Genomic DNA, 72,089 nt, shown 5'->3' on the forward strand with positions numbered 1-72,089 from the left:
AGGGCAGCCATTGCCAGGCTGCGGGGGATGGGCCTGGCTGATTCGGTAGTATCTGAATCACATTTGGCCGAATTGATTCAGGACAGTGATTTGAATCACCAAATTGAATCACTGTCCCCTGAATTGGCTGAATCCGAATCCAAAGTGAATATTAGCTGCTTTGCACAGGCCTATTATCTAGTCCAGCCTCCTGCTTAAGGCAGGATTATCCCTGACTAAACTGTCCTAGCCCAGTCTCCTTCTCTTCTGCTCTTAAGTTTTCAAGCATGGAGATTCCATGACTTCCCTAGGTAACCTGTTCCAATGCCTGACCGCTATCATAACCGGAAAGTTCCTCTTAACCTATAGCCTAAATTTCCCCTTCTGAAGCTTAAGGCCATTTCTCCGAGTCCTGCCCCCTACAACCACAGAGGAAAGCCCATCTCTATAATCAAATCCCCCCCTCCCCTGCCCCATCTTCTCTCCAAGCTAAATAATCCTAGTTCTTTCAGCCTTTCTTCATGAGTCAGGCCCCTACTCATTTTTGTTGTCCTGTGCCAGACTCTTTCCGAACTGTCCATGTCCTTCTTGTGTCCAAGACTGGACACAATATTCTAGGAGAGACCTCACCAGTGCTGAATAGAGCAGAATAATCACTCCCCTTGATATAAAAATGACACTCCTCTTAATACAACCCAGGATGCTGTTGTTTTTTCTTGCAACAGCAACATGCTTTGACTTTTATTCAATTGATGGTCCACTGTACATCCCAGATCCTTCTCTGCAGTCCTGCAACCTAGCCAGTCATTCCCTAATCTATATTTGTGCATGTGATTATTCCCAAGTGCAGGACTTTGCACCTGTTCTTGTTGAATCTCAACTGATTGATTGCAGACCATTTTTCCCAATCTATCCAGGTCATTCTGGATCCTGGTCCCACCCTCTGGCGTATCCACAATTCCACCTACTTGATGTCATCCACAAATTTGCTACATGTGCACTTGATCCCATTATCCAAAGCATTAATGAAGATGTTGAATAATACTGGACTCCATATAGACCCCTGGGGAACTGCGCTTGATTCTTCCTTCCAACTAGACTTAGTAGTTTCATCTAGTCTGTGTTTCCTTAGATTATTAATGAGGATACAGTTGGAGACTGTCAAAAACCTCACTATAGTCAACGTATACCATGTGCTCTCCCCTTATCCACAGAGCTTGTCTCTTTATCATAGAAGGAAATCAGATTAGCCATCCATGACTTGCTCTTAGTGAATGCATGCTAACTGTTCCTGATCACCTTGTTCTCCTGAAGGTGCTGCACAATGGATTCCTTGAAGACCTGATCCATGATCTTTCTAGGTAAAGTCAGGCTGACTGGTCTGTAGTTCCCCAGATTGTCCTTCTTTCCTTTCTTAAAGATATATTTGTCCTTTTCCAGTTGTCTGGAATCTCATCTGACCTCTACAAGTTCTCAAAAAAAGGTAGCCACATGGTTCCAAAATGACCTCAGCCAATTCCTTCAGTACCCTCAGGTACATCGCATCTGACCCTGCTGAATAGAAAGCATCTAGTTTCTCTAAGAAATCCTTAACCTGCTCTGCCACTATTCTGGGCTGTTTGTCTCCTTCCCTATCTCTGCTGGCAACTGTACTCATCAGCTGATAATGTGAAAACCAAAGTGAAAAAGGAATTAAATACTTCAGCCTTCTTTGCATCTGTGACTAGATTGCATTCCTCATTCCAAAAGGGTCCTATGGAATCTCTGGTCTTCCTCTTACATTTGGCATAACTATAGAATCCATTTTTATTACCTTCTTTGTCTCTTGCTAGATTTATCTAAAATTGTGCTGTGGCCTTCCTAATTTTCTCCCTGCATGCCTGTATGTTACTCTTATACTCTTTCCTGGTAGTATGACCAAATTTCCACTTTTTATAGGATTTCAACTCCTTGAAGAGCTCACTGTCTAGTCAGGCTGGTCTCCTGTTGCATTTCCTGTTCTTCTACTTCATTGGGATAGCTTGCTTCTGCACCCTTAAGACAGCCTCAGAAAGTACAGCCAGCTCTTCTAGTCTCCTTCCTCCCCAAAACTTCCCTTCCAAAAGTTCCTTCCCAGCAGGTCCCTGAGTTTGTTAAAGTTGATTTTCTGAAGTCCAATGTCCTTATTCTGCTGCTCTCCTTTCTTTCTCCCCTTAAGGTCTTGGCCTCTGTTGTTTCATGATAACTGTCACCCACGTTACTTTCCACCTGTACATTCTCAACTGATTCCTCCCTGTTTGTGAGCAGTAAGTTGAGAAGAGCTTCCCTTCTCATTGACTACACTATCATCTGAATCAAAATATTGACCCCAACATACTCCAGGAATTTGCTGGACTGGTCATGCACTGTGTTTCTTTCCCAGCAGATGTCTTCATAATTAAAGTCCCCCATGAGAACCAAGTCCTGTGATTTGGAAGCTTCTGTCACTTATTTAAAGAAGGCCTCATCTACCTCCTCCTCTTGGTTTGGAGGCCTGTAGCAGACACCCACCATTACATTCCCCCTGCTGCTTTCCCATCTGACCTTTACCCAGAGCCTTTCAACAGGCACACCATCCACTTCGTACTGCACCTCCAAATACGTGTAAATTGCCTTATATAGCAATACCTCCTTCTTTTTTCCCTTGCTAATCTTTCTGGAACAAGCTATACTTATCTATGACTGTACTCCAGTCAGGTAACTATCCCACCACGTCTCTGTAATCCCAACTACATCATAATTCTGTAATTCTACTAGGACCGCCCAGTTCTTCCAGTTTGTTCCCCCTACTTCTTACATTAGTATGTAAACACTTAAAATACCTAATAACTATCCTGTCCTCTCCCTCAGAACATTGCTAAGTTTTCCATTATTGCTTCCCTTTACTAAGTTTTTATCCAAGTCTCTTGGCACTTACATCTGGATTTTTTGTCTCCATCCCCCAGTGATATCTACAAAGTGCCACAGTCAAATACAGCAGCTTTCCAAAAAATGCCAGTGTTATATTTAACTAGTACTTCAACAAAGCATTCGAAATGGGTATTAAATTATTAGCATTTAAATAGGGCAGTACCTGAGGTGCATTTTGCACCACATAATTGGTAGTATACATTAGACGGTAGAAATTACATCATTTAAAAGAAAGGGGGTAGAAAGCCAAATGTGGAAGACTTCCCTGCTGTACCCAGTGACACTACTGACTTCATTATAATGTTGGAGAAGATTTTTTTTTTCAATTGCTTTTCTCCCACTGAGCCAGGCCCACCTCTGTGTTGCAACACCCAGGCTGCTTCAAGTGATTGTTGCTCCAATGAGGTGTTTCATGTCTGGAATTATTTCTTTGATGGAAGAAATTGAGAGCAAGACCAGGAACAGATGGCTCATAATGACATCTTAATTCTGGAGAGAACCAAAGTGGTATTTCATTACAGAGGAGTATATTTAAATTGCCTTCAGGTGTTAGTTTAAGAGAGTAGAGAAAAAAGAAAAGTTAAAAAGATTTTTAAGATTTAGTAAAAGGGATAGAGTGGTACAAATCAGACCCAGTAATAATGCCCTACAAACCTGTCAGTTTGTAGTAAAGTGACAAGAGCTAGCTAAAGGGAATCATTGCCCCATGTCTGGTGATGGACTTGTTTCACTTTGATGAATCAACTAGTTTGAATTATTAGAAAAATGGAATGTTTGCCCTGGCTCAGAATTTCCAAATTCCCCTTCAGGATGAAAGGGCCTGCATTATGTCTTTTTAATAATTTGAGAATCAATGTTATGCTATGCAAAATGTTATCTCTTTAAAGCACTAACATACATTAAAAAAATCATGGCGTGGTTGAGTTCAGTGATTAATGGGTTCATTTGAATTATTTCTTTGCTCTTGCTAAACTTTTCCCACAAACACAGAGCTTCTCTTAATAAACATGTAATCCTAAAGGTTTATTATGTCACTTTCAATAGAAGAATTCTTGGCTACTGTGAATGTCAACATAAGTTAAGATTAATCATGCTAGTTCCTCTGTGAATTTATAGTATTTGTGTACTAGATTTTTCAGGAAACACTGCCATTTCAAAGACTTGTATTGTATACAAAATAACTTGCAGACTTATATCTGAAAGTTGTCATTGGGATGTTGTTTTCCATTATATCTGTAATCAGAATGGCATACAGGACAAATGAAGATCCACACACAAGCATTTTAAATCTGTTTGTACACATTTGAAGAAAAGCTTTCATATGTTTCTTAAAAACACACAAATTAATATTGCTTACTTTTCAGCAGGGGTAAATTAGGGTCTCAGAGACCTCCTTAGAATAGTCTGGAGTTAAATAATATTGCATGTTTTTCATTTTACTATGATGAATGCAAAGCTATTAAATAACCTTTTAAAGAGTTGGTGTAATTATCTGTAAACAGTAATGTTACAAAAAAAGGTCAAGTTGTCCTGCCATTAGATGTTTATGGATATAAACTGGATTTATGTTCCCATAAAATGGGCATCGACTAACTAGATTAATTCTACACAAACTAAACCAACTGTAGTAATATTTAGACACAATAAAATGATACCAATTAAAACAATTTTATTTTTTTGTGTCATATTGATTAATGGTGCACTAAAATTAACCAGAGACCTTAAAATCAGAATGGTTTCAGGAAGGCATCCACATCTCAGCATTATTACCAACAAGAAGAGCAGTTAAGGGAGATGGCCCTGCAATAGTATGAATATTTAATTAATAATTAGTCATGTAATTTCTCCTCAGGAATTATTATCCCTCAAACTGGTTTGTGAATTTAATTATTAGCAGCCTTTTTGTTTCCATGTCCCCTCATTACTGTCAGGATTGATGTAACATAAACTTCATTAAAAATTAAAGCAAGAGTCTTAATTACAAGGCTACCCTGACTGAAGTCAGAATTAGCCAAGTCAGTGATGTGCAAATGAGTGCATTATTTAAGAAACATGCTGGAAGTAGTTATGCTAATGTGGAAGGTTCACAGTAGCAGACCTTTTCACTTGCAGTTGCATATTCATTAAATGCACTATGCAAATTTAATGTAGCAGCCTTAGTAATGTGTTGTTAATTTATTCAGATTTATTGGGTACGACTTATAAAAAAAGTACAAATTTAATTACTCTATCTACTAGGATGATATTAGGAGAGATAGTGGAGGTTTCAAATGTGTTGATCTGGATTACTGCAGTTTGATGGAGGATGTGGTATCAAAGGACGCAATTTTGATAACTGGGCTTGAAAGAATATTTGATTTACTTATGGAATGATCTAAGAAATCACTAAAATTGCACATGCTACTTCCCAATAGGAGAGTAAAAAAAGTCTCAGTTGTATTAACTTAAGAGCTAAAGCAGTGCTGAGTCCACAGTCTAATGGATGTAATGATCCTACTGAGACCAGTAAAGGTTATGTATGGAGATCTATGGGAAGCAAACTGTCTTTGTGGAAAGTTCATTGGTTGTTACATGTTCCTCTGTGATGCCACTGATTATCAAGTTTAACAACAGGAATCCTACGTCTCTTCTCCAATTGTAATATCACCAGCAGCATAAGGTATTTGTTAGCACTGGTTGATGTTAAGTTTAAGGATTTATTTTTTTCCTTTACAGTTAGTGTATAAAACAACAAATACTGTAAATTAACTATTATGGAGGAATTTTTTAACTGACACATTTTTCCCATGTAGCCTGTGTATGTAGAAAAAATGGTATAATTGGACCATGATATCTGCTGGAAACTTTAAAACATATATTCAAAATCATTGGGACTGCTGTGGAGAAACTCATGCCACTGAATGCAACCTGCTGGCTGCAGTGAAATGTAGAAAAGCTGAGCTAGAACAATTTATTTTTTGACTTTTTGCTTTTACTTTTTATTGTTCCAGTCTCTGATATCTCTCTCTTGCCCAATGCTAAGAGAATTATTGCTGTAAGCATATGGTCAGAACTGTTTCAGCTAATCAGTCTGTCAGGCAAGTGAACCTGGCCAAGCTTCTGTGTTGAATAGGATATAACAGTTTAAGGGAACCTTTTACATGCACTGAGTGGTGACTGGCATGAGTTGTTCCAAGAGACTCAATGGGACTACCTCTGCAATTACTTACCAGTGTGAGATCAGGGTTCATCTTCATTTACAAGTAAGTATATAAGCTCAGTGTAATAGTGTTATGATCTGCTCATGTAGCTTCTACTCTGTTCCTTTGTATGTACATTATTTGTTTATATTAGGGGTGTCAAACTTGCACTGCCCCCTGGGCTAAGGTCAGATGCAATGACAGCAGTGGGGTGAGCAGCAGCGGCTGCAGGAATTGGCACAGCTGTTGCTCTGACCCCATCACCAACGTGCCTCACCAATGATGTTCCATGCTCTGGATGTTGGCTGTAGGCCCCACCCCTGCTTGCCCTGTCCCTGGATTCCCAGGCCCTCTACTAGCACCTAGAGCCACACAGAATGGCTTTGTAAATTTGACACCTAGTTTACATTTCTGTGCCACTAAAAACTGTGGGAATAGACTTGATAGTTCTTGGAGAAGAGTGGGGCCTTTTAATGAGTTAAAAACCCTGTGCTGCAAGGTCTTGGGAGTCCTCCACTTACATTCTATTCTTTGTAATTTCTTATGCCCTGCTTATCCCTGTAATACATGAATGCCTCCCAGTAGTGCATTAAGCATTTTGCTTTGTAGCATAAGACCTGTAATTAGTGTTTTTAAAAATAAAAAAATAGAAATATATATGGTTGTTAGTCGCCTTTAAGGCATGTATGCCCTCTTCCATTGTGTGCTGCTGTCTCGAGCTACTGTATACCCCCTGAAAATGTAGAAGCCTCTTGGATTCCATGGTATGTTTTAGATTAAAAATGCGAAGGCTCTGACTCTTAAACGCACTAAATTGAGCTGGATGCTATAGGTGCTTACTGCTTCTGACAAACAGGATATTTACTCTTCCCAGACCTCCACACCCTACAGGTTCTACAGTAAAATGACTTCCCTATGCTTGCTCACAGCCCCCTTTTCCCTCTGCAGCTCCTTCATTTATGCTACTTATTGTTTGTTAAGTGAAGGTAAGCAATCCTCAGATCTCAGAACGCTCTCCCTTCCTCCCTGTCTCTTACCCCCACTCTTCTGCAGCATTTGCCCAGGGCACCAACTGACTCTGAGGGTGGTCAAGTATTAGAACAAGCTTCTTAGAGAAGTTGTAGAATCTCCATCCTTGAAATTTTTCAAGAATAGTCTCAACAGACACTTGTCTGGGATGGTTTAATCTGGGTTGATCCTGCCTTGAGCAGGGGGTTGGACTAGACCACATTTCAACCCCACTTTTCTGTGATTTCCCCCACCTTTTCTAAAAAGGACTGAAGGGCTCAGCAGGGGATTGCTGGTGGCGCAGCAAGGTGGATGGCTTTGGCATTATCCCTCAAGCATAGTCAAATGGATAGCCACACAAAGCTATTATCTCCTCCTGTTTCTATGCAAACAACCTTTTATGACTTGTATTAGTACATTAGCTACTCTCTAATAATCAGACATATTTAACGTGTAACATTCATCGGTTATTACATGTAGCTCCATTATGCATACTGTAGTTTAAAGGTTAATTGTGGTTTTATTCATCTCATTCTTTCATAGGAAGTCTACAAATCAGGTCTTCTTAAATACTCCCATACACAGAGGCCTACAAAACATTGCGCATTTCAGGTACCGTACTTTAAGGGCTTTAGTGGTATAACAAGGCCTTGCTCAGCCTTTTGCACCAAGGTGTATTTATACCTCTTGTGCATTTACGTAACTACAGTATTTCTGAAAAGAAAGATGCCCAGATAGGCTGCCAGGCAGATCTGAAACCAGTTGCCTGTTGCAGGCTCAATTTCCCATTTCATACATGTCACAGGAAAGGGCTGCCTTGTTAAATGAACAGAAATGGATTTATGATCCATTTTATTTATGTATAATGATCACTAAAAAGTCCCCAGTTTAAAATGCAGCCAGGCTAACTTATAACAGTTTGACTGCAGTGAAGTCTCAGAATGTCTGGCTTCATAGTGTGGATGGTGAGATTAAATGATATACAGTGTATGATAGGACTGGTTGAATGATTGAATGCTTAAATCTGCATAATTAAAGAATAATCTTGAACTTCTGTTTAATTAAAGACTAGCTTATTTCAGTCAAGATCTCATGCTGGGAGTTGCAACATTTTTGTGATTCAAATCCAAGTAAGGATTAAAATAAAGTTTGGTCTCCCTTCAATCTTTAGTAAGTAATGATGCTAATTACGAAGCTAATAAATGACTGACAGATCTGCAAAGGTAAGGATTTTGGCATTATTGGGAAAAAGCTGTTTTTTAGGTCTGATATGTGTGCAGCGTGGAATATGTGAAATCATATGTGGAGGTGATGGTGAATGATTGCTTATAAAGAATATGAATCAACTGCCAATATGCATCGTATAACTCCATCTCTTGGAAGGATTTATTCCATTGATCTGTTTTAGGTCTTGCACTATTCTCATTGCCATATTGTCTGAATGCATAACGGTATGAAATGCCTCTGTCCTCGCTGATTAGAATTTTCCTGTCTTGTAGGATATTGTCCCATCTACAAAACAAGGAAATGAGCCATAGAGATGCAAAAGGTCAGATTTTTAAAAGTATCTACATACCTTAAAAAAAAATCTGGAGGCAACTTTGCATGTGTTTGTACACACCCCTCCTGTTGCAGGAGGAAACCAGAAACAGGTGAACTAAAAAAAATGACGTTAACAGAGAACAACGAAGCAGATAGAGGGAACATGTGGCAGAGAGAGAACCTTTTCTTCAGTTCTTTCCGAAGCTGAAAGCTAAATGAGAATGTGGTATGGGGAGATTAGAAAATGAAAGACTGAGATTCGCTAAGTTGACTATAAGGTGCACAGTTCCTATTATTTTCAATAGTTGTATGTTTAAATCCCCTAACTAGCTTTGAAAATATCAAGCAGAAGCTCAACTCAGAGCTCTTAGAAACAGGAAACATTCAGCCCTAATTTTAGGCAGAGTTGGGACTGGGTTTCCATGCAGAATTTCCCTTGAAATGGAGGAGAACACTTTGATGTTGTCATGCTGAGCACGTTCAGGCCAGTTTATACTGAAAATCAAAACAGGAGCTGGAAGAAAACTGAAGTAAGAGGAAAAGTTCATTACAAAAAAAATTAAGGACTGCAATTGTTGAATTACACTAATGTTAAAATCTTATTCCAAGGAAAACAGAAACATGTTTCCTGTTGAAAGTGCTAACTCATGATAGATTTGCTTTAGTCAGCAGTAACCGTAAAATGTGCTTTTCTTGTCCATTTGGAGCATACTGCAAAATACTAGATGGGCAAGAGCTGAAAACTCATATCAAAACATAAAGAAACTGAGTTAACTTCCAAACAGTAATCATTTTCTTGTTTCACAATTGATTTATGCTCTATGTCTTCAAATTTGTCTCCACACATGTATATATAAATGGAAGTGATTACTGTTAAAAAAACCAAACAAAACAAAAACAGAATCATCACATGTCCATTGCCTGAAACCCTATTGACTGTATTATATGGAAAAAGGTACATTAATATACCTAGAATAATTATATAAACTATCCAATATTCTGAATCTGAAAAATCTCAAATATTGTCTTGAGATAAGGGGGGAATCCCAGATCTAGTCTAGATAGTTCTGCTGCTCTCTGTAAGAGCACCCTTCATGCTTAAGTTTTCTAATGGCAGGGTAGGGATGCAGGTTGTAGGCTAACTAAATCAGAGATACCTAAGCAAGAACCCACTTCATTAGATGATAATGAAACCCCAAACTGTGCAAATTGGCCAGATTCAATTATAGACTTCTCAGCACATTTTAACCTTTCAACAAGTTTAGATGGTCTGGTACCATGGCATGTAGCACATGCATAAAGGGTGCTCTTATAGATAGCAGAAATATCCAGACTTGATCTGGAATCTCCCCCCAGTCTTAAGACAATATTTGAGATTTTTCAGACTTCCTCTATTTGGAATTGACAAGAACAACCCAATTTCAAAATTTTGTCATGAACTGACAACCTGAAGGAACTGGTTCCAAGTCAGTCAAAATGATTCCTTCAATTTAAGAACTTTTTTGTATAATTAGCTTTATTTTCAAAATGGTATACCATTTTGCACCAAAAATGGAAATTTTCACTTGGAAATGCCTACTTTTTCAAAATGAGAAACACACTGAGAGAGAACTCTTTACTGAAAACAGTTTTGGTTTTGCCTGATTAGCATTTTCTGTTGGGGAATTTTTTGACAAGGTATTTTTCCAACAAAATCAAATCTAGAGAAAATTATAAGGATTCAAAAAAAAAAAAAAAGACAGAAATTCTGATGCTTCCCCCAGATAATAATTTCTAATGAGAGTAAGTAGAAAATTTCCGTCTGAGCAAGTTATTCCATAACTAGTCCTGGTACCTTTCCCTGAAGCAGCTGATACTAGCTGCTCTTAGACAGGATACCAGATTAAATGGACCCTGTATAGCAATGTCTATGGTCCTAAATTCTCTAGTAGCTGATTGGAAAGTGTAAACAGAGCTAAAACAAGCAAATGGGAAGTTTTTGTAGTCTACAGAATGGAACATTTGTGTAGGTTTTGTCAGATTGTGCTAGGCTTGGAGCGCTGTCCTTGTGATATGCAAGTAGTCAATAGACTCTCAGAGCCAGACTTGCACCATTTCTGTGTCTTTCAAGAGGTGGTAGATATTTGGATCTCAAGAATTATACCTCTTAAGCCAGCACAAATGCAAGTTATGGTGAATTTAAGGAAACCTGAAAATGTATGGACATTAATGCATCCATTTAGTATTTTTTGTTTATCAAAGTTGTGATATTGCCCACACTCTCTGCACTAGCTAGGCCTGAGTGCTGACCAGGTACCACAACAGCAGCTATTCTGTGTGAATTCTTCTTTACCAGTGAATCCTGTGACTTCTACCATGTGTCTGATATTTTGCTGCTGCTGAAATTAGTTTAATCGAGTTAATGAGCCTAAGCAGGTTCTCTTGTCCCTGCACCCCCTCTTCAGTGCATGCCTATCACATGAACTGGAAGAAAAAATTATGATCACATTAGTTCTGAATATTGGTTCACTTAGGGCAGATTAAGAAGCTTAAAAATGTCATTTAACTTTGACTAGTTATGGAAGTTATTTAACCCTGCATCAGGGGTCAGGCTAGATGATCTGTTCAGGTCCCTCCTGACCCTAGCTATTATGAAACTAAACCCTTTGATGACCAAAGTGTTTCTAGAGTGCTGGACTAGTATGATTTAGTACGGTGGTCAGAGACGACCCAAGCAGGGTGCGGGCCTGGGGCAAATCAGCCTGTGCGGGGCCCTGCCCACAGACATGAGGAGGCCGGCAGCAGACTTGGCGGTGAGGAGGGTGGAAGTCCTGAGCAGATTCATTGGCGGGGGGGCATGCCAAGCAGCCAGTCATGAAGCCAGTGGCAGAGCGGAGTCACCGCGGCTGCTCCACCCGGCTCTGTGGGCCCCCGCAAAGCACGGGACCCAGGACAGTCGCCCTGATTTGTGCCCCCCAGGGATGGCCCTGATTGTGGTCAGCAACCTTTAAAAAGACATGTGCCACATGACTTTAGCAGTGTGTCAGCAGCAGGGGGGCTTTCCCTGCACCAACACCAGGGCCAGACATCTGGGGGCTGAACCTGCATTGCCACGGCTGCCACCCTGCTCCACAGCTGCAGCACGGGTGTAGCTTCCAGCTGGTGAGGAGCTGCACTGGGGCCGGGCAGCTGCAAAGTACATCCCTGCTCTTGCAACTTCTCCTTGCTTCCCTCCCACCCCGCTGCTGCAATGTAGGTGCAGCTCCCCACTAGCTAGAAGCTGCACCCATGCTGCAGCCAGAGGGAAAAAGCAGGAGGTGGGGAGAAATGGCCGTGGAGCTGGCTCAGCTTCTCATTGCTGGGCCCTGGCATGGACTCAGGCAAAGCCCTCCACCTGCACAAGCTGGATCCGGTGGCTCTACTGGCCAGATCCAACATGGGAGTTGTATGTTGCCAACTCCTGGTCTAGTAAAAGAGTGTCAAAGTTCTGACCTGTTGAGCCCCCATCATCCAATCCTCAGTGCTGCCCCTGGGTCTCAGAGTTGGCCAACATGGTATACATGGTATGTGCCAGACTGACCCCACATGGCTACTGTGTGCAGTGGATCCAGCATGCAAGAGTGGGGGAGATCCATGTGCCTGATCCAGCCCATGAATCAACCCCATGCCACTCATCTGGTTGCTGGTGCCAAATAAGTGGAGTTGCCTTAAGAATCAGAGGCTATCTTGTTCTCCTCCTAAATGGAGAGAAAGCAAACAGCAGGATCAATTCTCCAAATGAGAACCTAATAATTTCCCCCCATCTGGGGACCTATTCATTCCCTCCAACCAAAGACCCAGTTAACTCTTTAATAAATCAGTTTTATTGAGCTTTATAAAATATTAACTCCAAGCATGCATATAGATATAATCTTAGCATGTTCAGTAATCTTAGCAAGATACAATCTTAGCAAGTAAGTAATTGTATATTACCAGTCCTAATAATACACAACTTTGGAGCTGGCCAGGCTTCCAGAGCAGGCAAGGTTCCTTGAAGGGAGAAGAGATGTCTTTCTGGTGAAGCTAGATGTAAACTTGTCAAGTAAAATTCATATCCATGGAGATTCCTCTGACCAGAGCTCTACAGGGAGAGTTACACAGTCTTCTGGGACCCCAGAGATGTTGGCTGGAATGGGATGTCTTCATTCAGGTACATCTCCAGAATTGCCATCCTCTGCTGCCTGGAAAGCTAGTCACGTTCCTAAAATGAGCTTTCCTTTTTAAATCCTAACAAGTTAATCACATTGGTATCTCATAGTAGGGGTTAATTCTATATTGGGTTACCTCCTTATTGAACTCATTTTCCCTTTTTTGCTATATAGTGGTAGGAAAAGATAGTCTTGGTACTTGCAAGTGCTGACGCTGCTTAACCTCTCTGAAGCTTTTGATGAAGAGGATGACAACATATTAATGGCTGGCTTACACAACTCAGCTGGAGTGAGTGGCACATTGGTACAATGACTGCAGTCATTCCAGTGCAACAGAAAAAAAAATGTAACTCTGGGCAACTACCTCTCATCTGCAGCATTTCATAGGGATTAACCTAGTAACTGCTTCTCTGTAGGTCATCTACGTGATGCAACTTGACATGTGACGGGTTATTGCAGGTGCCATGCCATCATGATATCAGTGATCATCTTGATTGTAAAAACCATAAAAAGCAATAACACTTTGGTGTTCACCTTTTTTGGGGGAAAAAGATTCATGTGTTTTTTGTATGAAAAAATGGTGCATAGCTGCACGAATTCCTAAAGAATTTCAAAACCTCTTTTAGAATCTGTTTGGATTCTCTTTTTTTCCCGCATCAAATGGGAGTTGAAAGGAAAGTCGGAGTGTTTCATTAAGGAATTCTGCTCTACTTTCCCTTTATCAGCAATCCTTCCCCCCAACTTTGCACAGGAAACTCTAACTCAAGAGGAAGTCTTGTCTAGATGGAGTTTAATCTCACGATACAGTTCTTGACAGCCATAACAGGCTGCAGTGTTCTGGGATAATGCTGCAATTCAGATTTCCTGCTGCTTAAAGCAATTATTTTTCATGTAAGTTATGCTGGTCCTACATAGAGATTTTTCCAGGTGTCTTTGCATCCCATGACAAAGATGTGAAGCCTGGGGCTACATTTCTATGTCATTGCTGTAATTCTGGTATGGATAAGTTATTTTGGGGGCCCCTTGCCTGTCAAGACTCTGGGATTTACACGCTGTCTCCCTTGTCCTCTTTGTCAGACGTTGAGCCTTTCTTGTCTTAACTGAAGACGATTTGCCATATGGTAAAGTAGGTTTGCTCTCCATTAAATGTTTTTAATTGCAGTGTGTTTACAAAATGCTCTGTAAATACTTACATATCCTATGCTGCTGGAAATTATTTTTGTACTGGGTTTTCCTGGGACTAATCCAAATGATGCCACTACTAGAAGTTAAATTATACTTGTTTCCATAAAATCCCATTCAGAGCTTAATGACTGCCTGCCCAGCATGGGGTCTTGTGGTATCAGCTTCTCTCATGTCTACAAATAAGGCCTCAACAGGATTACTTCAAAATACAGAAGTGAGTTGGCTCAGGGTGAAGCCTAGCTTGAAGGCTTGTGCTACATGCATAGCTGCACTAGTAAACCAAGTGTGGTTTCAAACAAATTCGGTTAGATAACCCAATTCAAGCCTCTGTGTGGAGACAAGCCTGCTGGCACAAGCTAAACCGCTACAAACAGGTCTGGACTATTTTGTGTTCCTGTAGCTGCTTGCCCGGATTTTAGTTAAACCCATGCAGCCACTATGTGGAAACACAGGCCAAATTTAGGCATGGGCTTTTCAAAGGCCATTTTTCTGATCTCCTCCAAGAGTCTGACGTCAATAAAATAGAACTTCATATCACGCACTTAGACATGAATTACAAGCACATCAGTAACATGAGGAGGAAGCTGTATTGTGCAAAGGGTTCAGTCACACTTTATATTTGTAGCCTGAGTATACATGGGTTTGTACTTCCCTCTTCAGTTGAGGGAATTATTGGCAGGGCAGTGTGCTGGGGAGGGACACAACAGCCCAGCAGTCGCCTCCATCCCCTGTAGAGTCAGGCCCAGTCAGTCAATTACTTAACTATATACAGATTTATTATTACAACAAAACCATTAAAGGGTAAGGACTTCACTGTACAAACTTACAAAACTGTAAGGACTGTACAAACTTACAAAACAATAACCCCTATACCACACACACACACAGACACACACACATCATTTAAAATACAGATGAACAATAGAATAAACCAGAACAAAGGATACTGATTGGGCTACCTTATAACTCTATTCATATATAGACTATTACTTCAGATTATTCACATAAACTGTAAGGCACAGTCCACAAATATAATCAGTAGTCCTTAGACTACCTGGGTGCCTCCAGGGCAGGGGCCCCACTCCCAAGGTACCACTACAGGATAGGAGGTGGGGGGAAAGAAAAAGGAGAGGAAGACCCCAGAGACTTCTAAGCTCCCCCGCTATCACCCACATGGTGCCCCTTTGCAACCCTCGGGGGGGTCCCTTTCCCTGTGGGGACCCTCTCTCCAGGGTAACTTACTGCTCCACGGTCCTAGAGGGTTGCCTCTTGTTCTCCAGGTCAAGCTCTGTTCCCTGCCAGGTTTTCCTGACTCTGTTGCCGCTGTCCTGGCTTAGGGCTACATGCACTGCTGTGTGTAGTAGGCACTTCGCCTTGTGCTAAGGGTCAGAGGCCTGGACAGCTTTGTGCAGCACCGAGACTTGATCTGTTCCCGAACTCTCTGGGCAGCGTTGTCTGCACTGAGCTGCTGCCCCGTGTCAGCAGCTCTAGACCTGAGCCACCTCAAGCAGCTCCCAGGGTCTCTCACCCTCAGTGCAGCACCTCCTGCACCGAGCTGCCAGCCTCATTCTGGGGGTTGAGGACCTGAGCTGCCCCAGGGGCTCCAAAGGTCCTGCTCCATGCACCAGCCTGTGCACCGTGTCTCTGGCTGCACACCAGAGGTTGCAGACCCAAGCCACCTCATGCAGCTCCTAGGGTCTGGATGCTGTGCACCGTGCTGCGCACTGAGAGCCTAACTGCTGAAGCCATGCCATGCTCCCCACTGCTAGAAGTCTTCATGAGCTCTGCCTGGGCTCCTGCTTCGCCCTGCTGAGCAGCTCTCCTCAGCTCTTCTAAGCCCCACTCTCCTCTCTTCTCTGTCCCCCATGCGTCTGCCCCTCGTGCTGGGCACGCAGCTCCTTTTATACTCTCTAGGACTCTGCCCCTGAAGTCTTCCAGACCTGGCAGTTTACAGTCTTCAGTCAGGTCTGGGAGAGCTCTTCTCCCCCTCCCCTCAGGAAAGGGGCGTGGCTTTATTTCTCTTGCTGCTTCCTGATTGGTGGATGGGCTCCACCAATCAAAACAGCAGGATCTCAAGCCTGGGACTGAACCCTAGCTCTGAAAGGTAAACCTGCTACATATTTAAGATTTGATTTAAAAATGGCTTATAAAAGGTTAATAGCTGTTTCAAGCACATTACGGCATTTTGAGCATCTAAGTTCTTGGAGATTGCTATAAATCATGCTAGACTAATATATATGCTGGACTATATAGCATTATATTGCCCAGTTATTAAAATGTTGTTATTTATTATTTCTTTATTAATTTATAGCTAATGTATTTATAAAAAAATTATCAATGGAGTGTTAATATAGTGACTAGGTTTTTAAAATACAACCCCCAACCTAAATAGAGTAAATTCATCCCTGAGCTAAGCAGACAAAAGTTACTTGAATTCTTACTTGAAAGTGGACTTTCTCTAGCAAGTTTGATACTGTGTAGTTGAACACACAAAGAAGCATAGCGGCTCAGGTCCACAATGGCTATGTTTACACAATAACCTTTCTATTCTCAGTGCTACTGCCCTCAAGTATGCTATGCTACTTTTGTGGACTGTCTTCTAAACTAGTACCAGTGTAGCTGTTTCCACTGGGCTCTTGGGGTGGGTCAGAAATCACTGCTGAGTGACAATGCCAATTAGCCTGCCATGTCAGCTGTGGCAAAACTGCTTCTGATTTGGGAGACAACCTGCTGGATTAGTACAGTGTGCTGCTGGTGAGGACAGTAACTTAACTGTACAGTTATAGCGACCTTGTGTGTTGGGCATTTAAATACTCTTGTGGAACTGGGTCTTAATCTTCATCAGGTAAAGACATTAGACTTTTACCAGTATAAGTGATCAGAAACCGGTCTATACCTATAACAGAACAGAAATTTCACATGCGCAGACTGATTTAAAAATGGTGGAACTTGGTCTAAGATCCTTCCCATCCTGCCTCCCCTTCCACCAAAGGGCAGATGTGTGTTCTGTTCACTACCTATCTAAACCTACCACTTAAAGAAAACTTTGTAATTGAAACTGAGTCCGCCTCAGGCTTTTTGAATATCTGTACCTAGCCTGTATCTTCAGCAGATTAAGTCTCCTGTGACACCTGGAGAGAATGCAAAGGCAGCCTTCAAAGTGTCAGATTTTTGTCTGTTTCCTCTCTCCTGTGGTTCACAATACTCTTATTGAGCCATATGAAATTCAAGGAGGACCAGATTCATTGCACCTTGTGTATCAAGCTGAAAGTTATCCATTCCATCTGTAGGTTTGGATGGATGACTTTTTACTTGCCTTCCCTAGGGACAGCTTTTAAAGTCCACTGGGACCTCAGAGAAGTTGGCTGGAATGGGATGTCCTCATTTGGGTACATCTCCAGAACTGTCAGCCTCTATTGCCTGAAAATCTAGTCACATTCCAAAAAAAGTAACAAAAAAATAAACCCAGCAAATGAAGTAGTCAGTTTTGAATCCTTAGGATTCATATTTTGAAAACTTCCTCTGTACCCATTAGGGCTAGTGTCTTTACATCACTCTCAGCTCTCAAGATACAAATCTCATGACTTCAGGAGTTGAAGCTTAAGAAAAATGTCAAATATCATGAGACCTGAAAGAAAAATATGAAAACTGGCAAGAGTGGCTTGAATGCAGTGGGTTAGACCTTCAGCTGCACAGAACTTAAACCCCCAGTGCATGTTGGAACAGCCAGAGATCTCACTATCGCAAGCAGCAAGAGCAGCATCAAAGGAAACTTTGTGTGATTGAGGATTGGTCCCATGGCTTCACATACCATGCTTGAACTGACATGCTGGTTATATTGCAAGCATTTTTCAGAGTGTGCTAAAAGAGTTACATTCATATGAAATGTACTTTGTCTGACACAATATCATTGATTCAAAAAATCAAGGAAAATATATTTTCAGCAAATACTACTGCAAAGAATGAAAGCCTAATTATTGTCATTCTTGTGAAATATTATCTTTTTGGTAAGCCCTGTCAGAAGAGACAGTCAAGCCACCTGTAGTGGCTAGGGCACTATTGAAAGTTGTTGGTGAACTGGGAAAAGCGTAGCCCAGAGCTGCTAATCTCCTATCTCATGGGGCCACTGTATACCTCCTACCTACCAAGATTAACAGTTAGGTAAACAAAGAGAAATGACTAGACGAGTTAGACCTCATTTATAATAGTTTGGAGCATCTTGATTAAAGTCCAATATAAGTTATTTTGAATTTGAATAGGAAGCTCCTATATGGGGGCACAAAAAATGCCATCGCAGGTTGCTTTGGACTACTTTCACTTTCCAGCCATGTCTGTCATTGACAAATCTGGAGGAGCAAATGAAAGAACTGTTCAGATACATGGCTGCAATGCTTGTCTCAATGCTCCTTGATGGCTTTGCACCATAGAAAAAAGAGCAGCACTTTTTAAAATTCCTATTACTTTTGATTGAAGAAGCTCTATTTTGTAGAAACTACATTTTTTAATATAGGGAAATCTGAAAGCATTTTTACCAGCTGGGAATGGATTGTGACCTTAAAATTATACCTGATTTTGAGAAACTTGATAGACTGGGATGCACAAAAAAATGACTTTGCATTATATTGTAATAAGGTAGTCTGGCTCCTTTAGAGGGGCAATCAGCCCTGGGGTAGGAACCCATCTGTGGGGGATTTAGCTGTCAGTACCCCACTGAGCAGGTGAGAATAGATATTATAGGACTTTTGGCACCCAGTATCAGTAGGTGCCAGTTTATCCTAGTCCTTGTGGATAAAGCTACCCAGTACTTGGAGTAGTATCAGTCCATAATGTCTCAGCTCAAAAGTGGCTATGGAACTGCTAAAAATCTTCTGGAGAGTGGAGCTCCCATGAGAAATATTAATGGATCAAGCCATAATCTTCATGTCTTACCTTCTGCAAGAGGTGTGGGTACTTCTGAACGTCCACCTGGTCAGAACATCAGTTTACCAGCCACAGACAGAAAGTCTACTAGAGAGGTTCAGCTGGATCCTGAAGAAGATGTTAAAGAAATGTGTGACGGGGAGCCCTGGAAATGGAATGTGCTCCTTCCTTATGCACTGTGCGCAATCCAGGAGATGTCCCAAACATCTATAGCAGGCTTGTCCAACATACGGCCCACAGGCCACCATGCGGCCTGCCAAGCCATTTTCTGAGGCCCGCAGTGCTGTGATGAGAAACAAAAGTAAACACTGTTTACTTTCATTACCACTCCCTGTCCCTCCCCCAACCCTTCAGCAGGTTCCTAATGGCTGCTGAAGGGCTGGGGAAGGGACAAAGTTCCCACATGCACCGCGTCAGCTTGACGTTGCTGATGCAGTGCGGCTCCTTCCCTCCCACCTCATTTCACGGTGTCCCTTCCTCACCCCACCCCTCCCTTCCTCATTTGCATGCCAGCTCCTCCCCTCTCCCATATTGCAGGGTTTCCATTCCTAGCCCCACCCTCCCTTCCTCATTTGCATGCTGGCCCCGCCCTGTGCCGGTCCCTGCTGGCCGCATGGGCTGGAGCAGGTTGCGGTGCAGTGGGCGGGCGCAGGGGGTGTGGATGCTGGCTCTGAGGGATGCTGTGGCTGGGCCTGCGGGAGATGCTGCTGCTGCTGCTGCTGTGGCTGTCGGGGCGGGACGCCGACGCTGCTCCCGCCTCCCCGCATCCTCCTGTACCCGCAGACATTGTGCTGGGGGTGGCGAGTTGCAGGCCCCAGGGAGGGAGGGTGGGCTCGTGCTTGGGTTGTCCTGGGGGAGAAGGAGCAGGGGGGGTGTCCCTGAACATCCTGCACCCCCATGTAGAGTCCCCACATGTCCCCCTGGCTGCTGAGCCCAGGCGCACGGGTGTGGGAGCATCCTTGAGGCCGCCCAGGTGGCAGGGAGGACACGGCGGGGTCAGGTGGCTCCCCTTGACCTCTGCGCCCCCAGGCCACGGCCAGACGGGACAGGCCATGTGAGCACCTGCTCCTGCCGACCCACTGGGTGATAAAAGTTCATGATCTGGCCCCACATTCAAAAAAGGTCGGACACCCCGATCTATAGTGTTCTCTCCCTCTGAACTCCTATATGGGACACTGCCTCAAGGGGTGTTAGACCTGCTCCATGAGATCTGACAAGTGCAAGGAATAAAGGCCCAGAATGTCATTCAATATGTTGTCTAGCTACCAAAGCAACCGGATCTAGTAGGGGCCTTTGTTAGGGAAAAACTCAGAGTTGTACAGCAAATGCAGGAACAGCATTGTAACAAGAATGTGTGGCTCTGGATCTATCAGCCCAGAGATTGGGTCCTGTTGTAATTCCCCTCAACAGAAAACAAACTCTTTGCTAAATGGTAGGGGCCATATGAGGTCATAAATGAAATGGGGATGTGGATTATAAGGTGCAGCCCATAGGAAGGTGATATGGGTTGTAGATGTATCATGGAATCCTGTGGACCTGGGAAGCACTGAGCATTGTGACTGTTTTCCACGTGGTTATGGGTGATCACTGATGTGGGAACTCCTGGTCAGCTCCCATCTAACATGTGGTCATGTTAGGAGAGAACTTATCCTCATTCCAACCAGAGGAGGCTAGGGGAAGGGACCTACTAACAGAGTTTTTGTCTTTACAAAACTAATGCAAGGAAGAACCACCTTAATCATTGAATCATCCTAACATCTGGTGAGCTCATTCAAAAGAGGTTTTCTAGAATACTTGAGTGACTACAGGAAACAGTAAAAGTATAAAGCCTTGTGTATTTTTCAGAAAACTTAAATAATACTTGCTGTACAAAGGAAAATTTCAAATTATAGGGTTATTTAGGAGGATGAATCATTTGTAGACTAATCCTCATTTGCAAGACAGAACTTGTGTTTGCTTTCCCCATTCCAAGGTCTTCCTTGACATGCGACTCACTATACTAGCCTAGGTTTACTATACTATGCTATAGTTTTGAATTGAATGCATTCAATAGTTTATTATTGCTTCTGTGTAGCTTGAATGGGTCAGAGCAGTGATAAATGGTTTAACAAGAAAGTAGCTGTAGGGTAGGATTGTATAGATGAAGTGGCAGTACCTTGCTCAGGAAGCCCCAGGGAAAAGATTGCAGGGGAAGGACATTTGGGAGCAGATCCTCAGTGGGCACATGACAGTTTACACCAACAGACAATATGCCCCCTTGAATCGCAAGAGAATTTCTTCTCCTGAGTTTCCTGACTCTGAAACATTAAAAATCTAATGCACCTTTATTCTCCATCCTCCTTTGAGTCTTAAATATCTGTCTTTTGGGCATGGTCTGTAATAGACTAGGGCTTTAGGACCAGTTTTTCTGAGAAGCCGGCAGTGTTCAAGAAGGGCCCTTGACACCATTCTGACTTAATGCTAGACACATCTGCAGCTACTTGGACAAAATTGACATTGTCTAGAGAGCAAAGCAATCACCTAGTGTAGCATTACAGAGCATTTACACTTGAGCCGTGTTACCAGACAGTAAATCTTGACCTTTAGGAGTTCAGAGATTAGATTTCTTTCCTGCAAGCGTTCAAGGTATTGTTAGGAATTTGTTGCTATTCAAAGCAGATTTCAGGGGTTACCTATGGGTTTAATTCATCGTATCAATCATTTTTGGAAGGTTCTTTTAAAGCCAAGATAGCTTCAAATAAAAACTAGGATTACTTTTACATTTATTGTTAGTAGTTAGCAAGAAGCAAAAAAAAAAAAAAAAAAAAGTCTTAAGACACAGCTATAAGTTAAGGTGTTTGTTCCTGCACAGACAGCTGTTTCACAGCAGTCAGAAGGAAACTGCTACTTTTCTATACCATGAGTTAATGTGTTAATTAATGAGGAAGTAAATGAAAAATAGAATTTGAATCCTACTTCTAAAATCTGAGTTCTAACCACAACTCAGAAAATCACCATTAAAATATCAAAGCCATTAATATATATAATAGATACAGTATTACTAATCTGTTAATTCTTATAACAGCTAAAACTTTTTTCATGTAAACTTTCAGATGCCCTTCACTTCTGCATGAATCGAGCACAGGAAGAGGCAAGAGCTAAGAGGAGTTGTTAGCTTCAATGACCTTGGTACCCAACTTCCCATTAAAGAGGTACATATTTGCATTAAGTCTGTCTGTCTGTGCACACCCACACGCACCATTGAGGGACCTTGTTTGCTTTTTACAAAAGGGAGGAGGACCAGGAGTTGAAAAGAACGCTTGCTACTTCTTGTTGCTTCCCTAACACATACATCCCAAAGATCAGCTTGGCTTCTACATGGTAGTTAATGCTCATAATGTTTAAGGGGCTTTCACAAGGCTCACTGTCATGTAACATGTCCAGAACGTGGCCCATTATTGACAAAAATAAGTACAAAAATAATTATACTATGAAAAATAGAAATGAGAAATACAAATACCAAATGGAAAAGAAATGGCAGGACCATAATATTATGGACAGAATCCAGGCCCACTTGTTAGCAAGGGAGTATTAAGTAAGATGCTGAGCAATTTAAAATGGCAGTTGCAGTTTAGGAGCATATGTATAAGGCTGGTAGGTGAAACAGCAGGTGATTCTTTCTTTACACAGCACTACTAAGACTACAGCAATTGTGCTATGAAAATGACTCAGGAGCTGAAGTATAGCATAATAATACTTTGGACACCATATGAGAGAGAACACAGAGAGACTGGAGAGTGTAGAAAGTGAGACATTTATTGAGGGAAAGGGGGAAATATGAAAGTGGTTAACTACCATGAAAGAGGTGCATTGCATAAGCCTTTAAAAATGCAAGTCCTCCAACCCTTAGGGTTTGGCTTCTCCTTTGTTTAAATCCTGTAAAATAAAATAAAGGGAAAGCTTGTTGAGTGGGAGGAGCTCTTGGGGACTGGATTCTCTTCCTCTACATCTGCTAGAGCCCAAAATGGTAGATTTTAATAATTTTTTTGATTAAATCAGGGCCCCTTTGTATTCCTACTACTTGTTGACAAAGGGCTGGTATCTCCTGGGTTTCTGCTATTTTAATACTTATTGGCCTTTTGGTTAAGATCAAGTATTGTGATTTAGTAATAACTGCACATAGTTTAGGTTGTGTCCACCATTCAAGTTAAAAGCCACATCCAGTAAAAAAGAGTTAACGAAGGGCCAAAGGTAGCCTAATAACAGTTGTACTTACCGGTTAAATTTCTTCGTGCAGGAAATAAGCTTTCATCTCAAACATACGCTCAGGCTACCAATTCAGTTTGGGCCAGGTTTTGAAAATGTATTTTAAAAGAATTTTTAAAGTGCAGACAGGTGCCAGCAGGATTTCCAAAAAAAAAAAAGCCTTAACACTTAACTCCTATTGGTATCATGGTAGTTTAGATGTGTAAGTGTTTCTGAAATTCCTGTAAGTTCGTTAATAACCCTTGGCTCTTAGTGCAGAATCCCGATTCAGCTGAAGTACTTGTCAGTAAAAGTTTAGCCAATAGTTGCAGTTTCAGGTCCATTGAAGTCCATGGCAATGGATCTGTGCCCAAATGACTTGCCCAAGATTATCCAGGAAGTCTATGGCAGAGTAGGGATTTGAACCTTGGCACCCCTCAAACCTAGACAAGCCCTTAACCATTGAACCAGCCTTCCTTTAAGTGAGATCAGAAGCACTCTCTTTGGATTTTAAAGTACTTAAATATGTATACCTAAGCTGCATATGGGGGCAAAGACCAGTAATCTATTTGCCAGATCTAATACTTTACATTATTTTGTGCCTACGTTTTTCTGAAATGTATCTTTTTCAATATGCCTGGTATGTGAAACATGTACTTTTTGTGCAAGTAAAAGAAAACTCAGGAGAGCTTTTAAATGACTAAGCTGGAGTTTTCATTCATTTTGGTTTGTTTCTTCCCCCAAGAAAAAGCTTTGTGGTTCATACTACCACATGCGTGGTGTGGATTGGTTGCTATGGTAATTATTTCTTGTAATGGATAAGAGTTTTATAAATGGTCAGAACTTAATTAAGATCTCCCTCAGGACTCTCTCTTGATCAACTCAAATTGCCCTTCTTCAGCTATGCACCCCTCCATGATGCGATGGGGTGCTAGCTGTTCATACACTGAACTGGGGATGTGGAGAGCTGAGGCATTTCATCACATCTGATTTCTCTTACACTTTTTGCAAGTTAATTCTGCAGAAAACCCAAGTAAATGATGCAGAACTTACTAATGAATCAGACCTTAAATTTGCATGACTCTGTTTTCATGCTCTCAGACTGCCATTCACTAAATGCTTTAATGAAAAAATGGAATAAAAAATTACATTGTGGCAACAAAAGTTTAAAAGAATATTGACTTAATTTTAAAGTTGGATTATAATATATTTACTTTCTGAAAGTTTTATACAACTGTAAAAATTTCACACTTTGGTTGAAGTGAAAATAATGTAGAAAAAACATCCTGCCTATTAAATGTTGGATTAAAACATTATTTACTGTGCTATAGAAATTCAATAGGAATTTTGAAGTATTTTTAAATTAAGGGTTAAATATTTTTCTGCCACATTTGTAATACCCAATTAAGTTGCTTGTGCAATCAATAAAATACTTTTTCCAAATGTCTAGATTCTGGAGTGTTGTCAGACAGTGGAATGATAAAGGACTGAAACCTCAGTACATGGCACTTGACCTGTTGGATTAGCTTCAGTGAGATTGTGTGTATAAAGGCGAGCAGGATTGGGCACTTAGTTACTCTCAGTAGGAACTATATAAGTCTAAATGGAGACTTGTGATAGCAATGAGATGTGGGTTGTGTGCAGCATGGCTTTCAGGATCCAAAGTGTGGACAAGGTAAACAGCACAGATGGTAAACATCCAGTAGGATCGGAGGGGACATTGCAGAACCACATACCAGAGAGGCATGTCCTTTTGTCTGAGGGGAAATTGGCAACTATTAAAAACTTTATTTTCATATTTTGTTATTGGTGCCCTTTGGGATATCAAGTCTACATTTTCACTCGCTAGTTAAATATTTGCGCAGAGAAGAAAATCTGTTTTTAAACTTTCTTTCCAATGAAAATCTATTTATCTTGGGAGAAAAAAACAAACTAGAATATTTACATTTTTATGTGAAAATGGCAATTTTAAAGACCTTTGATGTTAATCTAATATCTGCTTTATGAAATCCTTAGAGCAAAATAACAAATTGTATGAAATGTCACATGTCCCCATTTCATAAGGAGCTTACACTCAGTGTGGTTTTCCTAAGGTTTATAACCCCTGTACTTTTAAAAACCTTAGTCCGTTCTTTAAAGACATCATATTGTGGCATATTTCTACCAATAAGAACAGGTATCCTTATAGCTGTTCATCTCCAGCTAATTCGTAGCCTCAGAGAGGGCAAGGAATTAAGAGAATGCTTGGAACACTTCAATCATGAAGTGTAGGGGACTATTGATTTAGGGTGGCCGTACAAGGCCCTGATTGGCCGAGACAGTCCCAGATTTCACAGGCCATCTCAGCATCCCGGCAGGTTGATGTAAATTGAAACAAAAGTCCAGAGGCAGAGGCAGCAGGCTGTAGTTCCTGGGCCGGCTCCTGCTGAGCAGTGGCCGGGGGCGGGGGGAAAAACTGTCCTGAGTACCACTCCTCAGCTGGGATGGCTGCCCTCCATCAGCATCCTCATGCTCTGCTGCTGTAGCTGCTGCGGAGGCCCAGGCTGTGCATGATGGCCTGGGCAGCTGTCAGTGGCAAGGGGAAGAGGCCACCCCCAGCTGGGTCCAGCCTCTGCATGCGGGGGATGAAGCCCAGTCATAGGCTTCTGCAGTGTCTCACCATGACCTGCCATCAGGGCTTCTGGGAGCTGTGGAGTTGGTGACGGGGTATGTTTGTGTGAGTGTGTGCATGGGGTAAAGGGGTGTGTGTATGTGTGTGCATGCACACATGCATGTGTACAGGCATCCCCCGGCCCAGATTCCCTTACCCTGTCCCGGATTCCCTTAACAATAATATGGTCACCCTGCTGTTGATCTAAACCATAGGTTTTGGGCTATCGTGAGTATATAGAATGCAAAGGAGAAGTGAATGAAAGGGTGTGGAGCCCTGCTGTATCCCACACTTATTTAGCAAAATTATATGGATGCACAAAAATTATGTGGATAAGCAGTATTTGGGAAATACAAAGAATTTGTTTCTTCTGTTGATTTTTCTGTAACTGAGTTTTTGTCTACCCATACGTATTAAAAGATGAACTGTTTTAGTATCTTTGTCCTAACCGAACTGTTCATAAGCAGAAAACTGAGATTTAAAGCAAGTAGATAATTTGTGTTCTCTTACAGTTTTGGTACTTAGCACTAGCCTCTTCATTTTAGTTTAAAGAATGATTTCTCCTACAGAACCAGAATATGGGAATTGCATATATATTCAAGTTTCCTATGTTTCCAAACTACTCCTGTAAGAGACAGATGTGACTGAACATATGCTTTCTTTGTGCCACTTGTAAATGTGTCGTACAAATGGAGATCGATCCAACTGGCATATTGGATCTTAGCAGATAAATCTTCCTGTTCCTTGTAAATGCATGATCAAACTCTGGGGACCTGATCAGAATGTCAGCTTTCATGGGGATGCCTTATTTGTGCATCAAAAGCTTGATCACTGCTGAGTTTTGCTTATGGTCCAATTTGGATTTAGGGATTATATGCAAGAGAAGACAGTTTGTTCTACAGTGATTGTGAATAATCTGAGTGGAGGTTTTAAAACCAGACGCAAGGGCTTATACATCACCACTACAATGGTGTATGAGATGCTCAATATGTAATAAATTAATTCATGTTAACTAAAAAGTGACAGACTTTTGGTTATTTTAGGTATATAATTGACACACTTTTGGTTATTTTAGGTATCAGTGTTAATTTACTGAGATAACTAATTAAAAAAGGCTTTTTAAGTCTTACCACCTTTTCAGAAGTGATTTATTTTATAGAAAGTTTTAAAATGACTTTTCTTTTGATGGATAGATTTGCATTTCAAGTATTTCAAAGGAACTGTGTCAGAATTGCTAAAATTCTTTGTCCATCTATCATTCAGTTAATCTCTTTGCTTTTCCTCTTTTACCAAATGTACTTAGTGTTCTTTTGTTGAGAGCATTGTTTTTCAGACTGTGCTAACGCATCTTTAATCATACCTCTGCCTCTTTCATATGCATTTGCCATATAGTTCTAGGTGGAATTGCCTCTTCAGATTTTTTTTCTCTCTTTTGCAGTGGCACATTCAGACTCAAATTGTTGTGCTCAGTAGTGCTATTGTCACATTATAACAAGGAAAATGCTTCATCATGTGTCGTAGAATGAGATGAAATCTTCAGTGAGGAGCTGAGGGATCACGTTTGAGAAAAACATTCATTTTTATGCACCAAGTCATTACAGTTGAAAAAAGAGACAAAGCTGTCAAATATTTTCAACATCTAATACTAATGCAGTATGTTAAAAGGTTGCAGTTTCCAAGGTTTTACTCTTTAACCTATATAGATGAAGGATTTTGAAAGATCTGTTTAAAAACAACTAACTTACTTCCGGTGTGATTTTTATGTTTTATATTTAAAATACTATCAACAAAAACATGGTCTTTAAAATGTTAATAAATGAGTTAATGTCCTTTTGTATACTTTAATTGATAGAAACCATCAAGACAGAGCAAAATCTTTAAATATTGCTACTAATTTAAGTAAAATATAAAGCTGCTTTAGTCTGTAGCTAATTCCACACAACATTTGGAAGTCAAGTATATACTATCTATTAATCGGCGAGTCAATATTTTTTTCTATTTCTTTTCTGGCTGAGAAAATAAATAATAATAATAATACAGTAACTGAATAATGAAAGACCATAAACTGGATTTGCAAAGAGGTAGAAATGTCACATCAAGATATCAAGAGGAAAAAAGGATGCAGCTTCAAATAAAAAGTGAATCAGGAAAGCTTTATATGGTGTTAGAGTAAAAACTTACTTTGATTTATTTTGCCAAAGCATCTTTTGACCTTTCTTACTGTATTTGTTTAAATTTTAAACTTACTTTTTAAGTCGTCATGTTCTGGCAGGATTTTGTAGTACAGACAAAAATAATTTGTGGTTAAGTACAGATGTTCAAAAAGCCCCTGGCGGAAGCGCTCTATTGCACTTTACTTAAGGCACTGTAAATTAGATTATGAGCAAACCGAACAGACGTTCAGTGGATGAGGCTTGGCGCCTGCCCACACTGGCCACTGGTGGTGCTCCCCAGCCCTGCCCTGTCCTGTCCCCTGCCAGCTGGCAACTGTCAGCAGCAGCTGGGAATTAGAGACTTCAGACCCCTTCCCCTGCAGCACCCACTCTCCACCCCCAACCCTTGCTGACTGCAGATCACAGCTAGTTGGAGGGAGGAGGCAGGGCTGAGATCAATGGCTATCACTGACTCGGGTCAGTGACAGCCAAGGGACCAGGGCCATCCCGGCACTCAGGCAGAGCAAATAAGCTCTGCCCAAGGGTAGAGGACAGCCCTGCTGCCTGGGATGGCTGTAATTGCACTTGAAGTTAATGCTCAATGGGAACTGGCACAGACGTTTGATAAAGCATTCTAACAGAAAGCACTTTAATGCCTCATCCATCAATGTTAATTTAGAGCATGAATCCACCATTTTTAAAGAGCTCCATGAGCCGTGAACATTTGTTCAGTTACAGCTTTAGAGTGCTTTTTGTGCGCTTGATGCATGATGGGTGTAATGTCTGTACCTAGCTTGTGATGTCATAAACTCTGTTTATGTGTGATCATTAGCCTGTAAGTCATGGAGCTGCAATTATGATTGAGTTTTATCACTACGATGGTGTTGATTTGCCTGAGGCAGAAAATGTTCATTAAGCATCTCATGCTCATTTAGAGTTGGGGTAGGAAGGGACTGGATTTGCCAACTGCAGTAAGTTGCATAGGATTCATCTCCCAAATAGAAGGCTACTAGAGGTAAAGAGCCATCTTCATAGGACCCTTCTGCTTTCGCACTGCCTCCTGGCCTGACATTCCAGCCCTTCCCCACACTGCAGCCTGTGAGCAAACTAAAGAACTCTTCTAACAGGAGTTCCCCAGAGAGATACTGCTAACAGGACCCTTCTCCACCAAGGCCAAATCAGAATGCCATACAAAATGCAAGTAACAAGGGTAACAGCCTATCTTGTTCTGATTTGTTCTAGACACACAAGGAAAAAAATAGAAAACAAAAAAAGAATGAAAATTTGTCATCCCTCTTCTATCCTTCACTCTCCCAGTAAGTGGCCCTGGGCCCTCACTTGGCTGTACTTTTTAAGCTTTTGTTATAATTGAGCCTGCCACAGAAGAGCCTTCCCCTAAGCTGCATTCTCATAAGCAACTACCCACTGTGTGGCTCCTTTCCACTCATGGAAAAGAAAATAATTTTATTTTATCTCAGGCACAAGTGTTTTAATAAATACAAAAAGAGAGTGAACAATAGGACAAAATAGTGAGCATTCCTTAGTATAAATACATTTCCCTTTCTTCCAACATTATCTCCAGTAGATAAATCCCATTAAAAAGGATAATGCAGTAAGTGGTTTTCATAATCTAGCAAAAGTAATGGTGGCAAGTCCATTGATACAGAATATCCATCGCTGAACCTGTACTTTGCTACAAAAAAAAAATTTCTCTGGAACTTTATTGCTTTATCAGTGGACCTAAAACTTCACTGCTGTTAGCACAGCTAATAAGACATTATGAATTACCTCCCAGGTTATCTGCCAATTTAACTGTAATAAAGTAATAATGAAATATATTCTGATTATGGGCAAGATTTGCAGAGCTTTTATGAGTCAAAAATGGGTCAAGAAACTCATTTTAACTTATTTGGAAATTCATCTAATTCAGAGACTGTTTTTTACCATGCTAAGAGTCACGGCACTGGTTAGATTGTATTTGACGGGGGAGTGGATGTGCATTTTAACAGGATTCTAAAACCTTCCCGTGGAACCTGCAAAGGAAATGTTCAGCTCCGGTTTATCTGTTCTGTGCTTCTGTTGGCTCATTCAGAGGCAAGCTTTATGAAATGCATACAGCTCCTAAACTAAAATAGTTTTGAACGTGTGAAGCCTAGACTGAAATCCCCTTTTAGCTGGAGCACAAGGTAGACAGCAATAGTGCAAGCCTCCTCATGCATTAGTCTCATCCTTGATCTAGAAAGACAGCTTTGTGCCCCTCTCAGTGGTAGAGAAATACAAGGAGAAACCTTCAGTGAAATGACTTTTTTTTTAAGTGCATCATGTGTCACTAGCTTCCAGAGTAACTGGACAGGTCCAGTGTGGCATGCCAAGGAGATCTCCCAGAATCCTGGCTTGGCTTCAGCAGCCTTGACATGAATTCTGGACCATCTTTAGTCATGAAAAAAGTATTCACCACCCTCGTTCGGCTCTAGGGCTTTCATAGAATAGTAAGGTTGGAACCTCAAGGGCCATCTGGTCCAACCCCCTGCACAAATGCAGGAATACCATTCTTAATCATTTTTGTTCGATGTTTTTTCAGTCTCTTCTTGAAAACCTCCAACAAAGGAGATTTCACAACATTCCAGTTTATTCCACTGCCTCACTATTCCATCAGTGAGGAAGTTTTACCTGGTATCTAATCTAAATCTATGCTGCTGCAATTTAAAGCCATTGCTTTGTGTCCTGACCTCTGAAGCAAAGAAAAATAGTTGTTCTTTATGGCAGTCCTTCAACTAGATGAAGACTGATATCATACGCTTACTCCCTTAATCACAGGCGATTGGTAGGGCACACGCCTCCCCGAGATTGGCCCCTGACTCGGCACTGCTTAGGACGGGGCAGTTTTTTTGCCATGCAGGCCAGTGGCATGTTGGGGGAGGGGGCACTAAGCCATAGCACAGAAGTATAGGAGTGGATATGGGGCTTTTGACCTGCCCACAAATTGTACCCTGCCAGACTCAGGAAGCACCAGTCACTCACCCCTGCTCTTAATTGTCTTTTCTATAAGATAAACATGCCTAGTTATCTCAGCTGTTCTTTATACAACTTGCCTTAAAGGCCCCTAATCATTTTTGTCATGCACCTTGAGGACCTTCACAGGCACAGTTACAGAAACTGCAAAAACTGGCTAATACTCAATTACCATACAAGACTTCTTTTTCCATTAGATTCTCTTGAACCTTTACAGTAGCTTTTGTTTCAGACCCAGCTCTCCTGCGCTTGGATTTAATTGGTTTTGGTAGCTGGAGCAGAGGAGGGGAATTCATCTACTAAGTGCTGGACTGTTTTAGGGAGAGCTAATTTAACTTACATGGCATATCCCACAGTAAATTGTAAGGTATCACATCCCTATTGAACCATGAAAGAAGTAGAAAGGTATGGAAAGGGCTTGAAACCAAACTGAGGTAGTACTATAGATCCCCATTAGGCACAGAAGGCTTTAGCTACCTGGTCCTTTATCCCTTGATAAAATTGCAGTTTCACTTTCTTCTTCCCTCCTTAATACTTCCTGGCCTGCTCAACTGCATTTGGGAATAAAATTTCATGGCTGGCAAAGGGGTTAGTTAGGGTCCTAACAGCTGATCACAGACAGGCACTCTAGCAATCTGGAACCCTATGCTTCAGCAGAGAAGACATTAGTTTTTGTATGTGGAAGAAAATTACTCTTATTAAATACCTGAATATCATATCAACTTATTTGACTCCCTATACCAGTGAAATGGTTCTGGGGCAGGGGCGTATAAAGGAAAATGGAGTATAGCAATGCAGAAATAACATGCCTGTTTGAAAACTGAAGGGCACCTATACACGTGCCCAATACCTGCTCGGGTGCGCTGGAGCATTCTAATTGGAACGCTCCAGCAGCCTTGGCATCTCGTGTATTCAGTGGGGGTGCTTTATTTTCCCAGTGGCAGTGTGGGTGCTTTAACTAAAGCTCATCAACTGAGCTTTAGTTAAAGTGCCTCCATAGCCATTTTGAAATACCTTCTGGCTTCCGCCCGGAGCACAGCCTGGCACAGCCCTGGCCCCACCTGCCTCGCACGGATCCTGGGGCACACGCCCCCACCCCATGGCCTCCCGGACTGGTGGTGGGAACAGCAGCGAGAGCCGCTGGACAAGCTGCCACACAAGCAGCTCCTGGACTGGTGGTGCACAGCAGCACGAGCCACCCTCCCCTCCCCCCCCAGGGCATCACTTGTCCCAGCCCCAGCCTCAATCCTTCTCTTGCTGTGGGGGCATTGATCTGCCCCCGCATGCTCCTTCCCTCCCCTCCCCCCCCCCACCACAATAGACTTATCAGCTGGACGCAGCCCTGTCAACCATCATAAAGCTGAAACTGGCATGGGAACCTCGAAACAGGGTGTCAGTTTACAAATGTCATAAATACTGTTTGTCGTAATTCAAAGTCATAAGCCGAGGACTGCCTGTACATGAGACTTGCAGGCATTTTAATTAAAGTGGCTCCTGAGAGCCACTTTAATTAAAATGCCCCTACCCTACAGCATATGCAAGGTCTTTGAGAGATGAAGCGAATGGGATTTAAGGTAGCTCTTAGGGTCAAGAGCTTAGTGACTCAGGTCAAAGAGTGAAATCTTTTTGCTTACACTTTTAAATACTCAAGCAATATTTAAATATTTTCATAATATCCAAGTTAACTAGCTGCAGATGGTATCTGGTAGGATTAGCATTTGCACATTCGCATTTGATCCATATCAGTACCGGAAACAGAGATCTAAATTATTTACTTTTCAAAACATTCTTCAATGTTGGAAATCAATACCAAAAGTTGTAGAATTTTTCCATAGCTTCAACTCATTTTACACTTGTTTCTATTGTTGAAATGTTTTAGGTCAATAGTTCCTTAAATTTTTGCATCTATAAGCCATTGTAAAATTTCACAATTTCTCCCTGACCACCATGAAGCCTTAACCCAAAGTTTTAATTGGAATTGGTTCAAGGACTACTATGATATGTAGATCACCTGCAAACCATTTACTCTTGTCTCAGAAATCACATTTTAGGGACCATTAACTTAGAAGTTGGTAAAAAATATTCCACAATCTCTCTATAAATTAAGAATTTTAGGAACATGATTAAAAAGCTGGGTATAATAGCCTTCAGTTGAGATCTTGACTAGGGATCAAGTTAAAAACATTGGTTTATCGTGGTTTTCAGCAAAGGAAATTTGTGAAAAGTGTTACACCTTTATTTAGCAAACTAAATTAAATATTTTGGGTAGAAATGCTCTCTTGATGTTAATGGATACTTCTAGACACCTCCAGGTGACACAGAGGCATTTGTTCCCATCTGCCCAACCAGCTGCTGATACTTCATTTAACACCTTCCCATGTGATATATGGGGAGCAGTGACTGTGCAATTGCAGAGCTGATGTAATAAGGACATAGTCAGCATATGTAATTAGTAAATGATGAAAATCTGTTTGAAAACTGGGATATTTCCAGCTGAATTAGAATGTCTAATTTCTTTATCCTTCCAAAAGGCCTGGGAGCCAACTGTGGACATATTAGATTTAGTCCAGTCAAGAGTGTCATTCCTTCAGACATCCCATAGGGTAGTATTGGGCAATTGCTTCTCTTGTTTATACAGAGATTCCATCTGGTCCTTTCCTTAATGTGTATGTGAGGGTTTATGAGACTGTATGAGCAACAATATTTTCGTCTTATCATGGGCAGCACCTACCTTTTGCTTTTTTTCTCCTTGGACCTGTCCAGTACAGCATGGTGACTTATTCTGTGCTTAATAAATGTGGGGCATAGATATTCAGTTGAGATGAGGCTGAGGCAATGTTTAGGGATGGCCCATACAAATGGACAAGGAGGACTTTAAGCAGAATTTTAACAAATAAAAGACAGATGAGTGCACAGTTTCTGAGATTACATAGGTAGAGAATCAAACAGTTTTTAATGAGAGTATAGATGTAAGGGGATGCTGCTAGATATTTAGCACAGAGTGGAAAAAGGCATAGGGAAGAATAAATCATATATGGGGATGGTAGATGTGGGAGTGGATGAGAGAAGACAGAGTAGATGTTCAGCAAGGAAAAAAATAGTATAGCCAGTTAGAAAGAAATAGTGGATAGAAAGGAAACTGAAATCTCATGGGACTTCTTCCAGAAACAATGTAAAGAGTAAGACTTGCAGTGGAGTTGTAAAAATGAGTGCGTCTGCTGTGGACTGTCAAGTTGGACCTGGTGATGTGAGTGGGGAGCAATATATTCAGGGTCAACAGATGAGTTACGGAGAGGACCATGCAATAGACAGAGAAAAGGAAAAGATCCAGTAAATTAGTTAACATGTTGAGTCTCATAAATGAATGGATGATGGGACAGATGGGTGGCTCAGCAATGTAGAGGGAAGTTAAAATGGCACCTGGGAAATACTGATGACATGGTCCAAATGTTGCTATGAGAGCCTGGAATGACCTGGAAGCATCAGGAGATTAAAAACTCCCTTCTGGGAAAGCAGAGGTAAGCTTTGGAAGGCAGCTATAAGTGACAATGAGAGTACAGCAGGCTACCATGCTGATTAATCTGGTTTCCCATGATTGGTTCCTTCACTAGTCTTGTGATGAGTGTAGAAGAGAGCAGATCAGGGAATCCTGGCTTACTGCCCTTGTTAGCCTTCAGTTCCTGCAAACTCTGTGCTGGGCAAGCAGTGTCCTCCTGGAAGAGCTGCAGTACAGTGTGGAGCTCAGGAGGGGAAGGGAAGTCACTCAGTGCCCTTGGAATAATGGTTTGGTCATTTTATGAAGGAGTCAGAAGCAGTCCTCCCTTGATGCAGAGAAGTTAGGAACTTCATGTAGAGAAGATAAGAACTTAATACTAGGGACCAAGATCCAGTTGGAATCCTGTACTTTTCTGGACTGGCACACCCCTTTTGTTCCAGCTGGAGCATTGTTAGGTGTCTTTTTAGAAACGTTTAATGGTGCACGTCACGTTAAAACTCCTCAAGAAGGTTGCCCACGTGAACTTTACTTTAGGTGACTGAGGTTTATAGATAACATCAGTAATAATGCTAATGAAAAGGGAACAGGTTTGTGACAGGTGATTTGCAAAGGGTTTGGCTGATTTGGGAATCAGGATTAGAATGTGCAGATTATTTTGTTCTCTCTATATCTCAGGCTGTACAGCATTGGTATGAGGCATGCTGGAAGGCATCAATCAGCCAGCAGAAAGCCCAGCTTGATAGCAAGCTAGACTAAAAATCATGTCCTGTGCTAGAGCACAGAAAGCCCTCAAACTCACAGGAGCAAAACAATGCAAAAGTATTAATTGCCTCTTTAAGAATATAAAAACCAGTCTGCTGCTCAGAGCAGTGTGAGCTCTTTAGGATCTTTAGCTGCTAATGACCACTGGATTCCAAATGGTTGGAGTTGCCTTTCCAATTATTTAAGAACCTGAAGCAGTCTCTGAGTGGTGATGATTAAAAAGAAAATCAAAGCAATGTGCTATATTGTGCACTGAATTGATTGTTTCATGGTACTGTGTTTTTTCATAATTTAACATTTAGGAAATTAAAGACAAATTAGGGGGGGGAAAAAACTATTTCTAAGATTTTCTTCCTTCACTAAAGATACTTAAGTTTTTATAAGAACAAGATATGTTCTTTTCCCAGGAATGGGAGTTTAATATTCCCTTATTTCTTTGTATGAGCCATTAATTTTTTTCAGAAAGCCTAGCTTACCATGAAGCCTACCTGACCCTCTAGAACTTGTATTGTTTGTACAGATGTGCGAATGAAAAATGTTTACTGAGTAGCAAAGCTACACTGCTGTTTACCCAGTTGAATGTTGGCTGAGTATCAGCCACGTAGCGCCTGGCTATAGAATAGTCATTTATTCCCAATCACTGGCTATTGCTGGCCCACTGAGCTGAGAACTTCCTGCTGTTGGGGCCTCAAGTTTTCTGCATTGCTGACCTGGAGCTGCCACTGGAAGTAGTCAGGGAAACAGTAGCCTTGAATTCCCCTTTACCCACATTTCCTTACTTTTCTATTTTTAGTTGATGGCAGGTTGGCCCGCTTATCTCCATGCTTTAGGAAAGAGGTGATAAGAAAGACCTATTCACTCTTCGGTTGTTAGAAAATTTTTCTGGGTACACAGCCTGTGCTTCTCTCCTTGAGTTGTCATAGCCATCCTGTATGGAGAAGGGCTCTCATTTCTACAGTAGCTGTGTACTGCCTTAACCTGCAGCCCCTAGCAGTGGTAATTACACTGAGTTGAGGAAACATACTGTATCTATTCTTAGCAGTGTTTTCTGCCCAGACTTAGTTCAGTGACAAGAGGGGCTGAAGAACTGGGAAGGGGATGGAATTGGCTTTCCCCAAAGTTTAATTTTGTTTCTAAAGGTTACGTTCGTTCATAAAGTTTCTTAGTTGGGCAAAACAGCCTTCTGCTTCATGGAAATGTGAAGTTGTAATGTTTGTGTTCATAGAAGGCAAAATTCTGAATGACAGCCAGCACAGTTTTGTCGAGGGTAGGTCATGTCTGACTAACCTCATCTTCTTCTGTGACCAGGTTGCTCACCACCTGGATAAGGGAGATGAGTCATTTACTTGGACTTTAGGAAGGCCTGTGACTTGGTGTCCCATGAGGCTCTCAAGGTAAAACTAGGGGACTATGGGCTCAACAATTAACGGTCAGATGGGTGGGAAACTGGCTGCAGGGTTGGACCCAGAGAGTACCAATAGACAGATCTGTATCAACCTGGTGGAAGGTAGTCAGTGTGGTCCCCCAGGTTCAGTACTTGGACCAGTGCTTTTCAACATCTTCATCAATGATCTGGATGTGGAGGTGAAAAGCCCACTAGCAAAGTTTGCTGATGACACTAAACTGTGGGGAAGTGCAGTCATGCATCAGGTTAGGCTAACAATCCAGGTGGACCTAGACAGATTAGTTAGATGGGTGGACCAGAACCAGATGCTGTTCAACACTGAGAAGTATAAAGTGCTCCATCTGGGGAGGAAAAATCTGCAACAAACTTACAGGCTCGGTGGTGCTACAAAAGGAACCTGGGGGTCATAATTGGCCATAAAGGCTAAGAACAGACATTACACACAAACCAATTTAAGTGATCAGAAATTGGTTTAAACCTGTAACAGAACAGACATTCAGTGCACATAAACCAGTTTGAAAATGGCCAAAACCAGTTTGAGATAAACCTGGTTGAATGTAGTATCAGATTTAACTGAGTTGGTTCAAACTGGTTTATGCAATGTCTGTCCCAGACCCCTTGTTGGTTTAAGATAAATCAAACTCCCCCAGCATCCTGGCATACTCTCTGGGCTGGGCGGAGCTCTACTCTCTGCTCCAGTGAGCTGGGCTGACCCCTCCCCTCTGCTCTCTAGCTGGAGCAGGGGCAGGATGTGGGCAGATGCTGGCTTGCTATAGCCCCTGAGGCAAAGAGAGGCAAGCTAGTCCCCTGTGTGCAAATCCAAGCCTTGCACCTGTGAGCCCAGAGCTAAGACCTGCAGGACCAAACTGAGAGGTGGGAAGTGTTGGCAAAGACCTCGCAATCATCACACATGCTGGAGCTGTAGTTATGGTAAGTTGCAGACAGCTTCACTGAAGAATGCAGAGAGCTACCTTTATATTATAAAGCATAACATGTAAAAGGTGGGAATACCTAAACAAAGCCTTTCTGAATGCCTGGCTGTAAGGAGACACTCTGCCCTCAGGATTAGTAAAATTAATTCTTGTCTTCCTGGTTTACATTTTAAGTTAGACTAAGTTGTGTATGCTGTGTTTTACTGGGCTGTATATTGGTTTAGACAAAGATTTTTGGTAGTTCCCTGTTGTATGTTTTGCAAATTGGTGTGTTCAATACATGCTTGCTTCAGAGAGAGGACTTTTTCCCCATCCTCACTCTTCAGTCTGGCAGTAGCTGCCCACCCCACCAACCCTCACTCCAGGCTCATGGCTGGCATCCCATGCATTGTGCTAGCTAGGGCTGTGTGAAGCTTTGGGCAATGATTCAATTCGGAGGAGATTCAGCCTGATTCAGTGACTGAATCTCTTAATCCAAATCAAATCAGGGGACCAATTTAAAGGTCCAAATTGATTCAAAGCTCTCCAAATCTTCGGAAAAGATTCAGAGAGCTTTGATGATTCAGGCAGTCCCTGGTGGCTGCAGCAGGGAGCTGTAGCTGACTCCAAGCTGGTAAGTCCTGGGAGCAGGGGAGGGAGGGCTGGGGGAGGGAACCATGGGGGGACCAGCCCCCCTGCCCCCCTCCCACCTGCTCCCTCAGACCCCCCACAGCTGCTACCACCTGCCCCAGCTCGATACTTTAAAGAAAATTCCCGGTGCTCACCAGGTGCTGCTGGGTGCGGGGTGCAATCCCCGCTGCCCCCCACTGCATGGGAGGCTCTGCCATGAGCCCCCCAACCCCCCCATCACTCTCCCAGCCCCTCCCCCCATGGGTGCCACACCTGGGCCAGCTCTGGGCCTTCAAGAAAAAAAAAATGAAAAAAGCCCCAGGACTCACTGCTCCTGCAGTGGCCTTGGGGCTTCAGGGGGCTCATGCTGAACCCCCGCATGGTGTGGAGCAATGCAGGGCAGCAGGGATCGGCCCCTGACAGCAGGAGTGGTGAGTCTGGGTTTTTTTCATTTTTTTTTTCTTAAAGCACTGGGGGTTTTCTTTAAACTACTGAGCTGGGGTGGGTGGGGGCAGCCTTGGGGGGGCTGGGGGAGTGGGCAGGAGTTGGGGGGGGCTGGCAGGGGTCTCCCCATGGTCCCCTTCCCCCTCCTCTGCCCCTAGTACTTACCAGCTCAGAGTCAGCTGCAGCTCCCTGCTGCAGCCACCAGGGACTGACCAAATCATCAAAGATCTCCAAATCTTTGGAAAAGATTTGGAGAACTTTGAATTGATTTTTACCTTTAGATTGGTCCCCGATTTGATTCGGATTCAGAGATTTGGCCACCAAATCGAACCAAATCTCCTCCGAATCGAATCACCACCCGAAGCTTCGCAAAGCCCTACTGGCCACACCCTGTCTGCTGCAGCAGGGAAGGGTGAGAGCCTTGGAGGGCATCTCTCTTCCCTCCCCTTTGGCATTGGCTGGCAGGCATGCTCAAGCACCCCCCAGCTTCTGGTTTGAGCCACTGCAGGCATGTGTCTGCATTATCTGATTTAACAGAGAATGTCTGTCTGGTTATTAATCAGTTTAAACTGCACAGTTTAGACTAGCCTGCAAAGAGTGAATCAATTCAGACTCAGACTTTTTGAATGTCTACCCCTAAAATGAATGCGAGTCACTAGTGTGATGCTACAGTTAGCACAGCAAACAATACACTGGCATGCCTCAACTGATACATCTCAAGCAAAACTAAGAAAGTTATCCTCCCACTCTACTTGGCATTGGTGAGGCCGCAGCTGAGTACTGCATCCAGTTCTGGGCACCACACTTCAAGAATAATGTGGAGAAGCTTGAGAGAGTCCAGAGAAGAGTCACTCATATGGTTAGAGGCCTAAAGAGCAAGCCATACGAGGAAAGGCTGACAGATATGGGACTGTTCAGCCTAGAAAAGAAAAGACTTCAGGGGGATTTGGTGGCAGCTTACAAATATATCAGGGGTGAGCATCAGGGGCTAGACAAAAAAACGTTCACCAAAGCACCCCAAGAGAAAACCAGGAGCAACAGTCATAAACTCCTAGAAGAAAGTTTCAGACTGGATATAAGGAAAAACTTCTTCACAGTTGACGTGACCAGACTCTGGAATAGACTCCCAGCAGGGGTGGGCAGGCACCTACCCTGGAGATCTTCAAAAGGAGACTGGACGCACGCCTTGCTGGGGTTATTTGATCCCAGCAGTCTTTCCTGCCCAGAAAAGGGGGGCTGGACCTGATGATCTCATGAGGTCCCTTTCAGCCCTAAATTTCTGTGAATCTGTAAATCCTTCAAAACAGAACAAAAAATCCAAGCTTCAGACATTGTTCAAAGAGAGAAAAAAATACCATTTTTTCTACTAATCCTAATATCCCAGAAGCAAGGGGCACTTTCCTGAGATATTTGAGCCCTTATCAGGTGGGTTTCCAACAGCTGCCATATTGACTCCTCGGTCATAAGTGGGCCTCTCCCTCTCTCTTTGGTTTAGACTGGAAACCCTATCCTGCATTCAAGACTTCTTTCTGATGTCATTCAAACAGATACATTTCCATTAAAAGTTTTAATTTTAACACACCATAATTTTCAGACCAAAAATAACAATTTGTTAAAAAAAAAAAAGACTCAGCTCTGTGACATTTATTTCTGTTTCATTGTCTTCTGTTTGTAAAAGTCATGAGAGTGACACTGGTGGAAAATAAAATAAACCACACAATATGAAAAAAAACAACTTTTTATTCATCTATTCTAGGAACTTTAGGAGCTCTATCCATCTATTGTAGGAATAAATGTTAGGTGTGAAGATAATCCAGTTTCCATGCTCATTCATTCCTCAGTGTCTTTAGGAGGACCTATAGGTGTGCAAGATAGAGCACAGAGCTGAAACTGAGAACTGATCTGAGATCAGCATCTCATTTTTAGTTTTCTAATAATTTCTTTTTAATTGTCAAGCTTAAATTGTCAAGCCTGGGGCAGGGGATGAGGGGACTCCAATGCATCTGCCCCACTTTCCAGCTGGGGCTGAAACCCCCCCCCAACCAAACTTCCTCTGCTCCCTTTCCCCCTTCCCCTTCTGAAACAGCAACAGGCTGGCAGGCAGCACAGACCCAAGTTACAGAAGATGCTCGGTTTTGAAACAGCTTCACCTTACCCCTCATGCAATGGGGGTTCAGATTTTTGCCCAAGCAGCCACTTTTGAAGCAGTCTGCAGCCATGAACTTGTGTTTGGTCATGGCTATGGACCACTTTCTGTGGCCAGATCAGGTGAAAATTGTCAATTCTGTCTGCACCCTTAATCACTGAGCCAGGCTGCTTTACTGTGCTATGGATTGTAAAAAGCAGGAGAGTTCATCTTTCTACAAGTGAGATGGGGGAAGTGGGTAGAAGAGTAACTCTCCTACTCAGTTTCTGAAGCATCAGCTAGAATGGCCAGTGTTGCACCTGAAGGAGCATTGGTAATCACCCCACATCCAAATGAATAATTAGCTGAAATAATTACTAGCCTTAAGATGAATTCACACACTGTTTTGCCCGTGATGGTATCAAGAAAAACAGGTGTTGAAAATGCCTAGAAGGGACAAAGATTAAAGATTATTTCATTATCTGGATTTCTTGAGGCAAAGAAGTCTTGTGTTTTATCCTACCATGCACAGAAAGGTCTAAGCAGTAGCTCTTTCTCCTCGTGCTTTGACAGTTTTGTAGCTGAGCTGTTGACAGAGGGTGAATATTGCTTAATCTGGGAATATGGTCTGTCCTTGAGAATTCAGTAAACTCTTTCTATCTCTGTGCACAGCCGGGTGCCTTCTTAGAGTCCATGGAAAAGTATATTTAGGAATGCCACAAGCGAGTCAGCAACAAGTCTGCCTTTTTATTGAGGTTTAGATTAATTAGGAAGGAGGTATTTGAACAGTTACTTCACTTTGAGACCTGCTGATGGAATATTGAGCATGTCTCAGACTCATTGATTCAATATTTGCAAAGAAATATTGTGAGGAATTTTAATAGGAACGCTTCACACTACCATTTTCTTGTGTGTGCTGTTCTATTCTTTGGTTTTGTGCTGTGGTAATGCCTGGAGGTCAGGATTTCATTAGGGTAGATGCCTGTATAAACAAGACACAGTTCATTGCCTGAAGAGCTTATAATTCTTATTTCCTCACATTTATACTCTGGGGGTGCTATTTTATAAACACCAAGGTCTGTTATACAGGCAGTACAGTGTGACCCATTCTTGCTGGAGGTGTTGCTGTTCCAAATATCGTCAATATTGTTTGAATAATTATCTAAATAATTGCTATCACCCCATCAGAGCACTTCAGGTGCAGCGCCCGTCAGGACTCCTGCTGGAACTGGGTGCGTCTGTCTGTCAGGTCACAAAGAAGGTCTGTACTCTGTGAGCAACCTTCTGCAAATACCATCTGTGCACCAAGTTCATTTGGCAAAAACCTATGGGAAGTCATTCCCAGGACGTGCTCCTCAGCTCTGGAACTCCCTCTGCCTTGTGATCTGTTAGCATCCAAGCCTGGATGTCTTCCAGAAACATTGTAAATCTTTCTTATTTGGGTAGGCCTTCCACACAGGGTGGTTAAGGGCGGGGAAGTGTGTACTATTATTTTATTTTAATACTTTTTTCTGCCTTTATACTTTTTCTGTTTTTAATGTAAGCTGTCCCAAGCCTTTTTTGGGGAAGGCAGCATATAATTCAAATAAATACAGATTTCCCTTGCCAACCACAGTTTTGCCAACCACAGTTTTGCGTATCCACGCTTAATATTCTATATACCATTTTGGCTACCACAGTATACAGTTTTGAGTAACTACGGTTTTCCATGGCCACACATCAGCCGGACACCTGCCTTTTTTCCTATAAGCCTTTTGTCTCGCCAACCATGGGAACTTTCAGGAACCTAACCCCAGCGGTTGGTGAGGGAAGCCTGTAAGTTTGATTCCTTTATTAAGAGTAGGTAAATTTTATGCAATATGACACTTGGGGAAGTTCCCAAGTTTTCTTTGAGATTATCACATTGGTTTGTGTACTTGAACCTTTTTTCCTTATGTTAACAAAATTTCTGAGTGAACATAGTTCAAGGGGATTAGATTTTAGGCATCCTTTATTATTGTATAAGGTAGCAAATTTCTAATCGTAATGCTAGGACTTATAACAGGTGTCCACAACCGCAACCTGTGTCAGAGCATGGTACATGAAGCCATTTTGCTCAGCATGCCACAGCCAATCTGGGCTCTGGGCAGGCCCCTGCCACCAGCCACAGAGCCCAGGCTGCAGGCATCTGTTCTGGGGTGCACAGAGGCCCAGCCCACCTCATTGCCGTTGCCGGGTGCACACACACCTCAGGGTAGATGGCAGGGAAGGGGCCGGGGCTGCACTGCCACAAGGATCGGGCCCCTCATGGCTCCCCTGCCATCCATCCCTGGCATGCAAACATCTTACAAGTTGAAGTTGCACTCTGTCCAAAAACATTGCCAACCCCTCCCTTATAATGTCCCTATATTCAAAGGCATCAGTATTTTTCTGTGCATCTTATACCATCCAGTAGCATAACTAAGATGACATGACCATGGTAGCAGCCCCAGCCTTGCAGGTAGGGTGTAGGCAGAAAGATAGCAACTGCCACCATAGCCACACAGTACGCCACGTTGGCCTAGCAGCAAGGCCTCCATGCATTGCAGCTGCCCTGGACGCCCTGCTGACTTGTTACACCTCAAGACGGTTAAATAAAGCAAAGCACAACATTAGGTGTTACCTATCAGATACTGGGAAGAATATAGTCTGCACTGATGGTAGAATTGTTCAGAGGTGCAGTAAGATCATTTAATGATTGAGATATGGGTATGCCCACCGCTGTTAGAGAGGGTGGTAAAGGAAAGGGGAGATTTACCTGCCTGGGTACTCTGCACAGGGAAGGCAGCAGCTGGGCAGAGAGAAAGGAGAGTCAGTTTGGCACAGCAGCCCCAAGGCATGGGCTTCCTGGGAGTGGCACCTAGGGCCTCACTCACTCCCAGTGCCCCACATCCCTATTGGGTGCAGGGCAGCGCCTGCTGTGAGAGAAATTCCCTTCGGGGAAGAGAGGGTGGAGCATCTTTCCACTCGCCTCCTGGCCCCTAGGCAGGCTGCAGGCCTGCTCGTATGGCCAGGCAGGGACAGTGCTGGGTTATCCCTGCTGTGGAAAAAACTCAGACTGGAGGGTGTCCCTTCATAGTGGTGTAAATGGCACATTCTGAACGCAGCCAAAATATATTTTAGAAATTTTGCTAGATTGAACAAACTATCAGAGAATATATTTTTTTAATACTTAACATAGAACTTCAGTCAGTAACAACTGGAACAGTTCAGTTAAGCAGAGACTGTTCATTTGTATTTCACCTTCCTGAAATAAATAGGCATTTTGCTTTTCCCTACCATCAGTCATGCTACTTTGTGCAGCAACACTTCCATGCAAATGGCAAGAAATTGTGCTATTGAATTCCCATTGGTAAAGCTTCAGTTTGTGAAGCAGCCACTTCTCTGTGCCTTCCAGCAAAACACTATAGCTTTCATCATAATTTTTAGACTAATATGGGACCAAATTCTGCCCCTGGAAGCTCGTATGCAGTTTCCATTATCTACAATATTGGTTGCATGTCCAAGGCAGAAAGTGGCTAGTAATCAATGGAAACTATACGGAACCATTTAGAGACACAAAACTGGGCTTAAAATCTCAGTACTCTTTCTTATAAAACAGAATTATTCCTGCTTTTCATCCAAGCTGGAGTTAGTCAATAAAATATAAAACAGTACAAGCAACTCAATATTAGTTGGACACTTCTGAACCCCAGCAAAGATCAGATTTAGGTTTAATTTGGGATTTTCAGAAGTTCATACTGGCTCCTTTTCTATCAAAAGCAGCTTCTTCACTCCTAATTATACTCCCCTATGCATTTAATATAACACTGCTATTTTTGAAGATGCAGTTTTTCAGTAATTACTTAAAAAAAAACCTACATAATTAATATAGACCATAAATATTCAACATCAATTTATCTTTTAAGTATGGATATGCAGCACATTTGCTGAGAAAAGCTAGAGGTGGAGGAATGTAATTATACATGGAATTAAAATAATGATAACTATGAAAATAAAATCAGTATCCAGTGTTTCCAGGCAGGTGCTGTACCCTGCCAACGTCTTTGTATGGTCTGCTGCTGGCCACCTGTTAAGTACATTTTCCATGTATATAATGACCTGTAAATTAGAACTTGTTGTTCAAATGACGCAGTAACCAAGGCTGGGAATGCAGATGGACTGTGGCCACCTTTTTCAACCCAAAGACTAGAACAGAGGCCATATATTTCTTCGCTTTCACATGGCTTGCCACCAGTTTTGGTGGGGTTTTCTTTTTTGATTTTTTTTTGGGGGGAGGGGGCTGGGAAGAGAGGGAGGGTACAGCAGGATTTTCTTTTTCTTTCCTTCCACAACCTGGTATAGAAGCAAGAGTACTAAGGTGTTATGCCTGGAGGAGTGAATCAGCCTTTGGAAGAATATGTGGAACACAGCCATCAAACCATTGAAATGTCTTTTGTACCCACAGTGGTAATGGATATGAGCTCCAATTTATCTGCCTTTTGTTGCCTCTGAAGTATTTGCCCAAGGGACAACTGCCAAGTGGCAATTTAGATGGGGAAAAGCTAATGGGTAGTGCAGGAGCAAAGCAACAGAAAAGCACTGTTCCATTTGGAACATTGGGAAGATCTTGCCTCCTGGCACATCTGCATAAACACAACGTATAGAAAAGGGTAGGCCCCCATGTCTTTGATATTATGCCATTGGAAAAGCCCCCTTGCCACCCTGCGTGTGTGTGTGTGCGTGTGTGTGTGTGTAATGTGACTTATTGTCCAGGTATATCATTGGTATCCAGTTATTTAAAGACTTAATAGTAATATGAAAATAAAGCCTCATCTCAACTATAAAGAAAAAACAATGGATATTTCATTTTGAAACATAATATTTTATATTAGTGTGTGAGAACAACAAATAAATAGACTGATGAAAGCCATGCCACCATAGTTTTCTTTACTTTCAATCTGATGCATAAGGAAGAGAAATTCAAGGATTTTGATGTAGTGAGATGTAGGTAATAGAGGGTGTAAGAACAAAGTGAGCAGCCAGATTTGCTATAATGCTGACACAATTTGTGCGAGGTTTTCTATGAACAATATCCAGCAAATATCAACCTAGTGAACAGTATTTCCCAAGAGTCAATCATATTTAATATCTTGGGTGGTGTGGGGGGAATATAAGACAGGGAGAAGGGTAAATGATACAGGTCTTTTGGGTTGCAAATGGGGCCTTAGTGAATGTCTGTAATGCCTCCATTCCTGGGAACACTGCCTTAAAGCATATCCTGCCCACTCGCTCCCACTTTGTGCACAACAAATCTCAGAAACAAAGCAATGCAGTAGCCTTTGAACAGTGCTGAACATGCCAACACCTTCCTTAGGCTTTCTGTCATGGACCTACTTACTTCCTTGGTTTTTGCATGTCCCATGTGTACAGGTCTGAGTAGAGGAAGTCTATATGATATGTATGAGTAATTCCTTCAGATGTTAAAGGTTCAGGAAGCTAGAGAAATTGGACTAGTACCAATTACAGACAAGTGAACTGGACAGACGGAAGTTGCTGTTCTAGCGGCAGGGAAGCTCTGAACTCTTTGGCTAAGTGCAGACATTTGGTGGGGTTAGGAAAAGGTTAAATCAAGGTTGGAATGGCCTCCCAATGTAACTTTGTCACCCCAGTGCGGAACTTGCACTCAGACTCGGTCTCAGTGATTGGAAATCAATCTAAACTCATAACTGTACAGAAGTTCCCCCCACACAGACCGTTTTGAAAATTGTGGAACCTGGTCTAACTTGGTCTGATACTTATGTAGCGTCAGATTTACTCGCTCTAGGTTAGAACAGGACATGGAGCTTCTGTACAGTTACCTGCACAGCCCCAGAGCAGGGAAAGCCCTGCTTCCGGCCCCATCCCTGGGGCTGTGGTTTTTATACTCCCCCCCTCACCCCCCTACCCAGCACTAAGCTATTTTTAGCCTCTCAGTCCTTTGTCTCCCCCCCCCCATGGACAAGCCAGCCCATTTTCTCCTCCCCACATCATCCCACATGTTGCTGTGGGTGCTGGATTTATCAGTGTTCACCACTGCCAAAGAGCCAATCAAGTAAGTCTTGATGGGGGGAGGGGCAGGAAGGATGCAGTAGGTTCACCAGGGAGGGCTTTTAGGGGCCAGAAATACCCCCTGTTCCTCCCCAAACCCTGCCACAGACACTGTGAGCTCCCCTGATCCAGCCAAACCCTCCCAGACCCCAGCAACCCCCCCGTGGAACTAACTTGCTCCTCCATCCCCCTGTAAATAATGTTTGCATCCCTATTCCCACTGGTTGTTCCAACAGACACTGCCTACCCCTACATTTTCCTGTGGACCCCCAATTTCCCCTCCTGAGCCTGCTTTCCCACCCACCTCCCCCAAATGTCCCCGCTAGGCCCCTCATCCTGACTGACCTTAGATCGCGTGGCCATTTTGAATTCGATCTAACCTCTCCCTAACCTGTCCAAATGTCTGCACTTAGCCTTTGATAAGGTTTTCTAACCATATGTGGTCTGCTTGCTTGTTTTGGGTAAGCAACGGTAGTGACAGCCCAAAAGGTCCAGATATAAGGCCCCTCCAAATAATGCAATTAAAAAAAAATTGGCTTCTAAGTTTTGAACTGTTGAGACTCTCATTTTTAAGTTTTTCTCTGCTACTCTGTTTGCTAGCAATTTACTTGAATGAAAGTGGAAATCCTCAGAATTTTCTGTTCTACACGAGCCAGTACCTAAATAACTGTTTTTATACTTATGATAAAATCAAGAAGCTAGTTACTTTTATCACATTTTGAATAAATACTAATGTGCAATGGTTCTCTAAGAGTAAATAGGCCTCTGTTCCCAGAGAAGGGTTCCCTCCTTCCTCTTTTTCCCGGTGGACTATATCCTGGCATTTTGTGAGTGGTGTCTGGGGTGCTGATTTTTAAAAATAGAATAGCTTGGTTTCTTTGGTGAATATGAACATTGTATTGTGGCTGGGCTGAGTTCTGAAACTCCTGCTCAGCTAAGTACAGTCAGTCAAAAAGCCTGAGGCTGAATCGATTCAATATTCACAGGTTAGTTTAAGCTGCATAGATTGAACTGATAAGCAAGTGAACAGACAGTCACTTTTGATTCCAGAAATGCCTACACATGCCTGCAGTGGCCCAGGCTAGAAGGTGAAGGAGTGCTAGAGTATGCCTCCTTGCTCTGCTGGAGCAGACAGTGTGGGCAAAGGCTAGCCACCCACCCTACAAGGTGGGGTTTGCGGGGGAGATGCAAAGTATCCTGGGATGCTAGGAGACTGTGAGTTAACTTGAATCTGGAGGGGGGCTGGGACAGAAGTTCAATAAATTATTGTAACCTAAATCAGTTAAGTCTGGTACTACATCCATCCAGGTGTAGTTTTGGCCATTTTGAAAGCAGTGTATGTGTACTGAACTTCCCTTGTGTTATAGATTTGAACTAGTTTCTGGTCACTTATACTGATTCATGTGTAATTTCTGTTGCACCCTCACATGAACAGTTCCACTGGCTTTAATCAGGTTGCTTGACTATGTGTCATAGGAGTAAGCCCTACATTTTTACCATATAAGATGAGGGAAATGCTTTAATCTTGAGGGTTAGGCTATAAATTAAGATGGAAAATTAACCCTAATTTTATACCTTTTCTGGCTAAACGGGAAAACAAAGAAATGTATACAACTGTAAAATTGATGCAAAAAGTAAATCCTGTCTTTCCATAATGATGAAATCAAAAATGGTGATACGTCACATTACTGACCTGTGGAGAGTCCTGTGAGATGGCCAGGCATCTCAACAGGAAGGCAAAAGTGTGCCTGGATTGTTCTGAATGACTCGTACACAGTTTGTACATAAGGGATTGGAGAGCTCTTTTAAGGGTTTAGAGTAAGTTTCAAAGGCACAAAAGCCAGGAAGGTGCCTGACTGTTCCCATTAGCTTTCCCACTGGGCATCTCCGTGCACTTTGTGCTTTGGAATTCTTGCGTGTTCACACAAAAGAATGAAAGGCTAAAAAACGAATGTTTTCCATGTATTTAAGGCCTTCAGATTTTAAAGATATCAGTTAGACCTCTTAACACTCCTGTAACTTGGGAGTTATTATTCCTACTTAAGGGATGAGGAACCTGAGGTCTGGAGATGACCAGAGTGGCAGAGGCAGTCCATGTCACAGACTTAATTTGAGTCTGCAACTGAAGTAAAACAAATCAAAATGTTTCCTACCCACAGTGTTTGCCTGTCCAATTGCAATGCTATCATAGAAGCTCACTACTTGACATTTATCTTGTACTGTTGTTAGCAGCTTTCCAAATCTAACACCTGTTGTGTTGATTCCTTTTAGAAATAAATGCCACAGTTTCCTTTTCAAAAGTAAACAGAGCATGAAAGAAATTAAGATGGCATGTGGATGAGATGTAAGCTATTTTGAAGAAGAACAAACACCCTCAGGCTCCCAAGATTTTAGTACAGAATTCTGAATAAATAAATAAATAAAGGCAAAAAAGTAAATACTTATTTTACAGCTATTGCAACTTGAAATTTTATGTAACAACAGTTGTATTTGTTGAATTTTTCAAATACTGTGACTTCATTAGTGAGCTCAGTATTTACTTCTTAAGGGAAACCCTTTTTTTTTTTTTTTTTAATAAACATGAACCCAATCTTAAGGTTACATTTAAGATGTAAACCAAATGTGTGCTGGGCACCTAATACTCTGTAATCAATTATCTGAAAACTATTCCCTACTGGTCTAGGACAATCCTTGCTTTACAGGGCATTTCACTCCATTGTGTTTTTTGTATTATTATTGTATGTTGTAGTTCTGATTCAATATTTGTTAATTTCTTTATGACAACTAATTTGGCAGTAGATTGACTTTGGGCATGTCTACATGAGACACTGCCTGTGCAGTAGCCGAAAAATACTGTGCAGTAGAGCATTACAGCAGAGAATGTGCTAATACCCTATTGTGCAGTAGCATCACCTAAAAGATGTTTTCTGGTGCTACTGTCCAGTTACTGTGTATTTATTTAGTACTTGCTAGTGCAAGTACTAAATAAATACTCAGTAATGCCTGAGCAGTAGTGTCGCATGTAGACACACCCTTTGAGTCCTTCTGAAAGAGTGGTACATAATCTGTGCATAATGCATGAAGATGGAACAACATGGTGAAAAATGCATTTGTTAAATAACATTTTGGGAACACCTGGCAGCATAATAAACAAACTGTAAACCTGAAAAAAAATTTCCTTAAGGTGAGGTTTGGAGAATGGCAAGGACAATGTCTGAAGTCATGCCAATGCGAGTATTCTCCTAATGGGGGTAAAATGTGAGGATGATCATCCAGGGATCATAAGTTACCTCCTATCTCATGTTTCCAGACTTTCCCTAGGAACCTAGATTTGAACCAATAAAAATTATATGACTGAATACATACAAGAGGAGTTACAGGGTTTGGTTCCATAGTACATCTGTAGCTGTGAAATAAATAGAATGCACAAGACATGATTCCCAGTTTAAAAAAAAAAGTTTAGAATCAAAGGGGAACATTATAGTCTTAAGAATCTCACGCAGTAGATTTTGTCAAGGTTTTGACCTGCTCAGTGGTCAAAAGGCTGTTTTTCAAATAAAGGAGGGTAAAGAGGATCTGAAGTAGATGAACCTATGCAATCTCTTATTAGTTAAAATAACTTAAATTATTTCATTTTTTTAAATTCCTGAGCTAACTTGGTTCATCTGATCTCTGTTGCCCTGCACTTTTGAATAGCAGTAGTGTAACTGGACTGATGGGGGTGACTGGGGCAGCACCCCAGACCGTTTCTGTTGGAGGACACACAGCTAGCCACTACTGCAGCAGCAGCTGACTGCACTGCTGTGATCAGCACCACACCAGCTAGTACTGCCACATAGTTGCGGCTGCCCTGATGCTGAGCTGCCCTGCTTATGCCTGTTGAGTGGTCGCATTCACAACTGAGCAGAGGGCAGTTTGATCTGATAGCATTTTATACCAACTTGATATACGCATCATAGGATTTGCATCTATTGAAAGTAGAAGAGATCTGGAATGAGCTTGGCTAGAGTTCTAAATGTTGATGCAATCTGGGAGGTGGCTGAAAAATAAATCTCAGGGACAGATTTTCTACGTAGAAATTCTTAACAAGTGCTTAATGGTACCTCAAATACTGAAAGGTCTAGATTTGTTTGATACGGATGTGAATGTATACAGTAGGATGTTGGATATAATGGTAACCAAAAAAATCTCATGCAAGTCTGCATGTGCATGTATATGTGTATGTGTGCACACAAGACATGAGGTTTCTATACTTACTACTTGTGGTGCTGTATAAAAAATGAAATTTTTATCCACCTGTGATTTATGTGTTTACCTTTGAAAAATATGCAGAGAATTTTTGTTATGGTAAATATCACAAGTTATTTTTCATTCTGATTGCTAATAAGAGATTTATGTTTCTAGTAACAGAATATGACAGGGTTAATAATTTAGGTTTGTTGACAGCTCTTCAATGAAGAAAGCATTTTCTCCAGTTAACAGCTCTATTTGGATTTTAATAAGTTTATTTAATGTCACTTTTATCTTTTAATGTATGAATGCTTCCTTTAACAATGTGGGTTGACCTCCATGCTTTGGAAACGGCAATAAAAGACACCATTCTGCTTAATTCTACACATATAAAATTAATATGAAAAATTAACACATTGAAGGAAAATTCTACACCATTAGAGTAGTTTATATAGAATTTAACAGCTCATTAGGAAATATACTTGAATCTATTTTTTAAAGCGTGCAAAATATTGTAGATTTCAGTTGATGTCCAATAGCTGTGTTGCTATGCCACATATCAAAATTCAATTTTACATGAAAAAAGACATGAATTGATGCAAAATACTGAGTTAGCAGAAATAAGAGAGAGTCTATTAGAACTAAGTGGCTTTAAAAAGAAAACAATCTGTGCATGGGCATATCTGATTTATAGTTCAAAGACTGAATAATCAAGAACTAGAAAAAAATTTATTTTAAATCTTGTTTCTGTTTTGTTCATCAGCTCTCCATGCTCTTTACTTAAATCCTCTAGAAGTTTTAAAATCTATATTGATCCAGTTTAAACAAGAGTTCAAAGAGCATGGGCTAGTAAAACAGAAACAGTAAACCTTTAAAATTTTCCTGTCTTCACTCAAGTAATCACTGGATTTTTCACTAGAGAAATAAGATTGCAACAAATAGGCAAAACAATCAATCAAACTATAGCAATGCTTAAGAAAAGCACTGCAGTTCCAGAGCTACCTGATGTTTATGAGTTGTCATGCACTTGCTAGAAAAACCCATAAATACTGTTCTCTGAAATACACTGTGCTTCATGTCAAATTTTGTACCAAAAAGTCTGACACTTCTAGCTAAACTGCTAAAATATATGGTATTTCTGCAAAGGAAAATCCAAATTTTGTGTCCTTAAGGTTCTTTATGTATAAAAGAGAGATGTGCTTTTTTCCAGTTTCTTTCTTTCTTTCCTTAACATTAGCAAAAATGAGGCAATCAAGTCGAGATCTGATCTGATCTGCCATAATATGTCTTCACTAATGATTAAAACTTGTAAGCAGAGATAAAATGATTTACATCAGCTATGGTTTGACTTGATGTTTCTAGAAGAGATTATGTAATTTGGAGACTAGTCCCTGAAAAATTCCCCCAAAACAAAATTTTTTTACAGGAATTTGATTTAAATAATTGTTAATCACAATTGAGAACTCTATTAAAAATTCCTCTCACTTCAATGTTCAAGTCTCTGTAGGGAGATCCTATACCCACTAGTTTTCTGATTCTGCAAAGGTTCATTATTAAAAACAGGGAGGCTAATATCCAGTTTTGTCAATGTACAAATGAGCTAGCTAAAGACTTCTTCCTCACCCTTAGAAAGCAACCAAAAAAGAAACTAGACAAGAAACCCCAGTTTTTCTCTTTCTGAAAGAGATCTTTGAAGAAGCAAGAACAAAGTTCATATCTGGTTTTATAAATATTTTTCTACTACTGAACATTAGATTTGCACAAGTTGTTCTGTTTCAAAGTGCAACAAAGAGCTGAAATATTTAACTGTTTTAGTGAACGAGAAGTTTCTGGAAATTTTCAGTTTATGGTACAGAAAGTGAGCTTTCAGTTTGTTTAAAAAAACACATTTCAATATATTATTCCCAGGGGGCTTTAATTAAACTTGTTAAATCAGAACCAATTGCTGTTTCTCTTAGAAAGCTGTCTGTGATCGGAGACTGCCCTGACTCATCTGACAGTTGCCAGAAATGCTGGCTAATTCCTCTCTTTGGATTCCTTGCCATTCTCTTCACTTTTTTTCTTTTCCTGCTTTGTTTCCAACCTATTGTGCTCTATACACAAACCACTTGCCATTTCTTATGTAAATAGATGGGAAAAGTTGCTGCTCTTGCAACCATCTTGTAGACAGACGGCTGCTGCTACTACTGTGAAAGCCATTCAAGTACAGAACTGTATTTAGAGCTGGCTGAGAAATTCAACTAAAATGTTTCATATCCAGAAGTGGGTTTTGATTGAAAATTATTTTTTTACAGGAAATTAAAATTCAATTTCACTTTTAACTAATCTCCTTAGATTTTCAGAGACCAAAAACTGACAGGTTAGATCCTCGGGGGGGGTTCTACCATTCCCTCCCATTTTTGCCACTGGAATGTGTGCCCATGTGCATTGAAGGCAGGTGGGGGTGGCTCTCTGTTTTTCTTTTTTCTTTTTCTTTCCTAACTTTTCAAAAATTCCTCAATATGAGGAAGAGTTATACCAACAAAAGGAGGGAAACAAATGAGAGAAGTGAGAAGAAATTTGAAAAAGTAATTCTTTTTTTTTTTTTTTGATTAGATTTAGGAACAAGGAGGGGAAAATTACAAAATTACTACTTTTTGGAAGGAAAAAAAAAGTCAGCAATAAAGTTCCTGGCCTAATTATGAAGTATTTAGGATGCCTGTCCCTAGTCGATGCAGAGAACAGTTGATTGCCATTGAACTTGATATCCTTTTTTGTATTTGGGGATTCTTATCAAAAGCTCCTCAATCTTCTCTTTCCTAGCCTGAATAGCCCCAGTTCCCCTACCTTTCTATGTATGTCATGTTCTAGATCTCAAATTATTTTTGTTGCTTTCCTCTTGACTTTTTCAATCTGTCTATTAGGGGTTTGGTGGGAAGCAAAGCACAAGCAGGAAGAACTAAAATACCTGATATTTTCTGTTGACCTTTGTGTTGTCTTTGTTTTTCCTTGATAATATTGTTACCTGTGAACCATGCAGCACATCTTACCAGCACTTTGGGGACACAAAAGAATATTAGATGAACAATGTGATTGTAACTGTTTTAGACTGCTTGTACAGGACAGGGGAGGGAGCCAGTTGGCAAAGATACTCAAGTGTCTCTTTTATACCTTGGCTCACTAACACCCCATTGCTGCAAAAATGTATATATTTGCTAACTGTATGGACACCAAATGTTTCCACTGATGGAAACAAGTCTACCAATGGGTTACGATAAGTCTTTGCAGGATCAGAATTTTTACTAGAGTTGGACTTCTCTATGTAGAGGGAGACCAGAGTCAGTGGTGAAGCGTGGCTATGAACTCTGACAGGGTTTGCAAGAGTAGCTGGGATATGCTTGAGACTCTTGTTTTCTACCACCTCTTCATATATGGGTAGTGATTTAAAAGGATTTGAATGATGTATAAGAGTTGTCCACTCCACCCCCTTGATTCAATCATGCAGAACACAATGGGCTTCATAAACTTAGGTCAGGATCTTGGATGTCTGCAACTGACATTTCTGTGAATCCCAGCTATGTCATTTTGTTTCTCTATTAGTTCCTCCTTTCCGTATATGTTTTATAGAACAGTAAAGTACCTTGGTTTACTATTAAAATGATCTGTGGAAAATTGGAATATAATTGATGTAAATATTTTTTTAAATCAAATCAAATCTAGGGAATAGTTAAAGTTAAGTTGCGCAAAGCATGGACATTTTAAAGTGAGGTACAATTCTTTTGATGAATAGGAAATGTGTTAGGAAACTCTGATTAATAATTAATCTATTGAAACAGGAACCAAAAATATTAATATTTTATACTGCTGAGATATAGATATATAAAATCATTTTGTAGTTGGTTAGTTAGCTGGTTAGAGCAAGGCTTCAAACAGTCTGAAGAAACAAGTGAATCCTCCTTTATCTCAAATATAATTAGCCATTTAAATGTCTTGGGTCAATTTATTAACACTTTATTCATCGGGGTGTAACTTTTATTAGGCTTTATTGCTACCAGAAATTATATCCTACACAAATACAATAGAGATTTAAATGTTCTGTAGAATGAGCTGATGCTTCCTGACTTTATTGCACAGTATTGTAATGAACCTTGACCAGCTTTAGATTTGATAAGTGTAAAATATTACTGCTTGCTGCTAATTTTGTTCCTTTTTAATGACTGATAATCCATGTCGATTTAGTGTGATAGTCACAATCCAATACTGTTTTCATGCTATAAATGTGATTGTAACAGGAGCTATTAAGTGTGTCTGCGTAATAAAATTAGTCAGGGAAGCTATGTATATTGTTTCCAGGTCTTTGGATTTTCATTATAGTAGTGGAACTTGTTAGACTGTAAAACCTGATGGTTGCCAGCTCAGACAAGCTCTTTGCTACTTCACTGCCAAGGCAAGGCATAATGATGCTGCACTAAGAAGTCTGTTCTTACTGTTCTGGAAAATTCATCACATATAATATAGGGTGGACTTTTTGGGGGAGGCACCTGGGGCTACTGCTTTGAATGCCAAAGAGTGACAGTTCTTTAAAGCTTAGATACATGAACTCAGCGACTGTAAGTTTGCAAGGGGAAAGGTATCTACTAGTAAATCAGGGACACTTGTAATGATGATGGCTGAAAATCTAATATTTATGTATTAAACATTACAGAATGTATGGAACGGCTTCAATAAATAGGAACCTCCTTCCTTCCTTTATGAGACTTTTCAACATAGTTTTCATTACTATCTTTGCAGTGACCATGTATTAGGGAATGAATTGGCATATTTCTGAAAGCTGAAAAGCAGCCCTACAACAGTCTTAATCTGCATGAGAGGCTCCACTTTGCCTTGAAGGCTACTGACCCTTTGGTATTACAGGGTCTTTAACTTGAAGAACTGTTGAGTGTAGAAAGACAGGGAAGTTCTCAAGGATGCATTGAAACTGCTAAACTCTGAAGGAACAACTTGAAAAGTATTTTCTTGAATGCCGCGCGGTCTTGCTGGAGATTATTTTTTTTAATATGCAAGTCATGTGATCTGTATTAATGAGTAGGTCCAAAGATAGAATTTGAAGGCTTAACTTTGGTGCCTGGCAAGGCAGTACACTAAATGAGAACATCCCACAGGTACCAAGTACATGAACACCTGAAATCCTCTCATCAATCAAGCTGTATCAGCAGGGCCGGATTAATGTATAGGCAAAGTAGGCACATGCCTAGGGCCCTAAGTGAAGAAGGGGACCACCTGTGCTTATTTTACATATAATTATTGAGTGAAGAAAGAAATAAAAATATACAGTATAAGTAGGGGCCCATGAGTTTGTTTGTAAGGCCCTCTAAAGGGTTAATTTGGCCCTATGTATCAGCACTATGCAGTTTGGTCTGGGCTGGGAAATTTTGTTTTAATAAATTTTATAACCAACTACAGAGTTGCATATGAAATAAAACTTTGGGATATGAGTGAATTTACCTCAGAGAAAATGGGATGCTTCTGGGTTGTGGGATGCTGCCATTTCTAAACATTAGGTTGCTGTAGCGCTTGAAGTGCCCGGGTTTCAAGAAACTGTTGGAATCTTTCAGCTGGTCTGTACTGGTTTTGGCTGAACTCCTGTAAGTTGAACTCCTGACCCTCACTGAAATGGATAGAAGGTTTGCCATTGATTTTATTGCGGCTAGGTTTTCACCCATAGTGGCTTCAGTTGGAGAACTAGCAAACTTGTTGCACTTTTTTAACTGTCCCAAACTAGTTGTCAGCTAGAGCTGGTTGACAACTTTCAGCTTCAATGTTCTTCCAAGTAGAACAAGAATTACTTTCTACACAAACATCATTCTTGTTTGCTGAGCACAGGCTTCCATTTAGTTAGCAATTCATGGTTCTTTAACTTTTTCCTGAAAAATAATAGCTCAAAGCATTCAATTCAAAGCAGGGATAAACCAAAGGATTCATATCCCTCTCAGCTGTTTCCCAGGTTTTATTTAAGAGTGTTTTGTTTTTTTCCAAAACAGAGCAGAAAATAAGGTTAGCATATCTGCAGTGACCACTACTGTAGCCCAAAGATTGCTGCTGCACCTTAGCATTTGGGTGGCACCATGGTAAAAGTTGCTGAGCCCCTATTACTTTCAATTTCTGCTAAAGGGGATGTTTAAATGTAATAGCCCATCTCTGAATTATTCATTACAGCTATATTTGAGCTTTACACATGAGCATACAGATGTCCTTCCTGCATCCATACAATTCCCATTAATCCTTTCAAGACTTAGTATGGGACTTTTTCTGCAGGAGAATATTCAGCCCATCATTACAGATAAATTAAGGATTTCCACAAATATTGTCAGGAGTCCAGGGATCTCTGATTTGCTGGCTCAGCCCAATGGATAGCCGAGCACCTACAGAAGTTATGCTTCTAACAATGATTTCTAAAATAGCTGTTTTCCGGGGGGGGAGAGGAATGGAGGAGGGTGAAGAAGGAGTATGTTCCAAGCTGCAGAAGGGAAAGCTATAAAAGCTAATCAGGAGGTACTGAGCACCTACAACTCAAATCAAAATCATCCAGAGGCCGGGATACTCAGTACATCTGCTAATCAAACCATCAGTCTAATTACAACCGTTCACCAGCATTTTCTGTGGCTTTGTGGGAGATTCCAAAGAAAATCAAGTGTATTTCTGTAGAAGAGCATCTGCAGGGCCAGACTAAAGGGGATGAAGGGCTCACAGTAAAGATGGAACTCTTCCCTTCTCTGGACACTGGCTCACTGCTGCCCACAGATGTGAAAGGGAAAATGGGGACCCCGGGTGCATCTACACATCCCCGTGGCTGTGCAGTAACTGCTGTTACTGTGCAGTCCTGGTGACACATGGGTCACTTCTGATCCTACTGCACAGTAGAAACAAACTACTGCGCAGTAGCTCATTGCTATTGCGCAGTAGCATCAGCATCACAGTGTGTGCATGCCGATGCTATGTCACCATAGCAATGAGCTACGGTGATGTAACTCATCGCTACGGCGACATAGCATCCAGTGTAGATGCACCCGCCATGTATTTCACTGATTGTTTATACTCCATCTTATTGGCCTAGGTTCCACCTTTTGATCTTGATGTTTCACCAGATCAAGATGTCCAGTATATATCTAGCACTGGTCTTTTGCTCCAACTCAGTTAGAGTACTAACATTAGAGAGGTTCCTTACGAATAATCTCTGTATAGAGACAAAGGAATATTGTGCAAAACCCAAGCCATGCAATGCGCTTTAGATAGCAGATCTACAGATGTGCTGACTGAAGTTTAAGAGGCAGCTTAACAGATGTACAAAGCTGCAGATCAGAGGGGATATAAAACAGTTAAACTTGCTTAAAGGCACAATGTGTCACAATCTAACGATTACATGCATTCTAAGCCCGACAGAAGAGGGAACATACGCTCAGCTATGTGCTCTTGGCTGTAGGCATGCCAGGAAGATTATAAAAATGCCATGCTGTGATATGTTGCCCTCCTGCCTGAAAGGCTACCATTAAGCTGCTTATTTACTGCACCTATTCAGGCAGCAGTGCAGTTCAGAGTGCTACCTGTCTTCTTGTTGGATAAATTAGTTGTGAGTATCACAGGATTATTGCTGTCTATTGTTCTGTCTGCTGAAGGTGGGAAGAGATGAAAGCCGCTGATCTGACCTTGTAATGTTTTGTGTAAAATGTGAGATGCTTTTTCCTCATAGTTAGTGTCCAAATGGATCTTGGTAGGACTGATTGTGTGCGTTAGTTTGGAGCCAAATTAAAAAGGGTAACGTGCTAATGTAGGCAAAATGTATTTCATGTAATAAATGAAAGATGTAAAAGAAACTAGAGGGGAAAACATGTGTCACTGGAGGTTTGCATGCTCTTTCCTGCTCTGTAAATCAGCACTGTAATTTGAACTGAAATCTTCAAGAGTCCATATGGAAAGGCTTTGCCATCTCCAACTCAAAATATTTTTATATAAGTTGTTTTGCCCTCACATTTTTCTGATATATGGAGCTGTGAACTTTAAATTAGTGGTAGCAGAAATTGACAAGTACAGCATTAAAAAATAAACCATGTAGCCCTACAGGCTTAATTATGAAGTGAGCAGGGAGATAGGCACGAAAATCCTGTTTCAAAATTTTACCTCACACAATATAAATAAAAGATTATATCTTCCACTGGTAGCCTATAGATCAAAAGGATAATATAAAAACTACTACCCTGGTATTTATTTTGGTTTTACTATATGTATAGATAAACTATACATTTTATTTTTATATTAGGGAAAAACGCATATATTGAAATACATCTCTCTATATATGGTTCTACAAGTTGTGTGTGATAATATCTACATGTATCTGTACATATTATATAATTCAGAAATACATATTTTTAATTAGTGAAATATTTACGCTGAATAAATTTCCTTTAAAAAGTTATCCTAATAAAGGAAGATGTAGCCAAATAACCTTTGCACAAGCAAAATTAGTACTTATTTACTAGGACTTCCATGAAGAAAAAATGGACTTTGAGAATATGAAGCATTTTTTGTATTCCCATAATTAAGTGCCCAAGATACAGGAATAAGGCTATAACTTACTGCTGTCCCTGTCTTCAGAATAGTTTCATCTTACTGTTTAGAAGGAATAGATCCATTCAACTTCAAAACCCAATAAAATAGAAAAACAAAATAGCACAGCTTAAGACAGGAGGTAAGCTAAACTTATTTTTGGGACTGCTTCAGAAAGTTTTCTACTTCTTGCAATGAAATAAAACACTACGAAGTATTTTCTCCAGGTCTTAAACGATGCGTGCCCCCAGTGGCTGGGGGGGGCACAGAGGTGGTGGGAGCATGGTGGCAGTAAGCTGGGAGCTCCCGCAGATGCCACCCGCACTGTTGGCAGGGGTGGTGATGGCGGCAATCACTGACTAGGGGTCAGCAACCACCTGCAGCATCAGCGATGGCCAGTGGCAATTGCTGACTGCCCACAGACGCCACCAGCAGTTTTGGTGGTGGGGGTGGCGAGCTGCCCGGCAGTGCCTTTTCATGGAGGATGCACCACCATGCTCAGGAGGTGCACATGCACCCGTGTGTACCCCCTATGCGTCACCAGTGCTCCAGGTGCTATGGCATCCTGGTTGAGAATCACTGGACTAAAGAAAAGGAGTGTTGAGGGCAGCACAGAGCTTTCTAGGTGTAAATATTTTATAAGTCAGCCATTGTATTTAGAATCATAGAATCACAGAAAATTAAGGTTGAAAGGGATCTCAGGAGGTAATGTAATCCAACCCTCTGCTCGAAGCAGGACCATTCCCAATAAATCATTTCACCAAGGCTTTGTCTAGCTGAGTCTTAAAAACCTCCCAGGATGGAGATTCTGCAACCTCTTTGCGGTAACCTGTTTCAGTGCTTCACTACCCTTCTCATGAGAGTTTTTCCTAATATTTAACCTAAGCTCCCCTTGCTGCAAGGTCAGACCATTGCTCCTGGTTCTGTCATCTGCCACCACTAAGAACAGTCCAGCTTCATCCTCTTTGGAACCCCTGATCAGGCAGTTGAAGGCTGCTATTAAATCCCCTCTGTCTTCTCAAGACTAAATAAATCGAGTTCCCTCAGCTTCCCTTCACAAGTCATATGACCCATCCCCTAACTATTTTTGTTGTCCTCCGCTGAACTCTTTCCAATTTGTCCACAGCCTTTCTGGGGGAGGGAGACATAGCTAGACACAGTACTCCAGATGTGGCCTCACCAGTGCTGAATAGAGGGGAATAATCACTTCCCTTGTTATGCTGGCAGCACTCCTACAAATGCAGCCCAGCATGCTGTTAGCCTTCCTCACAACAAGGGCACACTGTTAGCGCAGATAACAATTGCTCAATTCCTTAAAGTGTGTGTATTTTCTAGCAGGTTTAATTCTGTGGTTTTCCTTCCTGTCATCTTTTATCATTGAGTTTGTGCTCAAGTTCCAGGCACAGCTTTACTGATGTGCGTCCCGTGCAATATTGCTGCCTTCCCCAAAAGATTCTGCCTGCTGCTAGTACAAAACTGCTACTTTGGCAGCCACTAGAAGAGCAGAACAGGTGCCATCGGTGAAGAAGGGAACTAGTTAATGTCTGTCCTGTGGCCTAGTGATTACAACAGTGTGCTGAAAAGTCAGAAGATACAAATTTAATTCCCAAGTGTATTACTTCTGGGTTCTGTGTCCTCAGCAGGGGCCCTAGTAACTCAGTTACTGGAGCTAAAAGATACAGAAGTTGTCCTATTCCTTCTCTTCATCCTCCAGGGTATAACACCTGTTAGTCATGGGTCTCTGGCTGGCTACATTTTTATGACTTACAAGCATACATGTCCAGATGGGGCTTACCTATGTAGCTGTGTATCAGGTTGGGCCAGCGTGTAGCCCACTATGCATGCTCAATCTAACTGTACCAGAGTAATAGTGTTGCTACCTGCATGCGAGTACCAAAAATGTCACTTGCATGGCTAAAAACCTGCCATTTAGGCTAAAAAATGGAAGTAAGATTCCACACTAAGTGTTCAAGACCACACAAAATCAGTGGCCGGGGAAGGAATTGGATCTATGTTTCTCAGGCAGAGGAGTAACAGGGCAGCTCTGCTCCCTGAGTAGCAGTGGTGGATAGGGCAGTAACAGCTGTTGGCAGTGGAGTGCAGCTAGCTGGAAGAGCAATAGCTGTTATTTCTGCACCCTCCCCTAAATCAGCACCTGGGGCTGCTGCCCTGTTTGCATCCCCATAGCTCCACTACATTTCCCACGTTCCAAGAAGCACCTTTACCAGGGTGGGGCTTGTGAAGAAATCCCCTTCTGTCTGTCCCTGCTTGGGTCAGTCTAGCTACATCCCTCTCTTTCACTTACTTGCTATTTGGTTCAACCTGGTCACCCAGGTGACCAGGCTAAGTAAATTTATGAGGGGAAGACAAGCTCTCTCTCTTCCTTCAGCCGCATTTTTTGGAACAGGACACAAGCAGCAGCCTCCAGAGGCTCTCTGGATGAATCAGTGAGTAAAACCCTGGAAACTAGCTTGTAGATTAGAAACAAGTAATTCAGATGCATATTAAAAGGGTCCCCGAGCCCAATATCCGTAAGGCTCAACTTATTGTGGTTTGCTCAAAGTGTTTTGCTAACTCCTTTGTTCTACTCCCCCACTCTCTCCCCCTGACCAAAAAAGGTATCAGGATACAACATGACTGGCTGTTTCACTGTGAAAGGGGCTAAGAAGGGGCATTTCTGCTCCCTGCAGAGCTTGGCTGTTTATTGTTTCCCTCAGTTGTACCTGAGGTTACCCTGGGATGCTTCAGGCTAAAAGAAGCACCCAGAAATATTACCAGTGGGCAAAGCACCCCCAAGTCTTGCAGGGCCTATGTACCCCAGGCTGCACAGAGCTCTGACAGAGACCAATGCCTGGGTGGTGGCAGAGTTACCCCAGGCTTGCAGGTATTCTCCAGGAAGGGGGATGTACAGCCGTAGCTCCCTGGGGAGACTCCCAAAGTATGGTTTTGGGTCTGGCACAGTGAGGTGAGTGGTTCTGCATAGTAGCGCCCCCTACTGTGCCACTATAGGGCTATCCTTCCTCTCCAGCCAGCTATTGAATCTCACTAAAAGCACCAGGTTCCAGATGCACTGTATTCTTCATGGGAGCTGAAATAACTGTATCCTTGATTGTGAGATTCTATTAGGTTCAGCTAAATAATTATAGGGAGATGCATCGGTAAAGTGCACTACAGATGATTCGCCTAAGAAAATCTGTTCTTCCAAAAGGCAAGTTAGCAGGATAAACCTGTACCTACATGGAGATGATTTTTAAAACTTCTGTTTACCTCTTAGTAAGGTGCCATACCCTACAGACCCTGTTCAATGAGAAACTTCACAGAATTGCAAACCTCAGCTACTTATAAACAAGACCCTGAAGTTCATGACCTTGATTAAAAAAATATCTTGACTTTTTAAAAAATTAAGAAATTTGTGGGTTTTTTTAATTTGTTGTTTGTGTTTTAGAGCCTTTTGAAGTTCATCACTTTTAGATTTTCTTTGAAATCAAATAAGCTAGAAAGTTAATTTTGTCAACAAAAAAAAAGTGCAGGAGGATGCTCTTTTATTTACATGACTCGAGCAGTTTTGAGTTTTATTTCAGAAACTTGCAATAAAATCATAGGTGATGGAAATGCTGGTTTAAGTATATAGCTTATAAAAGGATTAATGGAACAACTCAAACACTCAGAGTTGGGACCATGCTTAACTTAATTGGGGTCCAATGGGAATATGTAGGTCACCCTTTGTTCAGGAAAGTCTTGCTGGCAGGCTGCTATAATTAGCTTTAATATGGATATAAAGAAATGAGAATATATATTTGGAGCTAATCATATTTAAGAGCTAGTATAGATGAAATCCTTTGTTGAAATCTTAGAAACAGCCAAGTGTAGAGAGCAAGTCCATGTGTGAAATTTGTGTGAAATGTATAATTTGTAACTGCATTTGTAACTTGCCAATCAAGCTGCATTTCTGAAAGGAGATGAGTTAGGACAAAGGCTCTTGATCTGAATGATAAGCTATGCTCATCTATATATTGTTTACACATTAGACAAGCTTTTTTGTATTAAAATTCCAAGAAAATAATTAATTAGGTTATTTAAATAAAGGCATTTGGAGAGGGGAGTTCAAATATTGCAATAATAATGCACTAGATTTAAGTAACCTTCTCTTACTTCACATACACCAGTCTGCTGGAATGGTAACTATTCATGCATACCAAAAAAAGGGGACAATCCTAGGACTGCATGGAATGGGGAGAATTTGTCAGTTAAAATTGTGACAGACTCAGGATGACAAAGATGAGAAGTCTAAAAAAAGAAATGGACTAGAAATTTGCAGAGTATGCTTATTCACAGTACTGTGTAACAAACTTCTTTTACAGCTAATGGTTTAATTTTAGTCTCATAATACATTGCCAAAGCATAGAGGGTAGCATTGCTACTGCATGAAGGAAATGTTTTCAGGAAGAAGAATTGCTAAATACTAGAAGAGGGAAAAAATATTTATCAGAAAACTAAGATTTAAAAAAATTGGAGTTTGGCATAGCTTTGATATGTGATAATCCTACAGTATGCAATGCTTAATATTGCTAGCACTAGCATGGTTAATTAAAACACAAGTGCATTGCTTTGTTAATGTATTTGACAGTTAACCCTGGGGAATATTTTCATAGTTAATAACACACTTTCATAATCTTCATTTTATGTACAAATCTGTGGCAATAAACTTATAAAGTTTTGTACCCTTCATAAGGGGGAAACTACAAGCCCACATTGATCTTCAGTTAAATCTATGGTTATGACCTCAAAGTATGTTATTCTGGTTGAATAGTTACTCTTTCTAATCAATTATTTTTTAAAAAAGGAAAAATCCAGCCAGAGTAATTTAATGCACACTTTAAAGGTTCCCAAGAAGAGCTGAGATACTCTGACTAAGAAAATGTATAGATTAGACTTTCTTTGTATAGAAATACTAGACAGGCTGTCTTTCTACTAAAATGTACTCTAACTGTCCTATTTGGGAAGATGGCCAGGAGCTATCATTTTGTTGTTTTGGGGTTTTTTTATCTGCAGATTTCCTGGTCATGATGAGGCTTGTAAGCCCCAGTAATAGGTGTTAATGTTCTTAACATACTCACTTATTCTAGTCCTCAACATGAAAAGGTATGTATAATATGTGTGTGTGACAGAGAAAGTTAAGAGAGTTAGTTAGTAACTGTGGTAGATTAAGACTATCTGGTTTTCCCCTGTTTTGAGAGAGCTTATTATCATAAAATAGCTTTGTGAATAGTGTTAGCTAATATTTTTTTCTTACTACTTTTCTGAGCTTCTTGTTATAAATGGTACTAATAGTTCATGGGGATGTAACAAAACATCTTGCAGTTCTGAATAGTGTAGGTCATCAAGGTTTACTTTGAGTTTTTAGAATTTTTTAGTGTAAAGTCTTGAAGCAAAATTCACTTGAAAGCACCATTTTGCAGATCGAAAGCAATGAGTAAAAGCAACAGCATGGCATGGACTTGTGAACAGCAGAATATGGCCTAGTGGACTGGGTTTTGTTAAGTTTTGGTCAGCTCCCGAAATAATCCACAAAGGCAGCAGCAGAATACCAGGGTAGTACAATTTTCCTGGTACATGAAATAATATGGGACTGCTTGGGTGTTAAAGATCCAGTAGCTTCTGGAAAGATCCTCACTGGCTTAAGTCACGGCTGCCCAACTTCTAAGTGACTGGTGGCTGCATGCCCCAGGGGTTGCACCAGCAGATACCACATGCCACAGGGGGCACATCCCCCACAGACTGTATGCTGCCTACACATAGGCATTCCTCCCCCACTGCACTGGACGTGGGGCCCCACTCTACCTTTGCTGCTGGGTTGTGGGCTGTCCTGCTGCACCATGTCACATGGGTGCTCAAGTCTCCTGGCACCATGGACTGCATCGCACCATATTACACCACCCTGCCACCAGCGGTCGGGGCATACAGCAGAAGCCAGAAGAAGGAAGAGAGCCCTGAGGCCCCAGCTGCTGCTGCAGCAAGAGCTATATGGGCAGTGGCAGCTGGGTGGGAGCCTAGGAGCCATGTGTTAACCCCTGATTTAAGTTGGATAGCCTTAAGTAATCTTGGCATCAGGTCTTGGAAGAAGTAAAGCAAAACAACTGGCTGGTATCACAATGACTACAGTATGTGCTTTGATATTGCCATACCATGATGCCTTAACTCACTGAGAAGTTAAAGCAAAAAAGCTTTTATCTATCCACTATGTTTAAAAAAATCTATAGCCATTGAGTTCTCTAAAATATGTGAAACATCTTGAAATCCAGTTCTCTGAAAAAGCTACTTTTTCTGTCATTAACCAATAGATGAATGAATTGCTAATCTGTGTTAGCGAATGTGGTAAGGAAGTCAGATAATCTACTTAACGGCATGACTGAGGTAAAATATCGATGGAGACCAGTGGGAGTTCAGCCTGGGTAAGGACTGCAAAATCAGATGCTTTAACTATTTCCCTTATGTGCAGTTGTTCAGAGGATGTGATGGCTTTTTCAAGGCTGTGAAGCTTGACTCCATACAGAAAGACAAATTGTGTTGAGGTCAGTTTGGCTCTAGGCTGTGACATTTTGTCAATATTGTATTGGCAATTCAGTTACACTGAAAAACAAGGGCATTATTTAGCTGTTAGGAACTAGGAAATAGATTGTTTATTATGCTGCGTGCCATCAATCAGTGCACAGAATAAACTCAGGCACAGGTTGTCTGGTAATTTCTCAAAGCCCCAAATGTCTCTGTTGCTTAATATTTTAAGTTTGATTTATATGAAATTAACAGTAAATTAAAACTATTAGATATTTTAATGTGGAATAATTTAGTAGAACAGTAAAACATTTTAAAACACCCGTTGTTCTAATTGCAGTCTTGGTAATTAAACTGACGCAATGATGATTAAAAAGATAAATGCATAGAGAGGTATTGGCATAGGAAAGTCATTCTAAACAAACGTGGTTATCATTTTGAGTTTAGCTTGAAGTGGAAATTACTAATATGAACTAACATGACTTCTTTATCAGAAGCTTTGTCAGTGACAGTGCTAAAGCTGAAATTCATTAATAGCAGATAATTTACTTGATGAATTGCACCTCTTTCAGTTTGCAGATTATCTTTAAACACAAGGGGTTTTTTATTCATTACTCCAAATTATTATATGAAGTTTCCACAAATTTCACATTGCCTTGCTGTTTGAAAAATCAAAGTCTGAGGTATATTACCTTGTTGCAAATTGTTATGAAAAAATGTTTGCAGTCAGTTTCAGTTCTCTGATGAAAGGACTCCATGCAAGTTGAGATGAAACTCATTCTAGGAAAATTCTATGAATGTTTATTGAAAACATACAAAAAGAGTGTAAATACAGCACTGAGGATACAAAAAAGCCATATATTAGAATGGGTAACCAGGTACTGGAATACTGAAAACACTGGATTTCCAGAGCAGGACAGAGTATTCATCATAATATTCAATGTGTCTTTGTAACTCAGCATCCTGTTTCTACCAGACCAATTGCACTTTGTGCTCAACTGTTCACATGTAGTAAAACTAAAAGGAAAACTTGATTACATTTCACATATCTCATAGCTTTCATTCTTCATTTTTTCTGACCTTTCTGGGTGAATTTACCTGGGTCAGGGCTGCAGATATATGAACATCCATTACGCTAGTGTGTCAGGCTTTATGCCAATTTGCCATACCTCTCCCGCTAGAGAAAATATTACAGCAGAAACTCTCTGACCTTTTAGGCCAGAATCCTCTGCTTTACTTTGGTCAGCGTGTAGATTTTTACTTGTTAAGGAATGATATGATCCTTTATCTTTCCTGTCCCCTTATTATGGACAGTCAGTGGACTCACAGATGCCCTTCAAATGAGCATGTGACAGCACACATGAATAGCCAAGGTTCAAATTGCACTTGGACTCTTGGGGGGTCTGCGGTGGTGGCAGCTGGAAGGAGCCACTGCCACTGCCTAAGCTGCTTAGAAAGGTGCAGGGCCAGGCCAGGAGCTCTTGTCTCTTTTGGAGGGACTCTCCTCTCTTATGCCCCCCCCCCCCAAGCTCCCCTGTATTTTGAACCCTGTGGCTAGCCACCGTGTATTGCTACTTCACTGTCAGAAGTGTTCTCCAAACTGCTTGACCTGACAATGAGTATGAAAGGTACCTTTTTGGAGAGAGGCAAGTGTTCCTCAGCTCTATAGATATCCACACTTCTCTGATCACATCCCTAATTGGTATTCAATCTTAAAAAATGTCTTTCATTAAAAAATATAATTTGAAGAACTGGGTAATTGACTCGCATTTGATTAAGGCAGATTCTATTGGATTAACATGATTAATAGATAAAATTATAATCAAACAGAAAGCAGTACAAAAGGTGACTTAAGTCATGGATCATATTAAGATACTGAATTTAAAAAAAGATGGATACTCTAGAAATATTCATTTCACAGTAGGTATCACACAGTTCTACCGCAGATAGTGATGTAATTCAAATGAAGTTTGTAGTCAGGATCAAGGGTCTGCTCCAAAGTGCACTGAAGTCAATGGGAAGCTTTACACTGATGAAAGGGGTTTGGGCTTGACATAGCACTGAAAAAAAATCCCACACGTTGCAGTTTTGATGGCACCAAATCAACAGCAAAGTTTCCCAAATTCTCACACCAGAAGTATTTTAGTTGCCTTGAACAATTAAGGCAGAATCATGTTTCACTATTCATGCCCAAATGCCAGTTATGTAGCCTCCGTTTTTGGCACTTCCACCTGGTTTGCCAACTATTCCCACATACGATATGGATGTGTAAGTGTCCACATGATTTCTGAGCATGTATAGTAGCCTGCTTGCTGGCTAGGCAGTGTGTAGCACAGTACTTCTGTACCCTGGGTGACCATAAGTCAGAAAACTATAGTCAGGCAAAACCCCATGACAAGGAGGAAGCGGATGACAACTCTCTCATACTTCAGTTTTACAGGTTAGTTTTATTGTGTTCCCTCTCTAGCCCTCCATTTAAAGCTGGAGCCAGGATAAGAAGATTTTGTGGGGCTAGGAAGGGGACAAGTTACTGGGTGTGGCTCAGTGAAGTGAACACTAGCTGGGAAGGAGGAGGGCCTGGGTTGCAGCCTGGTCTCTTGCTTCCAGTGAGGCAGAAGCTTCTCCATCCATTTTATTCAATGAATATTAAATCAAAGTAGGAGTGGCTCAGCTTTCAGAGGAGTGCTAGAGAGACAACTGAATAATACCTGAATTATGGCCTGGTGGTTAAGGCAGATGGGAAGATGTAGGTTCTGTAGTGGTAGAAGTTATAATTTAAAGACTCCTTTACATAGACTACTGAAAATGGTAATTGGGAGATGGTCCCTCAATTAAGTAGCTAGTTAATTAGAGCCAGACAATGGGTCTTTGTAGGTAAAGCCTACTACACAATAAAGTTCATTGTTGTTAGATTTTCTCATTCACATATACCTGTGTTTATTGAGTCTGGTGATAACTATAGGCTCAACCCTCTTGAGAATGAGAGGGAGCCCAAATTCAGGGACTCAGGCTCAGGTGTGTGCATACAGAGCTGTGTACCTTCCTGGCCAGAGTGTAGCCTACTTTGCATGTCTAGTAGCTATGTGGAGATGAGGTTTGCATGGCCTCACTGCATGTGGAAGAAGATCCCAAACTAGAGAATTCCAACAGTTACACCATTGGAAAACTGCCATTTTGTACTATAAGTTGGAATAGGATTTATGTATTTATTTATTCATTCAATTTGTCAGCGCTTAAAGATTGCAAAAGCAGAGGAGTCTTTGGAACAATAAAGTAATCTAGTGTGTCTAAGTCTTCTTTCCAAAACAACTAACATAATGTGAAACCCTACCAGAAAACTGACATGACAGTTACATTACTTACAATATCCCATCGTCTCAGAATGCCTTGTTCAAAATTATTTACAGATCAAAAAGCTACAAGCTACATTACAAAATGCTACAAATCCAGCTTAGTAAAGAACAAGAAAAGCCCATGGGCAGCAGCCTCATGTTAACATACCAGTAACAATAGCTGTAAGCCATAAAAGGGAAGAGTCCCAAACCGGGTCGTTTCCCAGTTCTATCCTGTATTTCTTTTTGACAATTTACTTTGAAAAGGTGAAGTGACTCAAAGCTTCTCCTCTACCTGAAGAACTTTTTAGTAAAAGTTACAACTGCCCACTTCTACTTCCACAGCTGTGAAAGAAACTTGATGCCTTCCCCCTCCTAGTAAGTTCCCGTATGGTAACCTTAAGTGATCATTCTAAGGTGACTCACTTGTGTGACTTCTATAGGCTGCTAGTCATTTCCTTGTATTAAGGTCTTATTTAAAAGATACAGAATATTTATACCTTCCATTGACTTCAGCAGAAATCACCAATGCTAAGCTCTTTTCCAGAAAGTCCTCAGTCTTTAAAGTATACTGTAAATATTGTTCAATCATGGTTTAAAGTTTGTAATTATTTTACTTATACCACCTCTCTGTATAGGTAAACTCATTAGGTTTTTTATCCTATTATATATTCTATTTAACTCAATGTTTCTTACTTTGAAGGAAGTAGAAGGATTGTGGGTTAGGCTACATGGGGGGCAAGGAGAAAGGGATTTGGTGGTAGGGGTCTGCTACAGACCCCCACACCAAGGGGAAGAAATAGATGCGAGGCTCCTGAGGCAACTCTCGGAGACCATAAAAGCTAAAGAGGCGGTAGTCATGGGGGACCTAAACTACCCGGACATCTGTTGGGAGACGCAGACAGCAAGGTCCCATCACTCACGCAGGTTTCTAACCTGTGTACAGGACCTCCACCTGACACAGGAGGTGCATGGTCCCACTAGGGGGAATGCCATACTGGATCTGGTATTGGCAACAGGGGATGACATGATAGGGGACCTCCAGATCGGTAGCCATTTGGGAGACAGTGATCACCTAATAATAGAATTCAACATAAGACGTCGAGTGGGAAAGGTAACTAGTAGGGTGAAAGTGCTAGACTTTAGGAAAGCTGATCTCAATGCACTCAGGCAATTAGTCAAGGACGCACTGCAGAGTAGGAGTTTTGAAGGGATGGGAGCCCAAGAAGGGTGGCTGTGCCTAAAGGAAACGATCCTTCGGGCACAAAACAAGACGATCCCCGAGCGAGGCAAAAAAGGGAAAGGGGCCAGGAGGCTTCCATGGCTGACCAGAGAAATCCATGGCAGCCTAAGGGCCAAAAGGCGAGCACATAAAAAGTGGAAACAAGGTGAGATCACTAAAGATGAATATACCTCCTCTGCTCGTGCTTGTAGGGAGGCAGTTAGGTGGGCCAAAGCTACCATGGAGCTGAGGATGGCAACCCAAGTAAAAGACAACAAGAAATTGTTTTTTAGATATATTGGGAGTAAAAGGAAGGCCCAGGGAGGAATAGGACCCCTGCTAAATGGGCAGAAACAATTGGTGACAGATAGGGGGGACAAGGCTGAACTCCTCAACGAGTTCTTTGCCTCAGTGTTCCTAAGTGAGGGGCACGACAAGTCTCTCACTGGGGTTGTAGAGAGGCAGCAGCAAGGCGCCAGACTTCCATATGTAGATCCTGAGGTGGTGCAGAGTCATTTGGATGAACTGGATGCCTTTAAATCGGCAGGCCCGGATGGGCTCCATCCGAGGGTACTGAAGGCACTGGCCGATATCATTGCAGAGCCACTGGCAGGAATATTCGAACACTCGTGGCGCACGGGCCAAGTCCCGGAGGACTGGAAAAGGGCTAACGTGGTCCCCATTTTCAAAAAGGGGAGGAAGGAGGACCCGGGCAACTATAGGCCGGTCAGTCTCACCTCCATCCTTGGTAAAGTCTTTGAAAAACTTATCAAGGCTCACATTTGTGAGAGCCCGGCAGGGCAAATTATGCTGAGGGGAAACCAGCACGGGTTTGTGGCGGGCAGATCGTGCCTGACCAATCTAGTCTGTTTCTATGACCAGGTTACGAAACGCCTGGACACAGGAGGAAGGGTGGACGTCGTATACTTAGACTTCAGGAAGGCCTTTGATACAGTATCCCACCCCATACTGGTGAACAAGTTAAGAGGCTGTGATGTGGATGACTACACAGTCCGGTGGGTGGCGAATTGGCTAGAGGGTCGCACCCAAAGAGTCGTGGTGGAGGGGTCGGTCTCAACCTGGAAGGGTGTGGGCAGTGGGGTCCCGCAGGGCTCGGTTCTTGGACCGATACTCTTTAATGTCTTCATCAGTGACTTGGACGAGGGAGTCAAATGTACTCTGTCCAAGTTTGCAGATGACACAAAGCTATGGGGAGAAGTGGACACGCCGGAGGGCAGGGAACAGCTGCAGGCAGACCTGGATAGGTTGGACAAGTGGGCAGAAAACAACAGGATGCAGTTCAACAAGGAGAAATGCAAAGTGCTGCACCTAGGGAGGAAAAATGTCCAGCACACCTACAGCCTAGG

General features: G+C 41.5%; 1 long non-coding RNA gene across 1 annotated transcript; it reads left to right on the forward strand.

Moving 5' to 3' along the window:
* The first annotated feature begins 7,634 nt into the window (after nt 1-7,634).
* Nucleotides 7,635-22,872, forward strand: LOC132243855 (uncharacterized). Its single transcript, XR_009455445.1, has 3 exons — nt 7,635-7,706; nt 8,594-8,643; nt 22,000-22,872. It is a non-coding gene; the product is annotated as an uncharacterized LOC132243855 (long non-coding RNA).
* Nucleotides 22,873-72,089: the final 49,217 nt, after the last annotated feature.

This window comes from Alligator mississippiensis, chromosome 11 (genome assembly GCF_030867095.1).
Source record: "Alligator mississippiensis isolate rAllMis1 chromosome 11, rAllMis1, whole genome shotgun sequence".
Taxonomy (NCBI): domain Eukaryota; kingdom Metazoa; phylum Chordata; order Crocodylia; family Alligatoridae; genus Alligator; species Alligator mississippiensis.